Genomic DNA, 72,089 nt, shown 5'->3' with positions numbered 1-72,089 from the left:
TTGAAAAAAGAAAAAAAAAGAACCACTCCTAATAAGGCCAATTACCAAGCCAATCCTCCTGTAGATAACAACTATCAATGCTGATCAAAATATAAAAACAAATAGTGAACAAAATAGGTAGATACCTGGTAGAAGAGAACAAAGGTCAAGTTTCCATTTTGTTAGCATGGCTAAAAGCCATGTGGGGTAGATAAAGCTCTGTTAGAAAAATCACAGTCTTACTGGTTTAAAAATCAGAGAAGAGGGTTTGAGTTTAGGGTACCACATTCACTGGAAGGTGGGAGAGGAAATCCCCAAAAAGAGAGAGCAAAAAAGTGGAGGTCCCAAATTCTGGGTATAAAATTTGCCCAAATCTCTGGCTGACCCTTGAAAATGCATACTGGGGAAAGACTCAAAGCAGGTGTTTTGGTAAGACCAAAAGAACCGAGCTAAAATTTGAGCTACACCCATTGTAGAAGAAAAGTTAATTATATGTTTCTAAAAATCAATATTCTTCAGAGGAATATTCAGATTCAAGAGCATTCACAATACTGTGGAAGTGAATCAAAATTACACAACATTCAAAGAATTGGGAAAACATGGTAAATTTGTAAGAGAAAATATCAATAGAAAACAATCTAGGATGACTCAGATGTTGGAATTAGCCAACCATTATTTCAAAGTTTATATTAAAACTATGCTTGGTGATATGCAGGAAAATATACTCACAATTAATGAAAAGATGGGAAATTTTAGAAGAAAAGAGACTTTTTTTTTTTTTTTTTTTTTTTTTTCTTTTTCCGTACGCGGGCCTCTCACCGTTGTGGCCTCTCCCGCCGCGAAGCACAGGCTCCGGACGCGCAGGCTCAGCGGCCATGGCTCACGGGCCCAGCCGCTCCGCGGCATGTGGGATCTTCCCGGACCGGGGCACGAACCTGCGTCCCCTGCATCGGCAGGCGGACGCTCAACCACTGTGCCACCAGGGAAGCCCGAAAAGAGACTTTTTTAAAAAGCCCAACTGGAAATTCTCAAACTGAAAAATGAAATAACTAAAGTAAAAAATTCACAGGATGAGCTTAAGAATAGAATGGAATGGCACAGTAAAGAAGCAATGGAGTTGAAAATAGATCAACAGAAATTATCCAATATGAAGAACATAGAGAAATAAATTTTTTTATTTAACAGAGGCTTATAGGACAATATCAAAAGTTCTAACATGTATGTGATTGGATACCTGAAAGGAGAGGATAGAGTTAATTGAGAGGGGAAAAATGGCCCAAATTCTCCCCAGTTTAGCATAAGACATACATTTACAAATTTAAGAAGTTTAATGAAGCCTATAAAGGATAAATAAGTTGGAAAAAAGCCTCCTTTTTTTTTTTTTTTTTTTTGCGGTATGCGGGCCTCTCACTGTTGTGGCCTCTCCCATTGCGGAGCACAGGCTGCGGACGCGCAGGCTCAGCGGCCATGGTTCACAGGCCCAGCCGCTCCGCGGCATGTGGGATCTTCCCGGACCAGGGCACGAACCCGTGTCTCCTGCATCGGCAGGCGGATTCTCAACCACTGCGCCAGCAGGGAAGCCCCCAAAGCCTCCTATTAACATCATAGTCAAGCTGATAAAAATGAAAGAAAAATATTTGAAAGCAATCAGAGAAAAATGACACACTGCATACAGGGAAACAACAATGTAAATGACAGCTGCTTTCTCATAAGAAATACTGCAGGCCAGAAGACAGCAAAATATCTTTAAAGTACCAGAGGAAAAATCTGTCAACTCAGAACTCAATATTCAGTTAGAATATCTTTCGTGAATGAAGGTAAAATAAGATTTTCAGATAAAAGAAAGCTAGGAGAATCCACCCTCACCACATCTGCAGTATAAAAAATAATGTTGAAGTAAGTTCTTCAGTCTCAAGAGAAATAAAGCCAGATGGAAATTCAGATCTTCAGGAAGGAATGAAAGATCCTTGTAAATGGTAACTATGTATAAAAATATGAGACTATTTTCCCCTTAATTTCTTTAAAATTCACAGAACTGCTTGAAGCAAAAATTATAAAATTGTATTGTAGGGCTTATAATATATGTAGATGTAATGCACATGACAACTATAGCATGAGGGAATGGTAAATGGACCTATACACTTGCAAGATTTCCCTATTTTATGTGAAGTAGTACAATATTAACTCAAAGCAGACTGTTATAAGCTGTAGATATGAATTGTAATTCCTAGAAAAGCCACTAAAAACACCAAAAAAAGCATAGCTAAAAGCCAGTAGATAAATTTAAATGGAATTCTAAGATATATTCAAGCAGTCCAAAAGAAGGTAAGAAAGAGGGAAGACAGAAACAAAAAACACAAGTCAAAGTGAAACAAATAGTAAAAGAGTAGACCTGAATCCAATCATATCAATAATTACATTAGGTCCTAATAGACTAAAGACTCAAATTAAAAGGCAGAGACAGTCAAAATGGATAAAAAAGAAAAATCCAAATATATACTGTCTAGAAGAAATGTACTTTAAATATAAAGACACAGGTTGAAACTAAATGGATGAAAAAGATTTTATCGTACAAATGGTGTGGAGGTCTATTAATATCAAATAAAGTACACTTCAAGATAAAGATATTAGGAGAGAAAGAGGAGCATTTCAAAAATAATAAAAGGAAGACAAAACAATAATGAATATGTATGTACCTAATAACAGAGTCTCTAAATACCTGATGACAAAACAGAATTAAAGCAAGAAATAGACAATTTCACAAGTATCATTATAAATTTTACACTCTTTTCTCAGAAATTGATAGAACAATTAGACAAAAAATTCTGTGAAGACATAAAAGATCTGAACAACACTATAAGCCACCTTGACCTAATTTATATAGAGAGAACACTAGGTGAGAAGTGATGGTGATTTGGACCAGTGAGAACAGCTAAGTGGTGACACATGATCAAATTCTAGATATATTTTAAAGGCTGACTTGGGATAGTCACTTAACATCTCAAAACATTTGTTATAAATCAGTAAAATGAGGATTAATACTATCAACTTCATGGAGTTATTGTGGAATTAACTGAGATAGTACATATAAATTCACTATGCTATACAAATTATGAGATAGTATATATATGGTGCATAGCATAGTGCATGGCTCAGAGTAAGCAATAAGTATACTTAGCAATCAGTCTACTATTACAATAGTAAGCCCTCCTATGTGCCAGGGCCTAAATTAGGCACAGAGAATACATATTTCAATATGAGGCTCACATCTTACAGATGAAATGGAAACCAAACATTGCACTCACTTCATTGCAGTACCAATGGGAGTAGGAATGTCCAGCAGCTATAACAATGGGACATAAAACCCACAACTTTCATTTATTTAAATGTCTGTCATGAAGACACACCTGTGATTCCCTGCATTTTACCACTCCCACAATTTCATTTTTGAGCCCCTATGCAGAGTCAGATTACCCAAGAAAAGCTTTAAGTCAGGGCAAATTTAGGGAAAAGAATAAGCGATACCAGATACAGAGTTTCACAGTTGAAGTTTAGATTTTTCTATCCTGACTGAACTCAGGGTATTTATTTGGCTTCTGTTGTTTTTCACTGAAGGAATATTGACCTTTAAACAGTCCTGGCTTCTGTGGAATTAGAGGAGAATAAGAAGTGTAACAGCTGGAGACTCAAGATAGAGCATTTACAGTGAATATTTGAATAGCACATTGTTCAAGTCATACAACACTCTGGTCAAAAATATTTTGACAATGGGGAAAAGAGCCTTTTCAAGTTAATTCTTCAGATACATTAACCCCAGAGGGTCTTGTATGGGTTGGAAGAGGAAAAGGTAAATTATGTAATTTCCTGTGAAATTATGATCCTGTGAAATGAGTGGGTCAGAAATAAGTGTTTCTACATGCACTGGGTCAACACCAACATCTTTATTACATCTACTATGGGCTGGGCTCAGAGGATGCAAAGAAAAATGAGGCGTCCTAGAGGTTTCCTTCAGGAGGTGTATCAGTCTGGGAGAACACCCAGTGACCTTAGGATCATGCCACCAGCCCAAATTCAGGTTAAATTCCTGTCCCTCAGAAAGACATGACTACCGTGAGCAAAAGCCTAAAGAAGGGATCCCTTGGTCTTTGGGCTGAATGCCTTTTGAGTGCCTCTCCAGACCCATTCTGCCTGCTATGTGACCACAGAGGCTAAATTTATGGGCTGCCCCACTTGGCTCCATTGCCCTGAGGCTTCTGGTGAGCTTTCAGTGAGTGTTGGGGCAGAGCCAACAACTTCAGATTATTAAAACAAATATCTATTTCAGTCTCATGTTAAACAAGGACTTATCTAAAAAATCTATCTCCAAATATAAGATCATGTAGATTTACCCCTTTATTTTCTACTAAGGTTTTTACGGTTTTAGTCCTTACATTTAAGTCTTTGATCCATTTTTATGTATTTTGTGTATCATGTGAGGTAGCTGTCCAATTTCATTCTTTTCAATGTGGATATCCAGTGTCCCAACATAATCTGTGGAAAAGGCTATGCTTTTCCCCATTGAATGACCTTGGCACCCATGTCAAAAATCATTTGAACATATATGCAAGGGATTATTCCTAGGCTCTCTATTCTATTCCATGGTTCTATATATCTCTCTTTATGCCTGTACCACACTATTATGATTATTGTAGCTTTGTAGTAAGTTTTGAAATCAGGAAGTATGAGTCCTTCAATTTTTTTCTTCTTTTTCTAGATTGTTCTGACTATTCTAGGTCTCTTGCAATTCTATATGAATTTAGAATCAGCTTGTCACTTCTACAAAGAAGCTAACTGGAATTCTGATAGGGATTGTGTAAACTCTGTAGATCAATTTGGGGAATATTGTCATCTTAACAATATTAAGCCCCTTGATTCATAAACATGGATGAATCATTTAGGTCTCTCATTCCATTCATTTAGGTCTTCTTTAACTTTTTCAATGTTTTGTCATTTTCAGTGTATAATTCTTCCACCTCCTTAGTCAAATTTATTCTTAAGTATTTTATTCTTTTTGACACTATTGTAATGAAATTGTTTTCTTGATTTTATTTTGATTCATTGCAATTGTATAGAAATACAACTGATGTTTATGTGCTGATCTTGTAGTGTGCAATTTTGATAAATTCAGTTATTAGTTCTAATCTTTTTTGTGGATTCTTTGGGATTTTCTACATATAAGATCATGTATCTTCAAAGAGAGATAACTTTACTTCTTCCTTTTACAATGTGAATGTCTTATTTATTTTTCTTGCCTAATTGCACTGGCTAGAACTTCCAGTACAATGTTGAATAGAAATGGTGAAGCAAGCAGCCTTGTCTTGTTTCTGATCTCAGGGGGAAAGTTTTCACTCTTTAATCATTGAGTGTAATGCTAACTGAGGGTTTTTTTTTTATAAATGCCCTTTATCATTTTGAGGAAGTTCCTTTTTATTCCTAGTTTGTTGAGTGTTTTTATTATTAAGTAGTAATGAATTCTGTCAAAAGCTTTTTTGTATAGATCAAGATGATCATGTAATTTTTCCCCTTCATCCCATGGGTGTGACTTTCATATGTTGAACCACTCTTGCATTCCTGGTATAAATCCCACTGAGTTATGATGTAGAATTTTTTTTTTTTTTTGCAGTACACGTGCTTCTCACTGTTGTGGCCTCTCCCATTGCAGAGCACAGGCTCTGGACGTGCAGGCTCAGCAGCCATGGTTCACGGGCCTAGCCGCTCCATGGCTTGTGGGATCTTCATGGACCGGGGCACGAACCTGTGTCCCCTGCATCGGCAGGCAGACTCTCAACCATTGCGCCACTAGGAAAACCCTATGTAGAATATTTTTAATATGTTACTGTATTCATTTTTGCTAGTATTTTGTTGAGGATTTTTGTATCTATATGCATAAGGGATATCAGTCTAAAGTGTTCTTTTCTTGTGACATTTTTACTGGCATTTATAGCAGAGTAATTCTGGCCTCATAGAATGAAGTAGGACGTGTTCCTGGCTCTTCTTTTTATATTTATTTATTTAATTTTTATACTATAACCATTTTATTTACCATCAAGAATATATAAAATCAATGCAGAAAAATGGTATTACATAAACATCATTCTTATAATGGAATCAAAATCTCATGACTACAGAAGTATTTTCACTTTGTGTAAGTGATAACTAAAGTCAGTTTTAGAGCTCAACATTCTGATGAAGTTTAGGAGTATTTTAAACTAGCTTTTGGAATCTTAGAATTTATTTTTTAATCTTTCTTTTTCTTTCGTCTCCCAGTAACACTGAGATATAAAATATAATATATAGCATATTTATTTTTATTTTTTGAAGAGTTTGAGAAGTATTGCTGTGAATTCTTCTTTAAGTGAATGGTGAATTCACCAGGGAGGGTACCTTATCCTAGGCTTTTCTTGCTTGTTATAGGTCTGTTCAGATTTTCTATTTCTTCCTGAGGCAGTTTTTATAATTTGCATATTTATAGGAACGTATCCATTTCATCTAGGTTATTTAATTTGTTAATATATAATTGTTTATGATATGCTCTTGTAATTTTTTATAAGATTTACAGTAATATATTCACTTTTATTTCTGATTTTAGTAATTTGAGTCTTCTCTTTTTTTTCTTAGTCAAGCTAAAGTTTTGTCAATTTTGTTGATCCTTTCAAAGAATCAATTTTTTGTTCCAGTGATTCTCTCTTTTGCTTTTCTATTCTCCATTTCACTTATTCAGCTCTTATCTTCATTATTTCCTTTTTTCTGCTAGCTTTGTAACTGAGCAGGACCCTATGGAGCCTTCCTGGGACAGACCCCTTCCCCATATCCTCTGCTTTAGCTCCTCTCTGAAGTACCTAGGTAATAGTATCTGATGCATATTTCCTGAGTTTTTCAGATGCTAAAACCACCACCAAATGGAAGAAATTAACTACTTGATGATCATGAGGACATAGCCTCCAGACCTTTTGGTGCTTAAGGATTGATCACCGTCAACCAATCAGAGAATTGTGCATGAGCTAATCACATACCCTGGGACACCTCTCCCTCACCTTGCCTTTAAAGATGGCTTGCTGAAACACTTCCGGAAGTTTGGGGTTTTATAAGCACAAGCCACCTGTTATCCTTGCTTGGTCCTGCAATAAACCTTTCTCTGCTCCAAACTTCAACGCTTTGTTTTGTTTGGCCTCACTGTACATCAGGCACATGAACTTGTATTCAGTATCAACGTTGGGTCTGGTTTACTCTTCTTTTTCTAGTTCCTTAAGGTTTAGAGTTAGATTACTGGTCTGGGATCTTTCTTCTGTCTTCATGTAGGCGTTTACAGCTAAAAATTTTCCTTTGAGCACTGTGATGGGGCTTGGGGCAGGCTGCCCCCAAATATGTCAAGGTGGCATATTAATTATTATGAACTGAAGTTCCTTGACAAACAGCCAGTACAAGAAGAATATTCTGACCCTCCTTTGTTTCTCTGAAAGAAGGTAACAGTGCTCCCATTGGAACATACCCTCTCTATGCTGAGAGGATGGAAGGTATTCTTATTACTGGAGAAAGGGAGTTCAAAACTGAGAAATCTGTATAAACAAACTGTATTATTTCTTTATCAATTTGCTACCCCAAGCAAAACCCCCTCTGCTTTGTCAAGTCTTCACAAATAATTGATTCTTTGTCTAAGAAGGTATATTAACAGCCTGCTTTGGTCACTTCTTAGGTCCCACACCTATGGGACCTCTATACAAAAAAAAAATTACATTTGTGTATTTTTCTCCTGTTAAGCTGCCTTATGTCAATTTGATTATTAGGCTAGCTTAAGGAACCTAGAAGGGTAGAGGAAAATTTTCCCTCCACTACAACTGTTTTCTCTGCATCTCATAAGTTTGAATATGTTTCATTTTCATTCATTTCTAATTATTTCTAGTTTCACTTCTAATTTCTTTTTTGACCCATTAGTTGCTTGAGTGTGTTAATTTCCCCATATTTGTGAATTTTCTAGTTTTCCTTCAGTTATTAGTCTTAGCTCTTTGTACTCAGAGAAGAAATTTTAGATGATTTAAATCTTTTAAAATTCATTAAAATTTGTTTTGTGGCCTAATATGTGTCTTTCCTGGAGAATGTTCCAAGTACACTTGAGAAAAAATGTATTCTGCTGTTGTTGTGTTCCACAGATGTGTTCCATAGATGTCTGTAAAATCTAGTTGGTTTATAGCGTTGTTCAAGCCCTATATTTTCTTATTGACCTTCTGTCTGGCTGTTCTACACATTATTGAAAGTAGGGTATTGAAGTCTCCAACTATTACTGTTGAATTGTCTATTTCTCACCTCAATGCTGTCATTTTTTTGTGGCATATATGTTGGGGTTTGGTTATTTGGTGAGTATATGTTTTAAATTGTTAATTTTCTTGATGGATTGACTCCTTAATCAATCTATAACGCCTCTGTCACCTGTAACAATTTTTGTCCTAAAGTCAATTTTGTCTGATATTAGCACAGCCACACCAACTCTCTTTTGATTACTATTTGCATGGAATATATTTTACCATGTTTTTACTTTCAACCTATTTGTGTCCCTGGATCTAAAGTGAGTGTCTTATAGATGAATATAATTGGATCATGTTTTTTATTCATTCTGCCAATATCTGCCTTTGCATTGGAAAATTTAAGCCATTTACGTAAAGTAACTACACATAAGGAAGTATGTACTTCTGTCATTTTGGTATATGTTTTCTTTAAGTTTTATATCTTTTTCCCCCATTTTCTCCATTACTGTCTTCTCTTTTTATTGATTTTTTTCTAGTGTGCTATTTTGATTTCCTTCATTTCTTATTCTGTGTCTTTTTGTTTTCTTCTTAGTGGTAACCCTGAGGATTACAATAAAATCTTAACTATAATAATCAAGTTTGAGTTAATACTAACATTTTCAATAGCATACAAAACTCTTCTCCTTTATAGTTCCATCCTTTTTTCCCAATGTTTTTGTCACAAATTAAATGTCTCTACATTAATTATAGATCAACATAGATCTATAATTATTATTTTATGCATTATTCTTTTAAACTATAAAGAAAAAGAATTACAAATAAAAAATATAACAATATCAGCTTTTATATTTACACATGTAGCTACTTTTTAACATTGTTCTTTATTTCTTCATATGGCTTCAAGTTACTGTCTAGTGTCCTACCATTTCAGACGAAAGGACTTACCTTAGCATTTCTTACAGGGCAGATCTACTAGTGACCAACTCTGTTTTTGTATATCTGAGAATGTCTTAATTTTCTCTTCATTTTTGAAGGATGGTTTTTCACATATAGAATTTTTGGTTGACAGTGTTTTTCTTTTAGCACTCTTTAGATATGTCATCCTAATGCCTTCTGACCTCCATGGTTTCTGAAGAGAAATGGACTGTTAACCTTATTGAGGATACCTTATACATGATAAGAAACTTCTCTCGTGCAGCTTTCAAAATTCTCCCTTTGTCTTTAGCTTTTGACAGTTTGGCTCTAATGTGTCTCAGTGTGGAATTCTGAGTTTATCCTGCTTGAATTTAATTGAGTATTTTGAATGTATAGATGTCTGTCTTTCATCAAACTTATGTTTTTAAACATTATTTTTTTCTGTGTTCTTTTCTCTGTCTTTTTTCCCCTCTAGGACTCCTATTATACATATGTTGGTATGCTTGAAGTGTCCCAAAGGTCTGTTAATCTCTGTTTATTATTCTTCATTCTTTTCTCTTTCTGTTCCCCAATTGACCTAATCACTGATTCTTGTTAATAGTCACATTTGTTACTGATCTCCTCTAGTGAATTTTTCATTTTGTTTTACTTTTTTTTCAATTCCAGAATTTCTAGTTAGTTCCTTTTTATAATTTCTTTCTCTTTATTGATACTCTCTATTTGTTGAGATATCATTCTCCTGGTTTCCTTTATCTCTTTGAACATATTTAAGACAGCTGATTTAAAGTCTCTGTCTGGTAAGTCTCATGTTTGCTTTTCCTCAAGGATGGTTTCTGACGACTTCTTTTTTTCTTGTGAATGGGCCATATTTTATTGTTTCTTTCCGTGCCTCATCATTTGTATTAAAAACTGGACATGTTGAAAATTACGATGTAGTAACTCTGGAAATTCAATTCTTTCCATTCCCAGGTTTGTTGCTCCTGCTTGTTGTGAGTTGTTGTTGTTTATTTAGTGAGTTTTCCAAAGTATTTTCTATAGTCTGTATTCTTTGTTACATGTGACCACTGAAGTCTGTGTTCCATCAGCTTAGTGGTCAGCTAGTGTTATGACCATAATTTCCTTAAACAACTACAGCCAAAATTAGAAGGAAAAAGGAAAAAATTACTCTCCCAGTTTTTGCAAGTTAGTTCTGTGTTGGGCATTCCTTCAATGCTTAGCCAGGTGATTTATAACTCTGCCTTAGCCTTCACTTCATGTTACCATGGAGACTGAAGGTCAGCCAGAGGTGAAAATATAGGGTCTTCTAAGGCCTGTTTTGAACATGTGTCCAGACTTGGGTATGAGCATTGACTTCTTGATTCCGCAGGATACATGGGAACTTTTAAAATACCTTATTCTCCCATGTATCTCCTTTCTTAAGTTCTTCCTTTCCAGGCTTTTTGACTTGTCTATTGCTTATTCTGTTTTATCTCTTGTCCCAGGATGCTGTGGAAATTCTTTCACCTTTAAATGTTTTTGGCAAACACTTCCCAGGAGGCCACCACAGCCCTGGAAATGCTTCAAATCAAATAAAACAAAGGAAAGTACTTGCACCAGTCCTTTAGGGGAGCCTCAATACAGGTCAAAACACACAACCACAATTCTTTGAGAATAAGGCCTATTTTCCTCCTTCTGGCACTAGCATCTGCACCAGGGGCACAGACTGTCATCTTCCTGGCTGCCATTGATCTGGGGGATGAAGGATGGCAAGTAGGCAATTAAAAAGGCCACAGCATTCTCTCACTGCAATGCACCAGCTTCTTTCTTCATTAAGCTTTTTGTGATTGTTGTAAGTTTTTACTAGATTGAAGGGTAATGTGAAACTTGATTTTAACAGTTCTTGTCAGCTTATTTGTTGCTTTTTTGAAGGCATGGAACCCTGGAATTCCATATTCTGCCATATTAAGTGACATCAATTGAAATAGTTCTGCAACTTACATTATGGACAAAAATATGTTTAATTTTGTAAATGTTCTATGTGTGCTTGAAAAGAGTATGTATTCTACACTCTTAGATAAAATGAAATTTATATATCCATTTGACCTAGCTCATTGATTGTGTCATCCAAGATTTCTAAATTCTTACGAATATTTTTCCTGCTTAACAATAGTTGCTAAGATATACATATTCAATCTCTCACTAGAATGATTGATATGTGTATTTCCCCCCCATAATTCTATTCATTTTTGTTTTATGTACTTTAGACTGTAACAGATTTTTGTTAGTTTAGATATATTTCTTCCCAGTGTATTGAATGTTTTGTCATATTCAGTAAACTTCTTCATCTTTAGTTATACTTTTTACCTAAAAGCATAACATGAATGAAGCAATACTAGTTTTCTATTGATTAGTATTTGCCAATATATAATTTTCTATCCTTTAATTTCAATTTATAGATTTTGTATATGTTTCTTAAAAACAGCATATAGATGAATCTTTTCAAGTCCAATAATATTAGTTTTTTGACTGGAGCATATAATTCATGTAATGAAATTATTGACATATTTGGGTTAAATATACTCTATTTTGTCTTTTCTCTTTGTCTTGCCTTTCGCATGTTTTGTTTTCTCTCCTTTCTTGACTTGTATTGTATGAACTGTTTTGTTCTTTCTCCAGTCTTGCTTGATTTGTATTGTATAGACAACTATTTTATCTCCTTTTTTCCCTTGGGCAGCACCATGGGGCCTCTAGGATCTTAGTTCCCCAACCAAGGATTGAACCCAGGCCCTCAGCAGTGAAAGTGCAGAATCCTAACCACTGCATTGCTAGGGAATTACCTATTTTATCTCAATATACTTGACCTCATTCTATGTTTCCTCCTCCAATAGTTTGGAAGTTAGTTATGTGCCCGATATCTATTATTCTGAAAATCTTCCTGAAAAATGTAACAAGCATGTTTAATGTATCTAAGCCTAAAATTCAGGAATATTTGTATGCCCTTTCTGACAAATACATGGTCTTAGAGAATTCTCATTCCTATCATCACCTCTCCAGATTTATGGGCTACTTTTGTCATGTATTTAGTTCTAGCTTTTCTTAATATTACAATAAATTATTATCATCATTTACACTCAATATTTATTTAGTAGTACCTCCATATTTATCATATTCTTTGCTCTTCAATTCCACTTGAACCTTAGGTCTACGATTTGGGGTCAACTTCCTCTGTCTGAAGTATATCCTTTACAATTTCATTTTTAAAAGTCTGCTTGTAGCAAACCCTCAGTTTTAGCTTTTTTCTCTTTTAGAAACAAAGTAACATTGCCAGATCTAGTGTGTGTCTGTGGGTCAGCAATATTTCAGACAGCCTCCTTGTATACCCTGAAAGGAGCCAGTTGGTACTTGAGAAGGAACAGGAGAGGAGAAAGAACTATGTAAGTCATAAAACTGGGGTGACCATATCTCAGTGTTCACCTAGTACTCTGATTAATTATTAATAACACTTTTTTCATTCTAAGAAGTTTTACAGTTTGGATAATAAATTCTACTGTCACTTGAATAAAGCCCAAATGACCTGCAGTCCTCCTGGCTTCTGGAGCCATGTTTTCATTTGTATTGAACTCAGATAGCTAGGAACTTTCACTTCTAATAGAATGGAGTAGCTTGTGGCAGTCCAATGTTGCCATTAAGAATAACCAAAAAGGGCTGATAAAGCATCACCAACAAACAAAAAACCAAGCAAACAAAAACCCATTTAAAGGTAAGAGAAAGGTAAGAAGCATTGAGGTTGAGGAATCAAGATTCTAAGGAGAGGGATGTGGTGAGCATTGCCCTCTGAGGAATGCGCCATTAAGACCCTCATAAGTCTCAGGGTCCGACTGTACTCTCCTTGGTATGCATCCTGGACTTTATGGTATGAACGTAAAAAAGGGGATGGCCTTTGGCCATCTCGCTCCAGGGACATGCTCAGATAATGAGAGTTCCTGGTTGTTCCCTAAAGCTAGGGAAAGCAACCCTGGAGAGGAAATTGGTGCATTTGTGGAAGAAGACAATAAACCCGCTGATGCCGATAAGGTGGTGACTAAGCCGAGAGATGATAAACCCGCTGATGCCGATAAGGTGGTGACTAAGCCGAGATGAAAGACTAGTTCTATAGAACAATGACTATGCAAAGTCCCTGCTTTAGGGGTATATATATGGCTATGCTTTGTTATTAAATTTGCCTTGCAACCATCAGTCGCTTGTGCCCTTCTGATCCCATACCTTGGTGCTTTCCGTTCCCTACCCCCTCTCGTCGATTGTTGCTGCACTTTGAGGACCCGCCGCGGCTGGCGGCAGAGGGAAGCTGAAGCTATAGTGGCTTTTTTCCCAGGAGCATTTGCCAATTCCATGTGTGCACCAGGAAGCAGGCAATCTGGATTCCGTCTGGGCAGAAGGCCACTGCTAGGAAACAGAGAAATCAGCAAAGTCTTTGGTTGTCTTGTGGGGCTGAAGAGACAAAATTGGAGGTTTGAAGGGCCAAGAACTTAGTGAAAATAAAGGGCTGCAGAGAACTGAGCCTGACATAAAAGGAGTTTTCTCCTCAAAACATTTGCCAAATTATGCAATTGCATGGAGGCAGAGGTTTAAAAAAATTAGAAAGCCCTTAAATCAGAGCTGAAGTTTTGGCAATTTTTGTTGTGTTTTGCAATCTTACTCTTCTGAGGAGAGAAAAGTTATAGTGCATGACTGCTAGAGGAAATTTTCATAATTAAAAAATTTGATTAATCCAAAAGAAGCAAAGAAAGAAAGAAAATGTGGCATAAACCAGGAGGACAAAATATAGAAAAATAAAGCAAAATTGTAGACATAAATGCAAATATATCAGTAAATACATTAAATGTAAGTAGACTAAATAGTCCAGTACAAAGACAAATGATAGTCAAACTGGTTAAAAACAAAACAAAACAAAAACCAACTACATACTGCTTATAAGAGATACTTCTTAAATAAAGAGGAACATTTTATAATAAAACAGAGTTCAGAGTACATCATAAAGTCACACTGCTTATCCTTTGTAATCCTAGTATTTGCAAGAATTACCAGGGTAGAGCATAATGACAGTCCCTTGTGTTACCTATCATCTCTCCCTCCCATTTACTGCACACAGCTCAACTCCAAATCAGCACGAATCGTCTAGCTTCTTGCCTACTTGCCTTCTTCCTTCACTGCTTTATTTCAAGAGGATATACAGCCCTCTTCTTTCATTCCTCACAAACACAACACTTAGCTTGTAACAGATAATTGCTCAGGCTTAGGGATAATGAAAGTGTTGCATGTGACATGATTCTGATGTGAATTGGAAGTATAAAAACACAAAACATAAAATCCATAATTGTTGGATTAATTTAAGATAGAAATGGGGAGAAGACAGAAAGCAGTGAATCTTAGTTGACAGGATTGTAATTATTGGCTTTTTACACGCTATTAAAACCTGCTAAAACCTCACCCATTCAGCTCTCCCTTCTACAGCAATTTGGTTCTCTGCCAAACTTTCAGTAATAAATAGAGCCTGCAAGCTCTCTGAACAGAGAACTGCAGCTTTTCGGGGGAGAAATCAAAATAAGATCACAAGGTAAGAATGAAACCAATATTCTGGTAGATTTTTAGTCATGTCTTGCAAAGTGAGATCTTGAGAACCATAGAGAAATGGTTTTATTTCTATAAAATAAAGGATTAGGTTGATTTATTATTACTGCCAATAGAAGTAAAAGTTGATGGTAATAGTTGCTACTAACTTCAAATTCCATTTTGCTTTCCTTTGAGTGATTTATAAAATTATTAATAAATTGCTAAAATAAATTGTTTTTATAGTACTGTTCCCTTTCCCCACCACAAACCTTCATAAAGCAAGTTGATAATTCTATTTCCTACTCCTGAAATGCTTTTCCAAGACAAACATACTCACAATTGTTTACAAGCAGTTTTCAAGAAAGAAGGACAAATATAAGAACTTAAAGGTGCCATTACCTCAAAAGATTCTGCTCAAAAATAATTTGTGAAAAAATAAGGAATTGACATTCTAAATGAGTAAATTTAAAAGCTCATTCGTGTTGCTACTATTCTTCATTTAGAGTGAAAATTGTTTTTGTTCTCTTTAATTCTTGCTGTCTTTCACTTTCCTCTGACTTATCTTTCCCTGCATGAATACTTGCCTCCAGACTATTTTAATTTAAAAAATGGCACAAAGTCCTAAGTATTGTGGCTGCACACTAGTTGATTCTAGAAGGTCTTCAGAGACTTGAGAGTGGAGTATCTAGGACTAGGTGTGGCTGGATATTCTTGATGCTCACTCACTCCTCAGCATTGTGCTTCTTCAGCTTGAATCATCCCTTTATGTCACTGTATGCATCCCTGTATGTCATCCTATGCTGTTCCCTACATCCCTACCTACTGCTTCTCACATTTGTCTTTTGAATACTTAGTGCTCTTCTTCTAATTTCGACCCTGAAAAGGCATAGCTCTGTGTTCAGAAAACTTCAAAATCCTCTGTCTCTTAAAGTTTAGGGTGGGTGTTTGAGCTGAATTACATGGCTGGGTAGTGTCCTTAAATTGTAAAGAACTCTCACAGCCATCACTCTCTGCATTTCACGTTTTCTTCTCCATGCTTCTCTGAAAGGATCCTGGATTTCCTACCAATATTTGACTGGTGGCTGCATAATTCATTTTCTCAGCAATGTATTGACCTAGATGTTTTTCTGTTTTCCATCACTGTTTAACTTACAATATCTAAGGCAAGAACGTACCTCTTTTCCTTTCCCATTTATAGACCGGGAAGAATCCTGAGGGGAACTTGCACTTAGGGGTTGAGATAGGTCTAAAAAGTAAGGGAAACAATTGAGAAATGGGAGCTGCCTCTTCTGGCCAGAGTCTGTAAACAGCTTTCAACCAACTTCAGGGAATGTATCTGAGTTTCAGCTGTAAAAAGTTCTGCTCCATGGAGGAATTAAGTCATTACAGGGAAATACTGTGGGAGGTGAGGAGGGGGATTGGGGTGCAGCATTGAGGGAAGAAAAAAATAAACACCAAGAATTGTTTATGCGAGTAAATCTGACAGCATGAGGTCTGTCTTGGAGATATGAGTGCAAAGTTAAACCATTACACGGAAGTACTGCAGAAGGGGCAGTGCTGGGGGAAGAGAAATATATACATCAGGGAATGTTTATGCCAGTAAATCTGATAGCATGAGGTCTTTTTTGGAGATGTGAGTGTAACTGCGCCGAAATCAATGTATCTTTCATTCAACAAGTTGCAATTTTGCCAAACATGGTGGGAATCAAGTGATAGAATTCTCTTATATCTCAACTTGCAGCAGGGACATTTAGAAACATTAAGACCAAAAATAATCTCCTTGAACAGCAGAAAGAAATCTTAATTCCATTTTAAAAAAAATGATGCTTGGTTCAAGGACTTTAGGAAATCCTGGTAGAACATCTAATCTCTTTTCAATTTCCCTGTGGTTTCTCTGGTGCTTATATCTGTACACAAAAGGAACCTTTAAGGGTACACAGCCTTAGAGGACAGGCAAAGTTCATTTTTGGAGGTGTTAAAGGGGGGAATAAAGAGTTTGGGGCACTTCTTCCCTGTAGCAGACTCCTGGCACATGTTCACATGCTATCCTTGTTATTGTTGGTAAATCATGCTATATCTGTGAAGGTTTTTGATTTTTTTGTTTTGTTTTGTTTTTTGCTTTAAGTGAAGAGTGCAGTATAGCATAATAGTAAAAAACACAGATTTTTAGAGTAAGATAGGCCTCAACTCCATTATCTGTCATTGATTAGCTGTATGATTTTGGATCTTAACTTTCCTAAGCCTGAATTTTTTTTCTCTTGTGTAAAATGTAAAACAAAAACAAAACAATAATAAAACACTGTACCCTAGAGAGGTGATGAGATGCTTATGAAGGTAAAGCAAGACAGAAACAGTCATGAAAGGTAACTGTTAATGAGCACTGAAATTTTACTAAATGTGAGACATTCATTCCACATTCTCCCATTAATCTTCACAGTACTTCTGTGAAATAAATATTATCTTCTCCATTTATAAAATTAAGCAGGTGAGATTTAGAAAGATCTTACTAACCCAACATGACACAACCAGCAAATTTCAGGACAGCAATTAAAACCCAGAGTTAAGTTCTGTGAAGGAGAAAGACCCAAGAGGGAAAATGGATTCCAAATGACTTAATTTAATGCATCTCTAATCCTCTTTGTGAAGCCATTTTCTATTCAAATTTTCCATAATTTTCAAACAAAAATTTTAGTGAGATAACATTAAAACCTTTCACCTGTTTTCTTTAGGGCTACATTCATTACCATCTGAGGGAAAGGGTTCTTGTCAGCCACTGTTCTCTCATGTGACTTTCTTTTGTTATTCCCACTGGTAATGCCAGAACCAACAGTATCCATCTATAAACTTGGTTTTACTTTTAACCAGCATACCAGTCTACACCTAGTTCCCCTTCACTTTGAACAGCTCATAAATTGGATGATCATCACAATTTTCCCCAGCAGTGCTAATGAATCTGAGACCTTTTGCAATTGTAAGAATGTTCTGCTCATTACTTCTCTGGGATTTCCTAGCAAAGATTAGATATTTTCTTAAAGAGTTGGACAGAACTTCATAGTTTTGCATGTCTGCTGTGTTCAAATCTCAACCACTCTAACTTCTTAGCCCTAACTTCTTAGGCTGCTGGCTCCTCATTTGCAGTTGTTTAAGAAATGCTATTTAAGTAGTTTACATTTTCTTTTAAAAGAGGAAATGATATGACTTTTCCCCACGTTCTTTCATTTTGGGGCTTGTTAAACCCAAACATGATCTTTCCTCTAACCTGAATTTATTAGTTCCAAAATTTTTCCTACCTAAGGTTTTATTTTTCCATTATCTTTTATACATATATTATATATTAGTTGTCCACACTCTTTAGCAATCCTGTTTCAACAATACTTTATCAGTAGTCAGCATGATTGCTTCATGCAGGTAAATTAGTAGTAGTATTATTGTTTCCTTGAGTAAATATTTATTTTTTTCTAGTCATTTTTAAGAGTTTGAGCCACAGACCTAGGTGCCAACATTCATTCTAGTGTAATTCAGTGGCTATCTTTAGCTTCCTTTTTTTTCTTCATTATGACTTGTATAAGATCCATATTACCTCAATGTATCATGCAGGGACTAGTAACCTCAAGGGTTGTAGTTCACTGCTAGGTCCAGATAACTTCTGTACTTATTACATGCAACACCTCTTCTTGGCAAAGAAAGGGACACCAGTTATATTCTTTTGCTCTGCATCATTAGGCATACCAAGAAAGAGGTCATATCTGTCCAGAGGAGGAAAATAATTAGGTCTTATCTTGGAGAAGAGAAGGGTCTAGTCTTTTCACTTCAGTAGTTTTCACTTTAAACCCGGCTACCAGGTAAGCAAGACTGAGCTTACTTGGATTCCCATGTAAGGATGATGAAGTCAGCAATCTGGGAAACTGCTACAGCCCATGAAGTAGGCAGCGTGGTGGGAGACAAAGGCTTGTCACGCCATGGTGGACAAGTTTCCACACCTCTGAGTTGTATTTCTGATCATTGCACAAGATAGCTCTGTTGAAACTTTTATGGGAATTAAATATCCAGGGTATGGACTGTGGCTTAGCTTATTCAGGTCAATGTCCAGGAACTCCCACATCTGTGAGTAGGAAGCTTCTATACTCTTGACTTTTAAATGTCTTCTAATAATCAAATTTAATATCTAATACACAATGCAGTATATCACTGGGTGGCCATTTGGTTGTGAAAGAAAATCTCATGGTCTGTCCAGGGATGATGTTCAAAACATTTAACAGCTGGCATGGCATAGCAGAGATAAGTGAGAAAGGAACTTGCCACGTGGAGCATGCCAGCTGAATACAAACATTGGAAGGGACTCTCTTTGTGGCTTTGGCCTCTATCAACTAATGTGGGATAATGTGTTAGTGAAGGAGCTGTGGAATAGCTAAAGTTTTACAGAACTTTTAACAATCTGGCCAGTGTTTCTGTTACCATTCGATAGACAAATCCCAAATATAGGAGAAAAATCCTATAAAAGTTATGCTGGCAATATCTTTAGTCTTTGTGTAAGGAAATACTTTCATGTATTATGAGAATATGTTTACAATTAACTTCTGAATGAAGGTAATGTAAAATAATATCTTAATCTGAAAACAGTTTTTAGTGCTTTTCTCTTTTGAGCATCATTATGGACTCATGATTTTTGGTGATGTGTAATTAACTCGTTTTCAGACTTGTTTTGATTAGCTATAATTTTTTGTTGTCTTGAGTCACTGGTCACAATTTAGCACACAGAAGCCCCTTCATGGTGGCGCTTTTTTTTTTTTTTTTTTTTTTTTTTTTTGCTGTACGCGGGCCTCTCACTGTTGTGGTCTCTCCCATTGCAGAGCACAGGCTCCGGACGCGCAGGCTCAGCGGCCATGGCTCACGGGCCCAGCCGCTCCGCGGCACGTGGGATCTTCCCGGACGGGGGCACGAACCCGTGGTCCCCTGCATCAGCAGGCGGACTCTCAACCACTGCGCCAACAGGGAAGCCCCGGTAGTGCTTTTTTAAAAGCTACCTCGAACTTTAAAATATGCATCACTGCTTTCAGGCAACAAGTTATTCAGGCTCACCCTGCATTTCTTCTATCTGAAACATTAAATCAGTCATTCTTCAAAGTGCCCTACTTTCTTCAGAGGAGAACATTATTAGGCTACCAAAATCTGGGCCCTGGGATATACATTGGATTATATCATCTTAATACTGAAATTAAAGCAGTTCACTTAAAATCATGAGTTCATATTTGTATTATCACTGGAGTTCTATGATATACATCAAAATACTTCTTACAATTATTTTTAATATTTTATTTTGTTATGAGTATATAAACATTTGTTTGATTTACACTTTGGTCCAATTGTTTAAGTTCTTTTTGACTTTGAAAATGTTGATGTGTTATTAACTGACAGTTTTTAAAATTTGGTTGCTGCATTAGTTACTGGAGGATATGGAAACCTGCTTAACAGTTCACTTTATAAATAGGATGTTAACTGAAGTTCGATCTTCAATGTCTTTACAAGTCATTTCATTTGGTCACTGTGTGTCCACCCACAATGACTTAATGCATGATTGTATGTATATGATTTTCATAATCAATTTTATACACAAATTAATATATATATAAATTTTTGGTGAACAAATCCTACTGCTGTTTTACAAGAAGAAAATAGCAATAAAAGTACTATATTGGCAATCTGTAAAATTAATAGTAAAACTAGTAATAATAGTACCACTATTGGCAATCTGAATTTTTTTTTAAAAGAACATCTCAAATAGTTACTTATAAATTTCAAAATCTTTTCCTGATATAAAATTTTTCAGTTTATCCATAAATAAATAAATAAATAAATAAATCCAAAAATAAAATATTTTTATTGATTTTAAAATATCAATTTATGTATTCATATTATTATACTAAAATTTTGCTTAAAATATATCATTATTTAAATATTAAAATGTTTAAACTAGCTGCTATGGAACACAGTATGAAGGTTCCTCAAAAAATTAAAAATAGAACCACCATATGATCTAGCAATCCCACTTTTCTGTATGTATCCAAAAGAATCGAAAACAGGATGTTGAAGAGATATTTACACACCTATGTTCATTGTAGTATTATTCAAAATATCTAAGCGGTGGAATCAATCCAAATGTCCACTAATGAATGGATAAAGAAAATATAGTATATACATACAATGGAATATTATTCAGCCTTAAAAAAGGAGGAAATCCTGTCACAACAGGGATGAACCTTGAGGACATCATGCTAAGTGAAATAAGCCAGACACAAATACTGTATACTATATGATCCTACTTATAGGAGTTATTAAAGTAGTCAAACACAAGAAACAGAATGGAATGGTGTTGCCATGGGCTTTGGGAAGGGGGAAATGGTGAGTTGTTGTATGATGGATATAGTTTTAGTTTTGCAAGATGAAAAAGTTCTAGAGATCTGTTGTATAACAATGTGAATGTAGTTAACACTACTGAAGTGTACACTTAAAAATGGTTAAGAGGGTAAGTTTTATATTATCTAATTTTTACAATTAAAAATGTTTAAAAAGAAGGGCTTTGAGCAGGGGGTGGGGGAGAATGTTTAAACAACCCAACTGTATTTAGAGATATTATTGTCAATGTCCAGAATACATTAGTTGTTAGCCATTTCTTTTTAGGATTTAGAAAAAGCCAATGTAGATCACATTTAAACAAAAAATAGGTAAAGATAATTTGTATCACTTGATATGCTTTAGCTGCAATAAAAGAATAACAAATTGAATATGGCTCAAATTATAAGGACACTTACTGCTCACTTAACAAGAAGTTCTGAAGTTGGCAGCCCCAGAGTTGGTGCAAAGAATCAAGGACATTACCAAAAGACTCAGGCTCTTCTTACCCTTCTGCTCTACCACTCTCAGACTGTCCATGATCTCTCCCTTCATGGGAGAAGATGGCTGGCCCAGCTTTGAACATCACATCCTCACAGAGGCCAACTGAGTGGAAGTCAAACAGCACTTACTTCTAAGGAGAGAAAATTTCCCAGAAGTCCCAGACACACCTCTCCTTTGTCTCAGTGGTAAGATCTGTGTCACATGCCTATACCTAGACCTGTTATTGGCAGATGGAGACAGTATTGCCATGAATGGCTTAGGTTTCTGCATATCTAAATTTCTTCTTTGGGGAAAGAAAAGAGATTTGCCAGCTAAGAAACAATATTCACGCTAGGTAAACTCTCAACATCCCCTCATTCCTGCAGAACTCCAACCATTTTTAGTTTTTCAGGACTTCTTGCCCATCGCTGAGAAGGGCAGCTAAATTCTTTTCAAAGTCATCCTGAGGATTCTGCCTTAGTCTGAAAAAACACCTCAAAAATTGTCTTTAATCTGATTTTCAGTTCTTTCAGGACAGAAAACTAAGTCTTTAATCAGACATATCAGAAGCACTTCTTCCATACTAAGGGAAGAGAGGAATGTGTCCATTTCCCGTTTGACCATTTTCTAGTCAGCTCAATTCATTCTTAAATACAGATGCTGATGCTCCTTTAATTTTTTTTTTTTTTAGCCATGAAATAGATTGCTTACTTAATTCTGTCAATGAGTCTCTTTGACCACCACACTTGAGAAAGTAGAATCCATATATTTTGGAATTCACTGACAGTCTCTATTTCCTTTAACTTAAAAAATTCATTAACATATACACACAGAAAATTGCACAAATCATGTGAACCAACCTATGCAACCATAAAAAGAAACAGAAGAGTAAAGAGCTCCAGAATCTTCCTCCTGCCCTCTTGTCACTTCTCTCTACCTCAAGAAAAGCCATTACTAGGTTTTCTAATATCATATATTCAATTTGCCTTTGGGGGTTTTGACCTATTTATAAATAAATTCATACATTCTATATCTTTCTGTGTCTAGCCTCATTCATTCAAGATTATGTTTGTGAGATGCCTCTGTGTTGTTGCACCTTGAAGTAGCTTGTTTACTCTCATTACTGGTTAGAATTCCTCTAAATGAACGTGCCACAATTTATCCATTATAATGTAGTGGGACATCTGCATTGTTTGCTGCTTGGAGTTATGTGACTAGGACTGCTAGGAACATTCCCCTACATATCTTTTGGCAAATATTTTTATGCCTTTTTGTTGGATATATACCTTCAAGTAGACTTGTTAGGCCAAATGTATGTATATGTTCAGCTTTAGTGGATATTACCACCTTATTTTCCAAAGTGGTTGTAGCAATTTACACACTCATCAGCCATGTATAAGAATTCCAGTTGTCTCAAATCCTTGCAAATACCTGTTATTTCCTGTCTTCCTCATTTTAGCCATTCTGATAGATAGGCATTGTGGTTCTCCTTCAACTTTAATGCATGCATTTTATTTACTTTTCCTAGAAATATATTGTTTCAGTCTGGGGCAACTAGACTTAAGTTAGCTAACAAACACATTTCAGAAAAAGATGTCTTCCCTAGGATTGTAGTTTTGGAGTTGAGGTATGCCTCTGTTGTGTACCAACTGCAAAGCAACATTAATTAGAAAAGAAAACATTAAGAAAATAAACCATCATATTATATTTGGTTTTCAGAAAAAAAGTCAGGAATCACTTTTTTAAAATGTTACACTATAGTAGAAAAGAAGAATTATTCTCTTAACCCCATGATCACAAATGGAGTTTTTATAGACTTTGAATACAACATACTTTAAGGAAATTTAGTCAAGTTATTATTGAATCATTATGATCTAATAATAATCCACCCTCAATGTTTTATTAAATAAAACATTGTCCAAATGACATACAATTAAACAAAGTATCTACTTTATGTAATTTATCACAAGCATTTGATAAACCAGGTAATATAGAGGTTCTACATGTGACATCAAAGCACTAAAGGCTGACTGACTGACTGGTTTGGGTTTATTTTTAAGCACAAGGACAATTCTTATCTTCTGGTTGGGTGTCAGAAGCCTTAAGTTCAAACAAAGCAAAGGGTATTTTTAGAGCTTATATTTAGTCTTCATAATATAACTAGCAAGCACTAACTAGTAGTTGACTTCCATTCTTAAAGAGGAAACTTTTTTCTTAAATGTTTTTATTTTTAAAGCAGGTCTGGTACATTACCTTCTACCAATGCAAAGTTTTACTGCTTTGGGCTGCCTTCTCTTGGTCCTAAATTTTATTTTATTTTATTTTTTTGTTGTTTGGCTTTACAGCTGCTGTGGAAGTGCAGAGGCTTAACCACTGAACTGCCAGGGAAGTTTCTCTTGGTCCTAAATTTTAGGCATTAGAGTCCTTATTTCCCCATTACCATAAACATCTGGCTAACCCTTTCGGAAGCTCCTCTTGTTATTCCTCAGTTTTTCAAATCTGCCTTCAAATGAAGCCTACTAGCCTCCAGGATCAAGTCCAGAAATATCTAGTGGCATCCCTATGCACTGGGAATGGAAGTTAGATATACTTTCACTGGCTTTAAATATATATATATACATATATATATATATATATATATATATATATATATATAGTATCTGGAATAAACTCTTCTTATCAATGTTTTACGTAGTTAAGAAATGTACCATACCCAAATCAGTCTGCTTCTTTAGAAATTTAAAGATATATATTGCATTCTACTTTGAAGATGCACTTTAAAATCTTAAGCTTTTCCTGTCTAAAATCTGATGTTTCCTCTTAAAAAACAAACAGCAAGTCACCTGCCAGAATTTTGGATGCTGCCCAAAGAACCATATCCTTGTTAGGAATTGGAATTGTACAAATATTAAACCACTCTAGACTGGAATCTGGGCACTATTTCCAGAGTCAAAGCTGACATTAATGGGCAAGTTTTCATCTTTGGTTAAGCAATCTGTTTTGGTTGTATTGCTGCCAATTCCAGATGCTCTCACGCTTCTTGGTATGTATTTGTGGAGAACAGGCAAGATCCAGAAATAATTCTTCCAAACAAACATACACATAGATGCAATTACTATCTTTTTAATGAATAAACAGGGATGATAGAGTTTGATATAGCTTCATTGCCTACCATTGCAAGTTGTTTTCCTTTGTGGATCTAGGTATAAACTTTTTAGAAAGCAAAACAAGGCAGGTCTAAAACAACGAACTGAAAAAAAACAGATTGGATTTTTATCTTCAGTTTTGAGTGCTGATTTTATGACCTAGTGACTCAGGTATATTCACATGCTGTGGCTTGGCACCTGCTTTTACCGTGTCTATTTCTCAGCAAAGCCTTTATCCAGACTGAGATTTTGCCCCCACTCCTTGTTCCCCTGCCACCTTCTATGGAATGCTGTGCCAGAAATATTTTCTGTGATTCAGTTTTAATCACATCTTCTAAAACCTTTCTCACTCTTCCCTCACATTGTCTTACAAGCTAGAAGGAAACAAATCAAGGCTGCATGCCCTTATCCCCATCCAAAAAAGTGAGCAGTTTCATTGGTTCCTAGAGACGGGACATTACACTGTGGAAGAAGGTATTCAAACATTTATTAAATTCCATACTTGAGACAAAAGGACAGCATCAAAATTTTCCCTGATAAAATGGAACAGTTCCCTGTATTTTCTTCACACTTTGTTTTTCTTTGCTGTTGTTGCTTAAAATTTTAAGGAAACATTAGCAGGTTATAGAGGAAAGAGCAGTCATAGCTACTGCTCTGTGAGTTGGGGACCTAAGTTCTGGTCCTGGTCCTCCACCATGTACTCACTCACTAGCTGTGTGACCTTAAGTAAGACCTGCTTTGAGTGTCACTTCCCTCATCTGTAAAATAAGGAGTTTTAGGTCAGCCCTGCAGTTTTTAATGGTACTCAGTGGATGGCAAATGTGCTTTAGTGGTTCTACAAATATCTGATGCTAATTTCACAGGTTCTGGGGCTACTCTAAGACTAAACACCGATCCATAAACCCAATCAAAATTTCCTTTCGGGCTTCCCTGGTGGCGCAGTGGTTGAGAGTCTGCCTGCCGATGCCGGGGATACAGGTTTGTGCCCCAGTCCAGGAAGATCCCACATGCCGCGGAGCGGCTAGGCCCGTGAGCCATGGCCGCTGAGCCTGCGCGTCCGGAGCCTGTGCTCCGCAACGGGAGAGGCCACAACAGTGAGAGGCCCGTGTACCGCAAAAAGATAATAATAAAAAAAAATTAAAATTTCCTTTCTGCTCATCCAAATAGTTTCATTGTCTTCAGTGACTGACATTACAATCTTCTCTCTTTTTAAAAATGTTCTGCAGTTTCATAATTAATATATCAAGATGTAGATTTTTTTCTTTTTTTTTAAAGCCTACTTGGGATTCATTGGGATTTTTAGAACTGAGGATTGGGGTCTTTCAATAATTCTGGAAAGTTCTCAGACTTTATATCTTCAAATATTGCTCCTTTCCTATTCTATCTCCTTCTAAAATTCCAAATAGATACACCTTAGACTGTCTCATTCTGTCCTTGAAGTCTCTTACCCCCTTTTTAAATATTTTTCATCTTTTAAAAAAAATAATAATTTTTTTAAAGTCTTTATTGAATTTGTTACAATATTGCTTCTGTTTTATGTTTTGGTTTTTTGGCCGCGAGGCATGTGGGATCTTAGCTCCTGAACAGGGATCTAACCCGCAACCCCTGCGTTGGAAGGCAAAGTCTGGACCGCCAGGGAAGTCCCTATTTTCCATCTTTAAGTGTTCCTGGATTGTATTCCAAGGAATATCTTCAGATATATTTTCTAGTTCACTGACTCTCTTCATATGTGTCTAATCTGTTTAATCAATCCATGGAGCTTTAATTTCAACAATATATTTTTCATTTCTAGATATTCTATTTGGATCTTTTTCAAGTCCATTTGTTCTTTGTTCATGATTTCAATCTTTTTAGAACTCTACCTAAACATATTAAAATTAGTTGTTTAAAAAAAGAATCAGTTGTTTTATATGTCATTTCTGATTGTTCTAATACATGAAGCCTTTGCAGGTTGGTTTCTGCTGTCTGTTCCCTCCATGGGCTCTCACCATGATGCCTAGTATTCTTGTTTGCTTTATAAATCTTGACTGCAAATTACTCATTCATCCTGCAAATTTTTCTCTGTGAACATTCTGTGGCTTGAGTTGCAGCTGGTAAAATTCATCAAGATAAGATTTGAGTTTTCCTTTCCAATATGCCTTGGGATACTACCAACCTAGAACCATTTTATGTCTAATTCTCTATTTCAGGCTTTTGGAGGCACACAGGTAGTAAGTGTGAATACAGGCTGCAAACCCCTGTGGGGGCTGACTTTTCATGAGGAGATAAATACTCAGAGCAGTGGTTTCCCTTCCCTCGGACAAACAAGCTTCCTAGCTATCCCCTTCTGCAGGTGGGGTTTATTTATCTCAATCAGCTTTAACCCGTGAGTGTAGCCCTTTGGATATCCAGGTTTGTGCAGCAATTCCCTATTAGAATCCCCATCTTAGGCACATCCTGGGCTTTATTTCCTGGCCCCTGCACTTCGTGTATTGTCTGCTCTCTCTAGCATTTAGCAGACAACTTTAGAAAAAAGCCAGGCTTGCATGCCTACTATACATTCTTTACTTTCATGCCAGCTCAACGATAAATTTGAAAAAACTTTTAAAAATATTTCTTACAGCATTATAGTTGTTTTGTCAGGTGGATTGGCCATGGTAACTAATCCACTGTTATGTCAGAAACAGAAGTCTCTGATTAACTTATAATGAACAAATATTATAAATTTAATATAAACCAGTTATATTAATAAATTAACAAATTCCTGATTTTCTCTTTTTTGTCTCTTCAGGGTTCTATTCAATATTCCTTTTTCAGAAAAGGATTCTACTTCTTAAAAAGTTTTGAAAATTTCCTCTTCCACCCACAAACTGTAATGATTATAATGATTTCTCCTTATGATGTTGCTAAATCTATTCACTAGCTAGACCACCACTGATGGCGTATGAACTGAGTCTCAGTTTCACTCTCCCTTACAAGGTCAAATAATCCAGGTGGCATGTCATATTTTCAAACTTTTAATTTTGTTTTCTTAGTAGGGAAACCTTTTTGACCTAGAAAACTTTAAGCAGAAGCCCAGTATGGAAAAGAGGTTTCTGCTCTGGGCTCAGGAATAGGGAAGAAGATCCAAAAGCCAACAGATTTGAATTTCTCCACCCCTTTTCTGGAGTACCTCATGAATTCTAAAAGTGTTTGCTTGAGGTTTTAGGCTACAGGACCTTACACAAGTTCTTTGATCTCTCTGTACTTCAGTTTCCTCATCTGTAAAATAGGGGAGATAATAGTACCCCCTGATAAAAGTGCTATGATGATTGAATGAGTTATATATATAAAGCATTTAGTACAGTACAGTATTGACACAGAGTGAACACTATATAATGGTTAATTTTTTAAAATACAGAACTTTTAACTCTTCTAAAATCCTATTGAATTTTTCATACTCCTTTGATTTTTTACAAAATTCATAATTTGTATATTACTTGTCCAGTTTTACTTAAAAAGAATTTTCAAAGTAAAAGAAAAAAGTGATCTCAACTTTAAACTTCAGAGTCAAACTAAAACCAAAGACCTATTTATTTGTTGTTTCATTCCCATACATTGCTTTCTTCTAGCACTTAGGGCTCTCTGAATCCATAAAAACAAAAACAAATCTACACTACAGACTCTATAGACTTCCCTTTTCACTTTAAGTTTTCTCTAAGACAAAACATACCCAAGTCCATCATGTACCTTGATCTCAGATCCACCTCTAGCCAAGATATGACATCTAGGTTACTTAATGCTCCCTTGTCCACCTGTCTCATCCTGTCTGCTATAAGGTTAGTGAAAAGAGAGGAGAAGGGCACAGGGCTGAGGCAGAGCTTGTGCATTTCTCTGAGGATGGCATCATTTGGGTGGTCAAGGGGCTGGTGTGGCTGCTGGTATAGAACCAAGCCTAGGGAGAGGGGAAAGAAGGGGCTGAACCAGGAACCTGTATAGGAGCACAGGAAAGAGAGTCAAAAGGATAAGAAGACACTGGCTTTCAAGAACCCTCTTTATTTTTGAGATAGGAGACTGTGACCTGGAGAGCTGAAAAGCCCTGTGGGGAGAGAGCAAATACTGGGTCTAAGCTTGAGAATGGGAGGTCATTCTACCTCTGCTTCTTCAAAAATTACTAAAGACTTGGTCCAATACACAGCTGGGTCTCCAAAGTATGTGACGCATAGGGAGGGGCAACCAAGGGGAATAAAACAACACATTGAACTGAATAATTCAAAATGTTGATCACACTAAAACCACAGGACCAGAGGCCAAACATAATGTCAGCTTCTTTAAATGCTTCAGAAAAAGCATTGACCCAAGAACAAGAAGACCTGGGTTCTATTAGGCTGAGCCATGTCATTTTTGTAGGTCAAAATTCAGTAGTGCCTATTTCACACTGCTCAACCCACAGTTCCAGTTCCACCACTCTGTGGATCTTTGGGATTTGGACAGGGCTTCCATATATGTCCAGCTGGTGATGCCTGCCTTGTCTAGCTTGTAGGGTTTTTGCAAGGACAGATCCAAATTACACAACATTTATTGAGTGCCTGCTTATGGGTAGCTGCTTGGAAAACAAAAGATGACTAAGGTATAACGCTGGTTCCCAAGGAACTAGCAGTCTAGTGGAGGAGACAGGGAAACAAATAAAGTTGGATATGATAAGCAAATAAGGGAGGAAGCAATAAATTGTGCTGATTGGGAGACAAAGGAATTTGAATTGAGCTATAAGGGTTAAATAGAAGTTTCCCAGGTAAAGGGGAAGAGGCAACTTTAGCAAGAGGAACAAGGCATGGAGGTGTGAAAGTACATGGTAGCTTGAGGAACGGTAAATAGTCCAGTGGCTCTAAAATGCACAGGGCATGGAGGAAGGGGCTGTGTGAGGCTAGAAAGTTTGAAGGGCAGGTCGTACCAGTGTATAAAAATGATTAGATAAGACTGCATCCAGGAAAACCGTAAGAAAGCATAGAAGTGTTTTACAAATACTGTGTTATTTACCTTAAAGACATAAAAGAAAGTTTCCCTAAAAACTCATACCATCCTTCCCCTCCTCTAACAAAAGGTTTGGCTTGAGTCATTTGCCAGATATCTTAATAGAGTATTTCCTCTCCCTAAGAGGTATGTAGAAACTTTCAGAGCAGTGGTGAGTGGCGGACAGGAAGTAATTCAGTTTGAGTGCTGTCTCATGGTTCCCCAAACTCAACCTCCCTTTCTTCGACATCACTTATTCTGATCTCCCCCAAGAAAGAAGTGAAGCCACCACAAACAAGGGAGTAGAGGGTCAGTGTGAGCACACTCCTCTCTTTTACCTTCTTCCTCAGCTTCCCTGCAAAATCTCTCAAAATTAAGTCATACAGTGTTGCCAAGCTTAGCCACAATCCCCATTTTTTCTTCCTCCTACAAGCCAGGACAAGTTTTGGGATGCTGACTTCTTTCAGTAATTTTCTGGTACCCAACAATGGGTCGTGTAATCCCACCACACCCTCAGAGATCCTCTGCACAAACAAGAACATGCAATCTTGATGAGACAGTGAATGGAATTAAAGGCCCAGGAATTTAATTCTACCTCATTCTACCAAAGGCTTCCATGGAATAAGAGAAAGAACCAGATGGACTTGATTTCAGATTCTGGCTTTGTTACTTATTAGCTATGTGGCTTTTCCAAGATACTTAATCTCTCTGAGCTTCCATTTCCTCACTTCTAAAATGGAGGCAATCATATTCAAATACTAGTGTCATGGTGACAATTATAAATAATGTATGTAAAACATCTGACCCACGGAAGATGGCCAAGATACTGTAACTGTTATAACCATTAGCATTATCGCCACAAGAGTTTGCCCTAATGCAGACTCCCTCATTCCTACACTCTTACTGCCCCTCCATCTGTTCCTAAAATGGCAGCCAGAGCACTCTTTTAAAAACTAAGTCATATTCCATATTACTTAAAACCCTTCTTTGGTTTCCCATTGTACTTTGTTTTGTTGTTTTGTTTTGTTAATCTTTATTGGAGTATAATTGCTTTACAATGTTGTGTTATTTTCTGCTGTACAACAAAGTGAATCAGCTACATGTATACATATATTCCCACAACCCCTCCTCTTGAGCCTCCCTCCCACCCTCCCTATCCCAGCCCTCTACGTCGTCACAAAGCATCGAGTTGGTTTCCCTGTGCTATGCAGCAGCTTCCCACTAGCCATCCATTTTGCATTTGGTACTGTATATATGTCAGTGCTGCTCTCTCACTTCTTCTCAGCTTCCCCCCTCCCCCTCTGTTTCCTCAAGTCCATTCTCTACATCTGCATCTTTATTCCTGCCCTGCCACTAGGTTCATCAGTACCACTAGTTCATCAGTTTTTTTTTTAGATTCCATATATGTGCATTAGCATATGGTATTTTTCTCTTTCTGACTTACTTCACTCTGTATGACAGACTCTAGGTCCGTCCACCTCGTTCAAATAACTCAATTTCGTTCTTTATTTACGGCTGAGTAATATTCCATTGTATATATGTGCCACATCTTCTTTATCCATTCATCTGTCGATGGGCATTTAGGTTGCTTCCATGTCCTGGTTATTGTAAATAGTGGTGCAATGAATATCGTGGTATATGTATCTTTTTGAATTATGGTTTTCTCAGGGTATATGCCCAGTAGTGGGATTGCTGGGTCATATGGTAGTTCTATTTTTAGTTTTTTAAGGAAACTCCATACTGTTCTCCATAGTGGCTGCATCAATTTACATTCCCACCAACAGTGCAGGAGGGTTCCCTTTTCTCCACACCCTCTCCAGCATTTATTGTTTCTAGGTTTTTTGATAATGGCCATTCTGACTGGTGTGAGATGATACCTCATTGTGGCTTTGATTTGCATTTCCCTAATGATTAGTGATGTTGAGCATCTTTTCATGTGTTTGTTGGCAGTCTGTATGTCTACCTTGGAGAAATGTCTATTTAGGTCTTCCACCCATTTGGGGATTGGGTTTTTTTGTTTTTTGTTTTTTTTTTTGATACTGAGCTGCATGAGCTGCTTGTATATTTTGGAGATTAATCCTTTGTCAGTGCTTCATTTGCAAATATTCTTTCCCACTCTAAGGGTTGTCTTTTCATCTTGTTTATAGTTTCCCTTGCTGTGCAAAAGGCTTTAAGTTTCATTAGGTCCCATTTGTTTATTTTTGCTTTTATTACCATTACTCTAGGAGGTGGGTCAAAAAGGATCTTACTGTGATTTATTTCATAGAGTGTTCTGCCTATGTTTTCCTCTAAGAATTTTATAATGTCTGGACTTACATTTAGGTCTTTAATCCATTTTGAGCTTATCTTTGTGTATGGTGTGAAGTAGTGTTCTAATTTCATTCTTTTACATGTAGCTGTCCAGTTTTCCCAGCACCACTTATTGAAGAGGCTGTCTTTCTCCATTGCATATTCATGTCTCCTTTATCCAAGATAAGGTGACCATATATGCATGGGTTTATCTCTGGGCTTTCTATCCTGTTCCATTGATCTATATTTCTGTTTTTGTGCTAGTACCATACTGTCTTGATTACTGTAGCTTTGTACTATAGTCTGAAGTCAGGGAGCCTGATTCCTCCACCTCCGTTTTTCTTTCTCAAAATTGCTTTGGCTATTTGGAGTGTTTTGTGTTTCTATACAAATTGTACTATACTTTGTTCTACTTCTGTGAAAAATGCCATTGGTAATTTGATAGGGACTGCACTGAATCTGTAGATTGCTTTGGGTAGTATAGTCATTTTCACAATGCTGATTCTTCCAATCCAAAAACATGGTATATCTTTCCATCTGTTTGTATTGTCTTTGATTTCTTTCATCAGTGTCTTATAATTTTCTGCATACAGGTCTTTTGCCTCCTTAAGTAGGTTTATTCCTATATATTTTATTCTTTTTCTTCCAATGGTAAATGGGAGTGTTTCCTTAATTTTTGTTCTGATTTTTCATCATTAGTGTATAGGAATGCAAGAGATTTCTGTGCATTAATTTTGTATCCTGCTACTTTATTAAATTCACTGATTAGCTCTAGTAGTTTTCTGGTGGCATCTTTAGGATTTTCTATGTATAGTATCATGTCATCTGCACACAATGACAGTTTACTTCTTCTTTTCCAATTTAGATTCTTTTTATTTATTTTTTCTTCCCTGACTGCTATGGTTAAACCTTCCAAAATGATGTTGAATAATAGTTCTGAGAGTGGGCACCCTTGTCTTGTTCCTGATTTTGAGGAAATGGTTTCAGTGTTTCACCATTGAGAATGATGTTGGTTGTGGGTCTGTCATATATCCCTTTTATTGGCTTTTTTATTTTGATTAAAAACTCTGGAGAGTTTTAAATCATAAATGGGTGTTGAATTTTGTCAAAAGCTTTTTTCTGCAACTATTGAGATTATCATATGGTTTTTTTAAATTGTTGTTTTGGGGGTTTTTTTTGCGGCACATGGGCCTCTCACTGCTGTGGCCTCTCCCCTTGTGGAGCACAGGCTCCGGATGTGCAGGCTCAGCGGCCATGGCTCACGGGTCCAGCTGCTCTGCGGCATGTGGGATCCTCCCAGACCGGGACATGAACCCACGTCCCCTGCATCGTCAGGCAGACTCTCAACCACTGTGCCACCAGGGAAACCCTATCATATGGTTTTTATCCTTCAGTTTGTTAACATGATGTATCACATTGATTGATTTGCATATATTGAAGAATCCTTGCATTCCTGGGATAAATCCCACTTGATTGTGGTGTATGAGCCTTCTAATGTGCTGTTGGATTCTGTTTGCGAGTATTTTGTTGAGGATTTTTGCATCTATGTTCATCAGAGATATTGGCCTGCAGTTTTCTTTCTTTGTGACATCTTTGTCTGGTTTTGGTATCAGGGTGATGGTGGTCTCATAGAATGAGTTTGGGAGTGTTCCTCCCTCTGCTATATTTTGGAAGAGTTTGAGAGGATAGGTGTTAGCTCTTCTCTAAATGTTTGATAGGATTTTCCTATGAAGCCATCTGGCTCTGGGCTTTTGTTTGTTGGAAGATTTTTAATCACAGTTTCAATTGCAGTGCTTGTGATGGGTCTGTTCACATTTTCTATTTCTTCCTGGTTCAGTGTTGGCAGGTTGTGCATTTCTAAGAATTTGTCCATTTCTTCCAGGTTGTCCATTTTATTGGCATAGAGTTGCTTGTAGTAATCTCTCATGATCCTCTGTATTTCTGCGGTGTCAGTTGTTACTTCTCTTTTTTCATTTCTAATTCTGTTTATTTGAGTCTCCTCCTTTTTTTCCTGATGAGTGTGGCTGATGGTTTATCAATTTTGTTTATCTTCTCAAGGAACCAGCTTTTAGTTTTATTGATCTTTGCTATTGTTTCCTTCATTTCTTTTTCATGTATTTCTGATCTGATCTTTATAATTTCTTTCCTTGTGCTAACTTTGGGGTTTTTTTGTTTTGTTTTGTTCTTCTTCTTTCTCTAATTGCTTTAGATGTAAGGTTAGGTTGCTTATTTGAGATTTTTCTTGTTGCTTGATGTAGGATTGCATTGTTATGAACTTCACTCTTAGGACTGCTTTTGCTGCATCCCATAGATTTTTGGGTCATTGTGTTTTGATTTTCATTTGTTTCTAGGTATTTTTTGATTTCCTCTTTGACTTCTTCCATGATATCTTGGTTGTTTAGTAGCATATCGTTTAGCCTCCATGTGTTTGTATTTTTTTGCAGTCCTTTTTCTTGTAATTGATAACTAGTCTCATAGCATTTTGGTCTGAAAGGATGCTTGATATAGTTTCAATTTTCTTAAATTTACCAAGGCTTGATTTGTGACCCAAGATGTGATGTATCCTCGTAAATGTTCTGTGTGCACTTGAGAAGAAAGTGTGTTCTGTTGTTTTTGGATGCAATGTCCTATAAATATCAATTAAGTCCATCTGGTCTAATGTGTCATTTAAAGTTTGTGTTAACTTATTTATTTTCTATTTGGATGATCTGTCCATTGGTGTAAGTGGGGTGTTAAAGTCACCTACTATTATTGTGTTACTGTCAATTTCCCCTGTTATGGCTGTTAGCATTTCCCTATGTATTGAGGTGCTCCTATGTTGGGTGCATACATATTTACAATGTTATATCTTCTTCTTGGACCATTGCACTTTGAATAAAATCCAAGTTTCTTCCCCTGGCGTCCAGGGCCCAGTCCTACCTGGCTTCTGTCTACTTCCATCTCCAACCCCATTATATTATACCCTTCCCATTGCCTAATGTGCTCCAGCCACACTGGCCCTCTTAGTTCCTAAACACTACAAGTTCTGTCAGGGCCTTTAATCCCGGAGTTTTCTCTGTCCAGAAGGCATCCTCTGTCCCCTATCTGCCATATGTTCTTCACACCCTTTGGGTACAGCTTAAATGCCACATTTTCTGACTACACTACCTTAGTACCACTCTACTCCTTTATTTTCATTACCAGACTAATTCTTATTTATCATGTTCATAAATGATTTATTGGTGTGATTATTTGCTCAAAATGTATCTCGCCCAAAAATGAACAAACTCCAGGAGGGTAGGAAGAAGTCTGCTTTGTTCACTACTGTATCCCCAGCACCTAGCCCAGCACTAAACAAGTGTTTGATTTATTTTTGTTATTATGAGGCAGAACTCTGTGCAGATACAAAACCACACCACTTGTGAACTTGGGACCTTAGAGAGATTGGGATTTGCTTTGATTTATTTTTGTTATTATGAGGCAGCACTCTGTGCAGATACAAAACCACACCACTTGTGAACTTGGGACCTTAGAGAGATTGGGATTTCCCTACAATGATTACTAGTCATGTTTCTTTTCAATGTATTTAACTACTTTCTCGAATATCAAAGTTTAAACTTTCTATTTTCTATATCATCCAAATTTTCCATAATGAAAATGTATTTTTAATACAAATTTCTTGTAAACTCTGAATTTTAACAAGACTCCTCACAAGAAACCAATTTGATTAAATTAATTCATTTTAAAAGTAAAATTCACAGTAAGGAAAGAAAGACCAGCATCCAACTTAACATTCGTAAGGATATCAGTATTTTAAAAGAGGGAAACTGCTAATCAAAGAGCATTGCCAGGGGCTTCCCTGGCGGCACAGTGGTTAAGAGTCTGCCTGCCGATACAGGGGACATGGGTTCGTGCCCCGATCCGGGAAGATGCCACATGCCACAGAGCGGCTGGGCCCATGGGCCGTGGCCGCTGAGACTGCGCGTCTGTGCTCCGCAGTGGGAGAGGCCACAGCGGTGAGAGGCCCGCATACCACAAAAAAAAAAAAAAAAAAAAAATGAGCATTGCCATAAGAGAAGGTCAGTGATTCAATAAACAATTTTCTAGTTGATCAGATGTATCGATAGATGGTATGACAAAGTGAAATGAAAATTTCTGTGCAGTGTCCCATGGGTTAATGCTGATGGAATAGATAGTCCCTGGCAAGTAATGGGCAAACAGTATTTTATAAATGTAGGTTTCTGAAGTCTTCTCCAGCCAAAGAAGCAATCACACACATGGCAACTTTGGAAATGACTATACCTCATACATTTCTGTTGTTGTTGTTGTTCAGAAATTAATTACCAACTAATGAATTGCTATTTAAGATACTATTTCTTGATTAAAATCTCCTTCCAGGTTATTATTTTTATTTTTTAAAATTTAAATGTATGTCATTTCCTCTGGAATGTTCCCCTCCCAGTACATGCACACTCTTACCCTCTCCTCCCTCCTTTTTTCTTAAAAAGCTCCTTCTATTTCCTTTTATTATCTAAAATATGGCTTTCCCCTGGTGACACCTCTATTCTCAAAACCTGCTCTCTTTCACTGTGTGTCCATGTCGTATGGCCAATAAAGAAAGTGGCACATTTCTCATTTTCCACTGCCCTTGGTAATCCCAGCCATGGGCCCAACTACTTACGTTAATTTCTTTCCATTCCGGTTACCTGGGACCCCAACATCCTTTTCTGTTTGATGTTGCCTCTGCTGTCATCACCCTCAGGGACTTCAGTGCCTGTTTTAATGATTCTTTAGTCCTCTTTCACAGCTCACTCACAAAGCCTCAGCCTGATCGCCATTATTATTTTCAAAAAGTTTTTTAATTCTTCTTTTTAAAATTTATTTATTTATTTATTTTTGGCTGCATTGAGTCTTCATTGCTGCATGTGGGCTTTCTCTATTTGTGCCAAGCGGGGGCTTACTCTTCATTGTGGTGTGAAGGCTTCTCATTGTGGTGGCTTCTCTTGTTGCAGAGTGCAGGCTCTAGGTGCATGGGTTTCAGTAGTTGTGATACATGGGCTCAGTAGTTGTGGCTTGTGGGCTCTAGAGAACAGGCTCTGTAGTTATGGCTCTAGGGCTTAGTTGCTCCGCAGCATATGAGAGCTTCCCAGACGCGGGCTCAAACCCTTGTCCTCTGCATTGGTAGGCAGATTCTTAACCACTGCACCACCAGGGAAGTCCCCTGCCCGCCATTATCATCAGAACATCTCTACCTCCAAGACAGGGAAAACTGGAATTCCCCTGTTTATAAAACAACCTCCTGTTTTTCTACTTCTCCCACTCCCATTTTTAAAATCTTTTAAAAATTGTGCTAAAATATAATAACAAAATTTACCATTTTAATCATTTTTAAGTGTACATGAGGTACACTGACATTGTTGAGCAACCATCACAACAATCCAGCTCCAAAACTTTTTTCATCTTCCAAAAATGAAGCTCAATATCCATGAACAGTATCTCTCCATTCCCTGGTCAAGTCTTTCTAAGCATATTTCCCTTAATCTCTATAACTCTTCTCACAACCTACTTTATCAAGAAGATTCAGGCCATTTTACAATACCCTCAAGTTCATGTTCCTAGACCTTACACTTCACATTTTTCCTGTTCTCTCACTTTTCTTCCTCTCCTACATGAAGAAGTATATGTCTCTTCTTTTTCAAAGCTGACCCTTCCACTACTGTTCTTTCCTCCTCTATCTTCTTTGTCTCCTCTGGGACTTTATTATATCAGTTTTCTCTTTTTAATTGGCTCCTTTCTCTCTGCATTGAAACATACCTAAAAGTCTCATATTCCAATAAAAAACATCAAAAAAAGAATAACAACATATGTTAAGTTTCTACTACGTTCGAGCTACTATGCCAAGTGCTTAAAATATACTTCCTAATATAATTCTTACAAAAACCCCATGAGCCCAAAATATTATTTAAAAAAGTATTATTATGAGGAAACTGAGCCTTTAGAGAAATCAAGTAACTTGCCCAAGATCACCTGACTAGTAAGCAGCATCTTCTCCATGCTACTGTCAAGATACCATTCTCTGCTCCCCTTTCATTACTATACTTCTTGAAAAAAGTCTTTCTCCTTTCTTCTTCACACCGTGAAATGCAATGCAGTTTCCTACCATGCTTAAAGGACTGTCTCCAAGGTCTCTAATCTCCTGTTATGTCTCTGCAGTGCTCAACATCAAATGTTCCTTTTTGAGAGGATCTTCTTTCTTTCTTTTTTATTAAAGATTTCTTTTGATGTGGATCATTTTTTTTAATTGAAGTATAATTGACTGACATTATTATATTAGTTTCAGGTGTACAACAGAGTGATTTGATATTTTTGTACATTGCAAAATGATCGCCCCAATCAGTCCAGTTGTCATATCACCATACAAAGTTATTACAATATTATTGACTATATTCCCTATGCTATGACCTATTTATTTATTTATTTATTTACTTTAGCATCTTTTTTTTTTTTTTTTTTTTTTTTTTTTGCGGTATGCGGGCCTCTCACTGTTGTGGCCTCTCCCGTTGCGGAGCACAGGCTCCGGACGCACAGGCTCAGCGGCCATGGCTCACGGGCTTAGTTGCTCCGCGGCATGTGGGATCTTCCCGGACCAGGGCACGAACCCGTGTCTCCTGCATCGGCAGGCGGATTCTCAACCACTGCGCCACCAGGGAAGCCCTACTTTAGCATCTTTATTGGAGTATAATTGCTTTACAATGGTGTGTTAGTTTCAGCTTTATAACAAAGTGAATCAGTTATACCTATACATACGTCCCCATAACTCTTCCCTCTTGCATCTCCCTCCCTCCCACTCTTCCTATCCCACCCCTCTAGGTGGTCACAAACCACCGAGCTGATCTCCCTGTGCTATGCGGCTGCTTCCCACTAGCTATCTATTTTACGTTTGGTAGTGTATATATGTCCATGCCACTCTCACTTTGTCCCAGCTTACCCTTCCCTCTCCCCATATCCTCAAGTCCATTCTCTAGTAGGTCTGTGTCTTTATTCCCGTCTTACACCTAGGTTCTTCATGACCTTTTTTTTTCTTAGATTCCATATATGTGTGTTAGCATATGGTATTTGTTTTTCTTTTTCTGACTTACTTCACTCTGTATGACAGACTCCAGGTCCATCCACCTCACTACAAATAACTCAATTTTGTTTCTTTTTATGGCTGAGTAATATTCCATTGTATATATGTGCCACATCTTCTTTATCCATTCATCTGTTGATGGACACTGAGGTTGCTTCCATGTCCTGGCTACTCTAAATAGAGCTGCAATGAACATTGTGGTACATGACTCTTTTTGAATTATGGTTTTCTCAGGGTATATGCCCAGTAGTGGGATTGCTGGGTCGTATGGTACCTAACTTACTCTTTATAATAAAAGTAACAGTAGATTAAAGATTTAGGTATTAAATAGTAAAGAATAAAAGTTTTAGAAAGTGGCATAATAAATTTATTTATAATCTTGGAGAAGGGGAGGTCTTTTGAAGCAGGACACAAAATCCAGAAGTTCTAAGAAAACGTTGATTAAATTTTACCACATAATATTTGAAAACTTAAGTCAAAAAATTTTTAAATACAATGAAGAAAGTCTAAAAATAAATGGTACTGGGGATAAATTTTCACTGATAATGGTTTCATTTCTTAATTTACAAAGAGTTCATATAAATCATTAATTTACAGACACAACAAATATGTTTTTAAAAAAGATGTTCAATCTCGCTAAATAATTAAAGAAACAAAATTCAAAACCATGAGATATTTCCCACTCTTCTGAAAGGCAAACATTTTAAAGATGTTGACTCCCCATTGCTGCTAAGGCAATGGAGAAAAGGGCACTCACGTGAATTGCTGAAAAATTATAAATCAATACAAACTTTTTGAAGTCAATTGGATAATATCTATCAAAATATGAGATGCATGTACCCTTTGATCCAGCATCCTTGCTACTATGAGTTTATCTACCAATGACCTTATAAAGGCTTGCCAAGAATCATAACACACACACACACACACACACACACACACACACACACACACACAGCTGTCAGTTGCAACATTGGTGATATTAGAAAAAAAAGGGAAAAACTGGAAACAGCTAGAGTTAATCAATATAAGACTGCTTGTGGTATATTTATATGATTGAATGCTATTTGTAATGCTTCCTGTAAAAAAAATTATTTTGACATGTGGAAATGTTTATGATGTAAGTTAATTGTGTAATGGAAAAGGCAGCTTACAAAATAACATTTGCAGTATGATTCTACTTTTTGAAAAAATAGATGTGCATAGTATATCTGCATTGAAAAAAGAATGTCAGGATCTACAATATACATGGTTTCCTGTCACTTACACATGTTCTAAGTGCACGTACATCATTTTTATAACCAGAAAAGAATTACTTAAAAAGTTTTTAACTTTCTGTAGAAAAGAAAAATGCAATTAAATGATTAACTCTTTGGCTGTTCCCAGTTTTTCCCTTTTCTTTTTTTTCTAATATTACCAATGTTGCAAGATCCTTTTTGACCTATCTCCTAGAGAAATGGAAATAAAAACAAAAATAAACAAATGGGATTTAATGAAACTTAAAAGCTTTTGCACAGCAAAGGATACCATAAACAAGACCAAAAGACAATCCTCAGAATGGGAGAAAATATTTGCAAATGAAGCAACTGACAAAGGATTAATATCCAAAATTTATAAGCAACTCAGGCAGCTCAATAACAAAAAAAAAACAACCCAATCCAAAAATGGGCAGAAGACCTAAATAGACATTTCTCCAAAGAAGATATACTGATTGCCAACAAACACATGAAAGAATGCTCAACATCATTAATCATTAGAGAAATGCAAATCAAAACTACAATGAGATATCATCTCACACCGGTCAGATTGGCCATCATCAAAAACTCTAGAAACAATAAATGCTGGAGAGGGTGTGGAGAAAAGGGAACCCTCTTGCACTGCTGGTGGGAATGTAAATTGATACAGCCACTATGGAGAACAGTATGGAGGTTCCTTAAAAAACTACAAATAGATCTACCATATGACCCAGCAATCCCACTACTGGGCATATACCCTGAGAAAACCATAATTCAAAAAGAGTCATGTACCAAAATGTTTATTGCAGCTCTATTTACGATAGCCAGGACATGGAAGCAACCTAAATGTCCATCAACAGATGAATGGATAAAGAAGATGTGGCACATATATACAATAGAATATTACTCAGCCATAAAAAGAAATGAAACTGAGTTATTTGTAATGAGGTGGATAGACCTGGAGTCTGTCACACAGAGTGAAGTAAGTCAGAAAGAGAAAAACAAATACCATATGCTAACACATATATATGGAATCTAAAAAAAAAAAATCATGAAGAGATTAGTGGTAGGACGGGAATAAAACACAGACCTACTAGAGCATGGACTTGAGGATATGGGGAGGATGAAGGGTAAGTGGTGACGATGTGAGAGAGTGGCAGGGACATATATACACTACCAAATGTAGATTAGATAGCTGGTGGGAAGCTGCCGCATAGCACAGGGAGATCAGCTCGGTGGTTTGTGACCACCTAGAGGGGTGGGATAGGGAGGGTGGGAGGGAGGGTGATGCAAGAGGGAAGAGATATGGGAACATATGTATATGTATAACTGATTCATTTTGTTGTAGAGGAGAAACTAACACACTATTGTAAAACAGTTATACTCAAAGATGTTAAAAAATTATTTTGACATGTGGAAATGTTTATGATGTAAGTTAATTGTGTAATGGAAAAGGCAGCTTACAAAATAACATTTGCAGTATGATTCTACTTTTTGAAAAAATAGATGTGCATAGTATATCTGCATTGAAAAAAGAATGTCAGGATCTACAATATACATGGTTTCCTGTCACTTACACATGTTCTAAGTGCACGTACATCATTTTTATAACCAGAAAAGAATTACTTAAAACGTTTTTAACTCTCTGTAGAAAAGAAAAATGCAATTAAATGATTAACTCTTTGGCTGTTCCAGTTTTTCCCTTTTCTTTTTTTTCTAATATTACCAATGTTGCAAGTGACAGCTGTGTGTGTGTGAGTGTGTGTGTGTGTGTGTGTGTGTGTGTTGTGATTCTTGGTAAGCCTTTATAAGTTCATTGGTAGATAAAGTTGTGTCCTTACATGCTCTATAGTGAGCAATAAACACTACGAAGAGTCCATGTCATAGACGTTTTATAAAAGTTAATGGCTGAGTACAACTCATTGAAAGTGCTGCAGCTAAAACAATCTAAAAGCTCTGTTTAGGATTTGGCTGTGGGAATATGTTCCCACTCAATTAACCAATTCAACTAGCTCTATTTGCATTGTCTCATTCACCTGAGGTTGCTTAATCCAAGTCTGTGTATATATAAGTAGAGCTGGAACATAACTGCATCAACTACCACTAAGTGTGGATAACAGGAAACCTCATCATTTGAGACCAGCCCTTCACATTTAAAAGTTAGGTAAGTATCATAACCAGTATGTGAGAATATTTGCCATATGTTATTGGAAAAAGCAGCACAAAAGAACCAGTAATGTTTACATTGCCATTTACTCTAATATTTCTGATTTAAAAATAAGAGAATAAAGACTGAATTTTAAGTCTGAAAAAATTATAAAAAGAGTGATCATATTTTTTAAAGTAAAAGATTTGTAGGTTGTTTAAAGAAAATGCTTTGTTTTTTAGACTAGGATTAGAAAATATTTCCTGACTGTGCTTTTGACTCATCATGTGATTCTTAAAAAGCAGCTGTCTTTCTCTGTGTCAACGACTCCATTTTAAATGTGATATTTCAGTTTCTTATCTATCTTACATAACTCTGCAAGCTAATGTTGGTTTAGAGCAGAGTTCCTTGAAGTGTGTTCTCTCAAACTAGCCACAGGAGTGTTAATAGAGGGAGTTGAGGAGGTTACAAGATGAAATAATTACCGAAAATAATTAGTTTAACAAAGGTACCCACAATTTTTCAATGAGGGACTGTCAACACCTTTACTATGCTAATATGAATTCTGACTTCCCAAGAAGTAGCATATAGATTGAAACATTTCCCAGATTTATTTGAAAATACAACTTTTTTAAAATGTCTCTCCAGAAGAAGTTTTTTCTAGGACATAAGGCTTCTTGGATAAAAGAGAAAAACAAACAAACAAACAAACAAGTCCAGCAATGCAATTTTAATGTTATCAGTAAAATATTACCTGAACGCCTACTGTGTGCAGGGTACTATTTGAACTATTTTCTGTACAATTTAAAATTTAGCACAATAAGGTTATCTAACTGCACTATCCCACATTATGGTTACAAATTAAATACCGTATTCTGAAATTTAGTATTTAAAAGAAGTTGGACAATTGCCTGAGCATTTCAAGCTAAATTCCCAGTTCTGATTATTTTATTTCTACATTTGGAGGGAGAACAGAGGAGACGGGATCAGGAAGCTCTGGCATAAAGACAGAAATCAGGAGACTAGATTATGGTCCTGGTTCTGCTTTTGTGATCCTGGGCAAGGCACTTAACCTTCCAGTCCTAGCCTACTTCTCTATAGAGTTAGGGGCTCAGTAAATGATGTCTAAGATTCTCTGCTTCTAAGTGTTGTTAATCAATAAAGGAGGGAGAATCAGAGGAAGAAGGTAAGGATTGATGTGAGGCCCTCATTCTCTGTGAGGACAATATTCACTCCCATGGAAGACAACATTCAATCCCAGGGAGAGAGTAAGGAATCTCAACTATGTTATCATTGAAGGATTTTGCTCATGAGACTGGCTGTAAATAGAATGGCTATGTGTGAGACTCTAGTTCCATCTAAACAAGAAAATTTGGAATTTCAGCATATTGGGGGCTTGGCAAGGGGCAAAAATAAAGGTGCATGAAGTTCATCTTCCAATGAGTCCTCTAACCCAGGAACTCAATGCTCCTCCTTTACTCTGCTAGAAGACTGATCCTAATTAAGTTTATAAGAGACTTAAGTAGTAACTACTCCTGGGATTTAATTTTTTTTAATCTAGAAAAAGAGGGCAATGCTTAATAAAAGTGCATTAACTATTATAGAATTTCAGGCAACATTAGAATTTAAGACTGGAGGAGCAGTCTTGCTCCCTCCACAAACCACAGATCCAGTGTCTTACCTTGATGATAAAGCCAGCTTGTAGTACCCTACTGAAAGAATAGTTTTCTGCAATTTATAAGAGAACTCCATATTCTTTCAATATGATACTAAAACCCAGCTTGATAATCAAGGAACAGCATCATTGATGAGGCTTGCCTGAATCAAATATTAAAATGGGGGCTGCAAGTGGTGATTTTCCTAAATCTATCATTCCTTCTATAATGAATAAATCTCATTCATTCATTCTTGAGAAATGCTATGGAATTGCAGGTTTCTTTTTTCATAAAATGCTTTATAGTCAATTACCATCATTTTTTAAAACATCTTTATTGGAGTATAATTGCTTTACATGGTGAGTTAGTTTCTGCTTTATAACAAAGTGAATCAGTTATACCTATACATACGTTCCCTATACAACTCTTCCCTCTTGCATCACCCTCTCTCCCACCCGCCCTATCCCACCCCTCTAGGTGGTCACAAACCACCGAGCTGATCTCCCTGTGCTATGCGGCTGCTCCCCACTAGCTATCTATTTTACGTTTGGTAGTGTATATATGTCCATGCCACTCTCTCACTTTGTCCCAGCTTACCCTTCCCCTTCCCCATATCCTCAAGTCCATTCTCTAGTAGGTCTGTGTCTTTATTCCCGTCTTGTCCCTAGGTTCTTCAGGACCTTTTTTTTTTTTTTTTTTAAGATTCCATATATATGTGTTAGCATACGGTATTTGTTTTTCTCTTTCTGACTTACTTCACTCTGTATGACAGAATCTAGATCCATCCATCTCACTACAAGTAACTCAATTTTGTTTCTTTTTATGGCTGAGTAATATTCCATTGTATATATGTGTCACATCTTCTTTATCCAGTCATCTGTTGATGGACACTTAGGTTGCTTCCAGGTCCTGGCTATTGTAAATAGAGCTGCAATGAACATTGTGGTACATGACTCTTTTTGAATTATGGTTTTCTCAGGTTATATGCTCAGTAATGGGATTGCTGGGTCATATGGTAGTTCTATTTTTAGTTTTTTAAGGAACCTCCATACTGTTCTCCATAGTGGCTGTATCAATTTACATTCCCACCAACAGTGCAAGAGGGTTCCATTATCTCCACACCCTCTCCAGCATTTATTGTTTGTAGATTTTTTGATGATGGCCATTCTGACCACTGTGAGATGATATCACATTGTAGTTTTGATTTGCATTTCTCTAATGATTAGAGAATGTTGAGCATTCTTTCATGTGTTTGTTGTCAATTTGTATATCTTCTTTGGAGAAATGTCTATTTAGGTCTTCTGCCCATTTTTGGATTGGGTTTTTTTTTGATATTGATCTGCATGAGCTGCTTGTAAATTTTGGAGAATAATCTTCTATTATTACTAAGAAATCCTTCTATTTCTTCCTGGTTCATTCTCAAAGGTTGTGCTTTTCTAAGAATTTGTCCATTTCTTCCAGGTTGTCCATTTTATTGGCATATAGTTGCTTGTAGTAATCTCTCATGATCCTTTTTATTTCTGCAGTGTCAGTTTTTACTTCTGCTTTTTCATTTCTAATTCTATTTGGGTGTTCTCCCTTTTTTTCTTGATGAGGCTGGCTAATGGTTTATCAATTTTGTTTATCTTCTCAAAGAACGAGCTTTTAGTTTTATTGATCTTTGCTATCATTTCCTTCATTTCTTTTTCATTTATTTCTGATCTGATCTTTATGATTTCTTTCCTTCTGCTAACTTTGGGGTTCTTTTGTTCTTCTTTCTCTAATTGCTTTAGGTGTAAGGTTAGGTTGTTTGTTTGAGATGTTTCTTGTTTCTTAAGGTAAGATTGTATTGCTATAAAGTTCCCTCTTACAACTGCTGTTGCTGTATCCCATAGGTTTTTAGTCATCGTGTTTTCATTGTCATTTTTTTCTAGGTATTTTTTAATTTCCTCTTTGATTTCTTCAGTGATCACTTCGTTATTAAGTAGTGTATTGTTTAGCCTCCAGGTGTTTGTACTTTTTACAGATCTTTTCCTGTAATAGATTTCTAGTCTCATAGCATTGTGGTCAGAAGAGATACTTGATATGATTTCAATTTTCTTAAATTTACAAAAGCTTGATTTGTGACCCAAGATATGATCTATCCTGGAGAATTTCCATGACCACTTGAGAAGAATGTGTATTCTGTTGTTTTTTGATGGAATGTCCTATAAATATCAATTAAGTCCATCTTGTGTAATGTATCATTTAAAGCTTGTGTTTCCTTATTTATTTTCATTTTGGATGATCTGTCCATTGGTGAAAGTGGGGTGTTAAGGTCCCCTACTATGATTGTGTTACTGTCGATTTCCCCTTTTATGGCTGTTAGCATTTGCCTTATGTGTTGAGGTGCTCCTATGTTGGGTGCATAAATATTTACAATTGTTATACCTTCTTCATGGATTGATCCCTTGATCATTATGTAGTGTCCTTCTTTGTCTCTTGTGATAGTTTTTATTTTAATGTCTATTTTGTCTGATATGAGAATTGCTACTCCAGCTTTCTTCTGATTTCCATTTGCATGGAATATCTTTTTCCATCCCCTCACTTTCAGTCTGTATGTGTCCCTAGGTCTGAAGTCGGTCTCTTGTAGACAGCATATATATGGGTCTTGTTTTTGTATCCATTCAGCCAGTCTGTGTCTTTTGGTGGGAGCATTTAATCCATTTACATTTAAGGTAATTATCTTTATGTATGTTCCTATTACCATTTACTTAATTGTTTCGGTTACTCTTGTAGGTCTTTTCCTTCTCTTGTGTTTTTTGCCTAGAGAAGTTCTGCTCTGCAGTAGTTATTTCCACTATTTTATCTTCCAGGTCAGTCCTCTGTTCTTCTGACTCAGTTATTTTGCTATTGATTCCTTCTAGAGAATTTTAAATTTCATTTATTGTGTTGTTCATCACTGTTTGCTCTAGTTCTTCGTGGTTCTTGTTAAACGTTTATTGTATTTTCACCATTCTATTTCCAAGATTTTGGATCATCTTCACTACCATTATTCTGAATTCTTTTTCAGGTAGACTGACTATTTCCTCTTCATTTGTTAGGTCTGGTGGGGTTTTGCCTTGCTCCTTCATCTGCTGTGTGTTTCTCTGTCTTCTTATTTTGTTTAACTTACTGTGTTTGGGGTCTCCTTTTTGCAGGCTGCAGGTTCATAGTTCCCATTGCTTTTGGTGTCTGCCCCCAGTGGCTAAGGTTGGTTCAGTGGGTTGTGTAGGCTTCCTGGTGGAGGGGAGTAGTGCCTGTATTCTGGTGGATGAAGCTGGATCTTGTCTTTCTGGTGGGCAGGTCCATGTCTGGTGGTGTGTTTTGGGGTGTCCGTAACCTTATTATGATTTTAGGCAGCCTATCTGCTAATGGATGGGGCTGTGTTCCTGTCTTGCTAGTTGTTTGGCATAGGGTGTCCAGCACTGTAGCTTGCTGGCCATTGAGTGGAGCTGGGTCTTGGCATTGAGATGGAGATCTATGGGAGTTTTTCACCATTTGATATTACATGGAGCTGGGAGGTCTCTTGTGGACCAATCCTGGACTTGGTTCTCCCACCTCAGAGGCACTGCCCTGATGCCCAGCTGGAGCACCAAGAGCCTGTCATCCACACGACTGCTAGTGTTGGAGGGTCTCCTGCAGAGGTGAGGGGTGGCTGTGGCTCACCATGAGAACAGGGACACTGGCAGCAGAAGTTCTGGGAAGTACTCCTTGGCGTGAGCCCTCCCAGAGTCTGCCATTAGCCCCACCAAAGAGCCCAGGTAGCAACCATCATTTTTTTGATGCGCAAACTATGACAAATTTGCCCAGCAGGAGACCCTTCAAAGGGGCTCCTGTGTCCTTTTGACACAATCTCACTAGTTTTTTAATGACTCACTGCTTTATGGCACAACAAGATACTCAAATGTTCACTTCTACTTTCCCAGCCCAGATCTAGAATCCTGGTTCCTTTTAGTGGAGAAAATATGTAGAAACGAAGATATGGGCACACTGATATTGCTAATTCAAATTTAACACTACAGGGATTTTCCCTTCTTCTTTTGTTTTATATTTATATCTCCTTTTCCCTGCAGTGAAAATCCTATAACACCAATACATTTGTTTTATTCCATAGTATAGCAAAAACAATCTCATTTCAATACCAATATTTCCACTAACAACAAACCCAAAAAGTAAAGTTTAAGATTTCTTTACAGTTCTTTTTGTCCTCTCACTATATTTCTAGTATAGATATATATTCAGAATATGATGTTCAAATTTTACTGAAATTATTATTTTCTCTTTGTGGCTATGTTATCAATTTTATATTGAGTTAGCCACAGTTGTTTCTGTTTGTTTTCAAGTTGAGACAATTGAACTAATGTTATATGTTAATCCAACAGAATCCTGAAAAATGAAGCCTAAAATGAAGTATTCAACCACCAAAATTTCCCCAGCAAACATGAACAGCTCAGCAGGCAAAGCCTTGGTAAAATCTCCCAAGTTGAGAAGTAAGGACTTAAGCCTTTCTGATTGTTTTACACGCTATTTTTTTATCTGTTATGAAAACTTTATTATTCCAATGTTTATACATTCTACCTTACCAAAAAGTACTAAGAATACAAGAGCTGAAATTGAAAGGGATGGCTCATAAATGTGTAACACAGTCGGTACTGGTTTTAAACAGACTATATCTGGCCAACTTCTGCTTATTTGATATATCACAGAACAGGAGTGGCTCAGATGACTTAAACCTGCTACTAGTGATAAACGTAATTATGGCCCTTCATATTAACCCCTTCTCTACCCATAACTCCTGCCACCAAATCCCAAAACCTTTTTCCCAGATTTCCTAACAAAAATTTAAACAGACCCACTTTTATTCAACAAACATTTATTAAGACCTTTGGTATATCAAGTTTGTGGTCTTGACTTGAGACTTCTGATAAAGGAGAGGATAACAAGCAAATATATTTGAATAATCCAGGACCCAAATAAAGCAGAATTGACCAAATGATGCTCAAGTCTGTCCAGTTGCAAACTCAAAGGGTTTGGAATAAGTTGAAATGGTAGTAGCCTTAGCTTTAAGATCAAAGGACTGTTAACATCTTTAATTATTAAAATTACTTATCCTAGAAAAGAATTATGCAAATTTATCCTCATGTTTTTCATTTGAGAGCAGTAACACAAAAGAATTAACAGAGCTCTGGTGCACCAGAAATAGAGCATGAGAAATGGTAGTGGGGACTGGTAGTGGGGACTGGCATATCTTTGTCCTTTGTGCTCTTCTGCATTTCCCTGAACATTTTAGGCCAGAAGAGAAAGCAGTGTTAAAGAATATCATTTCTGTCTCCCTGAGGCTCTGGTCAACCCATGCTCTTCTTTTGTAAGTAGGAAAACCAATAATTGGACTGTGGTTTCTGAATCACCAGGAAATCACAGCTAAGTTAGTTCTTTTATTTATGTCTGAGTCAAAATGCTCCTTGCAGGAACAGTGACTCATTAGAAGTGACTCTGTGTCCCCAAATTCCCTCTTAATAAAGAATGAATTATCTTTGTACCCTACGGGATGTGGGCTCTATGTAGATACTGGAATGAGGGAGGGAGCAGGCTGGAATATACACCAGAGTTGCTGGCATTGATGGAAAATGAAAATGTAACCCCACCTGTCAGGGTGCAGTGGCCCTAACAGTTTATTTACACCATTCAGAGAAACAATGATAAAGATAATCCCAAATCTCATTGCATTATTTTTATGGTTCCTTTGTAGATTTTCACTTCCAACAATATTGGCTCAGTTTAATACTATAATTGTCATTATACTCCTGGCTAAAATTTCAACAGATACCTGTGTAGTGTGTGACAGGTATGAACTGCTTTTCAAAACTCAAGGTGCAAGAAATGTCACATCATATTTTTCTAAATAAACTGCTCTGAGCCCCCAAACAACAAAGTTCATTTTAATTCCTTCTCCTCCCCTGGGCTAGCAGGATCTTACACAATCACAAAGCCATAAAACGCAATACCCAACCACTACAGGTATCCATACAGTCAGGTCCCACATGAGTTCTGGTCAGCACCAGGGCATTTCACCTCTAGTGCCAACAGGGTATGGGACTTCATGAGCTAGAGGAAAGCCTCTCCCCAAACTCATCTCCTTCCCCGTTTCTAGGAAGCTACTCCTCAGGGTCAGGCCATTCTCCTCTGTTAATTCCTCTCCCCCACATCCATCAACCCTTTCCCTGCCCCGAAAATACAGTGTCCTTAGGTATCTATCCAGAGGTCACAATACGGGAGCCCTAGGACATATCCATCCAGCGGGAGTATTTTAGTTGGCCTGAATAGTGTTACTGTTGTTTTTTAATTGAGACAACATTTAAAATTGGGAGATTTTGCATAAAAATCTGAACGTGTGGTTTCTTTCAGAAAATCTGAAGATCTAGCAACAAATGGGCCCATATCCCTACATGGCAATAGTTGGAGGTAGAACTGAGTAGGGATCATCCCCTTTAGTTTGCAGCTCTCCACAGAAGATCTTCTGTTACAGTGAAGGAGCTTTCACTTTATCCTGTGGACAGTAGGGAACCAACTGAAAATGTTTAATTGAGGAAAAACAAGACATTTTTATTTTGGAAAGATCATGTTGGTGGTAGTGAAGATACAGCAAGGAGGCAAGAGTTGAAATAGAAACTGGTCAGAGGTCTACTGCATTCATCTTAGGGCTCCGGTGATGAGGGCCTGACTTAAGATGACAGAATGGAAAGACTAAAATTCAGATACGTTCAGAAAGTGAAATCAGTAAGGTAAACCGAATGAATCGAAAGATGGACAGAGAGAGGAAAATGGACAATTCTCACCTTTCTGATTTAAAAATTGGGCAGATAATGGCAGATAGAGGTACTGTTTTTAAAGATAGGGAATTCTGGAGGAATATATTGGGGGTAAAAGATAAAGAAGTTGTTTTTTTATTATGAGTATATTTGCATTTGGGGTATGTGTAGGTCATTCAGGTAGAGATGTCCAGAATTCAGAAGGCTCTACATAGATAGAAATAGACATGCTTTAAGGTAACTTTAGTCAAAATGCCCTGTGGCATCAAAATTTCTGTAGAGAAAGAACAACAGATATAAAGCTCAGGAGACAGAACAAAGGTAGAGTTACAGTTTGGGGAGTCATCAACGTATAAAAAGATGACTGAAGTCATTGCAACAAGTGAAATTGTCCAGAAAGAAAACCTAGAGTGAGAAAAAAAGGCAAAGGACAAAACCTTCAGGAACACCAACATTTTAGGATCAGGCAGAGAAGGAAGAACTAACAAAGAGACAGAGATGGACTAATCAGAGGGAAACAAGGAGAATCCAAGGAGACAGCTGATACAACAATAAGGGAAGAAGGGTTCAAAGAAGGATGTGGTCCCCAAGTCAAATGCAACAAATGGGTCAAAGGTAGTAAACAGGGCAAAGAGACTTTGGTAAAATTAGTGTTTGGGGAAAAAATGAAAGATGAAGTGATTTCCCTTCTGTAGTTCCTGTCAGCCATGGTCTGGCTCTATAAAATGATTTCCAGGCGCATTCCCATTTACTCACCAGAAATGCCTGAGGGATTTCATCATGCATTTGCTATGATGAAACTGCTTATGGGAATTTCCTTAAAAGCCATATAAATACACTGCCCTCAGATGTCAAGCAGGATGGAGACATAGGAAATGGCAACAGCCTTTTCATAAGTTTGAGCTGGCTCTTTGACACTAGTGGAACACTCTCTTCTACAGAGTTCCCATGGCAATGCCAGCTTCATGCTTTCCTCCCTAGAACACAACCCTCACACCACAGATTCAGCTGCCCCGAATACCAAAGTATACCTTCTTCCAAACTCTCCCAATGTAAAGTATTTTAAATACTTCAAACACAGTCAGCCCCCAAGGAATTATACCCAGTGTTTGTCTCACTAGATGCTAGCCCTTACATTCACATATTTAGCCCCCAATTCTCTTCTTCTACATCCATATTTCCCCAGTGCTATGACCCTCACTTCTAACTGCCCAAGACCCATATCCTCCTCCCCTATGAGTCCACTCTCAATATTAGACATACCGGGCATGGGATACCTCATGAGATGCTACACATAATGAGAAGCATACAGGAATGAGCATGCTTAGAGCATCATCTTATGCCTTTTAACTCTGAAGAGACAATGTGATACAGTATAGTGTAAACCCTGACATCTGGATTTTGTTTTTCTATTTTGTAATGCAAGTGCCGGACTTAAGCTTTGATTGCTGAGGCATGCACTTCAAAGAGGTATCCACTTCAAAGAGGCATCTACTTCAAAGATGGCTATCTCAAATAAATACGTGGCCAGCCACAAGACTAGATAAAGAAAAGGAGATCTTGGCTGATTTCCATAACTGGCCATTTGGACTACTTTCTTTTTTTCTCTTTCCACACTTTAAATTCCTGCTTTTATGTTTTAAATTCACCAATAAATAGTGAGCTGTCGCTATCCTAGGCTCCCACCCTCAACCCCAATAAAAGCGGAACCCCACGCCCGCATACCCTCTCTACCTGTGACTTCTCTGTGGGGTCCCAGATATGCAGTGTAATTTACAGATCCTATAATTAATTAACCTTTATTTCTTCACTTTCCTGATGGTTATTGCTGAAGGTCATCTTGCAATCATAATAAAAACCTTAACAGCCAGTCCAAAAACAACGTTGGTTATTGACAGGCTAAGACCAGCACAAAACATGCAATTAATGACACATTGTATTAAATTAGTTGTCAGGATACCAAGTTCAGTGTTGGCTCTGGCACAGCTTTGTAAATTATCTTTGCACTATATAAATGTGAGATACCATAGCTGACATATCTGTATTATAAAGGAATATTAGGGATTTCCAGGGTGAATGAGTATGATTTAATGGCCTTGCCCTGTTCAGACAGTTGAAGATACTTAAAGGTAGATGCCTATCTGAATTGGAAGTAAGATATAGATAATTCAGAACAGTAACTAACAAAAGTTTATTCCACTTAACTTTGAAAAGCATATTAGGAAGGCAAATCTTCTTGAGAATAAAAAAAAATCATAGAATGGATCTCAAATCACAAGTAATTATTTTCATTTTTTAAATTACTGTCAATAATTGAAATTTGGCTATATTGCATAAATTGCTTGATAATTCATTTACTATAATGTTGGAAATTGAGATCCTATGACTCAAGTGTTTTTCTATTTGACTTTGAAAGGCTTTTTATGATTTCCAACTGACAAATTTAATGTTTTATTTGAGATTTTAATTTTTTTTGCCGTATGCGTGCCTGTCACGGTTGTGGCCTCTCCCGTTGTGGAGCACAGGCTCCGGACGCGCAGGCTCAGTGGCCACAGCTCACGGGCCCAGCCGCTCCGCGGCATGTGGGATCTTCCCGGACACGGCACGAACCCGTGTCCCCTGCATTGGCAGGCGGACTCTCAGCCACTGCGTCACCAGGGAAGTCCGAGATTTTAATTTTTATTTGGATAAATGAAATAAGAATTAATGAATAATTGATTATATTTTTTTTACTTCAACTGATTTAATTTCAATTTGCATTTTGCTTTTCCCTAAAGTTGTAGTGTAGCATTTTTTTAGATGGAGGTAGATGGAAGCATAGCTTTGATATTAGACACACTTGAGTCATAACTTCTCACCAGACCTGTAACCTTGGGTTAGTGTCATGACTGCTAAGAACTTCAAATCATCATCTGTAAAACAAAGAAAATAATACCTACCTTGCAAAATTATTTGTGAAGGTTTAAAGGAAACAGTGTGTAGAATTATCAGCACAGTGCCTGGCCCACTGTAGACACACTAATATTTGACAAGGGAGTAAAAAATACTCAATGGAGAAAAGATGGTCTCTTCAATAAATGGTGCTGGGAAAACTGGATAATAACATGTAAAAGAATTAAACATAACTCCTATCTATACCACTCACAAAAATTAACACCCAATGGATTAAAGACTTAAATGTAAGACCTGAAACCACAAAACTCCTAGAAGAAAACATAGGCAGAAAGCTCCCTAACATGGTCGGCTATTTTTAGTATCAATAACCTTTATAGACTACAGTCATCTCTCCAAAATTATTAAAAGTATATTCTAGATAAGTAGGAATGATTGTAGATTTCACATGATCAAAGAGCTCCCCCTCAGTTAGGCAAAAATTACTATATGTTGGATGTAGATCCACACCTCTTTAAACCAATTTTGAAACCAAAATCTTTTCTAAAGACCTAAAGTTTTTCATATCTCATTTGACAGCAAAATATGACCTGAACTCATTTGACAGTTAAATCCTGACCTAAACCACATGAGGTCTTTATTTATTTCACTTTATGTAAATTTTCCTGTTTCACTATAAAATTATTAATTTTTTATTATGAGGTGCCGCCCTAGTCCCTGCTGGGTGTTCTAGTTATATACAATATATGGTCTACATGACAATCTTAAAATCTAGTAAACTCTGAATTTTGAAACACAACCGGCCCCAAGGTTTCTGATAAGATACTGTGGACCTGTAGTTGCTTTCTTGGTCTGGTACACTCAGGGTTTGTAAAATGATAAAGATGGATGGGATGAAATGGCATCACAATTTTTTCAATTGCTCAGAATCCCAACAGAAGGCTGAAGAAGTTGGCTCCATGTACTTTATGCAGCTACGCTCTGGCCTTAAAATAGAAAAGAAGACCTGTTACTTTAGGAAAGAAACCACCAAAAGGCATTCACCAAGAACAGGTAAGGAGAAACTGCATTTCCTGATAATTTTTCAACATAATGATGGGCATCTATTTGCCTTCACTTACCACATCAAGCTACATAATGTTTTTCCTCATCCAAATTCCTTCTGGAAAAGAGTAAGGATGATGAACTACTTTTTAGCCATTTTTAGAAGGGCACATAGAGTTTTTAATAGCATGGGAGAAATGGTTATGCTATAATATTAAGTAAAAATAGAGTATACAAAATTATAAATATATTTACTATTTTTAAGTGTTTTTTCTTTCATTTAAAGGAAGTAAACTAAAATGAATAGTGGTTGCCTTTTGGATGTTGAGACCATGGGTGACTAGTTTTCTTTTGCCTGGACTCCACTGGGTGTGTCCTATTGGGATATAAGTGTATAGGAGGTATTGATTCCTTCAGACCATAGGGTGACTGAAACTCTGGGGTCAGTTATCATTGTCAGCAAGCAGCCTCGACTGGAAATCCTCAAAGGAGAGATGGGAGAGGGGTCTGCACAGAGTGAGGACTGACAGTCCAATCTTATTCCTACAACTGTCCTGCAGCTAAAAAGTACAAAGAGCAACATCTGGTATTCGCTGCCTGTCAGGAGTTGGAGCACCTTGGACAGTCTGTGAAGAGCTTCGCCTTCAGTAAAACTCGGGTCCAGAAATATACTACAGTAACTGGTCTTCCAAGTATCAAAGGTAAGACTGGTCACAGGGGTGGTGTGAGGGTGAAGAGGGAGGTAAGACACAGACCTTGGAAGTGCCACTCCAGGAAGCAGCCCCAAGTCTACAATTTCATGTAAATATGTCAGAAACTTCTGACCATTTGTTGCTGATGTGCCCATGTAGTGGTATCCAAACTAAGTACAGGGTAGTTGCTCTAACAATGCATGTGCGTTCTATAGTTAGCATTCCATTATTATTTTGAAATGCTTGCTATGGATTGGAATTTCATATACATTATTCCTGAAAAAAACACATTATGCTTTGGGGGGAAAAACCACATTATCTCCCCAAACTTCAACATTTTGACAATAAAAGAAAAGGAAGAGCTATTTTATTTTTTAAATATAATTTCAACTCAAGTATTTTAAATAGTTGTTAAAATGGTTTTAAATTATATCACATACTTGTGCAAATATTCAACATTCTTAATTTTTTATATATTATTTTCTTTAGCATAATTCTATACTATAAAGAAAATATGATTTTTTCCTCCAGGACCTATATATGTAGTCTCTAAATCTGCTCCAGTTTACCGCAGCATGCTGTAGAAATATTATTTTCTATGTGTGCTCGTATATTAAAAAAAAATTGAGAGTGCTGCTTTAAGTGTCACTGTTATTTAGCCAGAAGACAGAATGAGGCTCACATCTGCATTCTCCAGGACTGTTGAAAGTCTCTGAGTAACTCCATGCTTTACAGATGGGTATTCACTTATCCATGTCTATCAAAATACAGCACCTTCTTGCCCATAGTTCCCTAGATCATGTGGAGTCAGGAAGCAGAGATTTCCTCAGGCAAAGTCTATAACTTTTCCAGCTTCTTTCTCCCCACTAAACCCTCCCATAAGCACACTAACATGGCCTACCATGGCCTTCATGCAGGATGCTAGCATCTTTAATCCCATTCAGGTGGCACACCTCAGCCTTTTAGCTACATTAAGCTTGTGCCAGAGGCTTTCGTCTATCCAACAGTGATGGACAAAGTGCAGCTCAAATTGCAAAAACAAACACAACCCATTGAGAAGGCTTTTTTAAAATTTCTAAAAGATTTTTCATGGAAACAAGGTTTTTGAATTCTTAATGACAAGATTTTTACTTGTTACAGAACATTCTGCTTCCCTGAGTACATACAAGGATCAATCCATTACTTTTGTTTTCGAGGATGGAAATTATGAGATCTATGTTGATGACTTAGGAAAAGACCAAGAGAAAGGTAGAATATTTCCTTTTGTCTTTAATGATATAATGATGACTAGTAAAGTAAAAAAAATAAATTTACCAAACCATAAACAATAGACACTCAGACATGGCAAATAGATCTCATGCTATGTGTTAACTCCAATGCATTGGCAGGGAATGCTTGAATATCACTATATTGAGGAGGATTCAGAAGCTTATTCAGGGGGCTTCCCTGGTGGCACAGTAGTTAAGAATCTGCCTGCCAATGCAGGGGACATGGGTTCGAGCCCTGGTCCGGGAGGATCCCACATGCCACGGAGCAACTAAGCCCATGCGCCACAACTACTGAGTCTGCGCTCTAGAGCCCGCGAGCCACAACTACTGAAGTCCATGCGCCTAGAGCCCATGCTCCGCAGCAAGAGAGGCCACCGCGATGAGAAGCCCGCTCACTGCAACAAAGGGTAGCCCCCGCTCGCCACAACTAGAGAAAGCCCGTGCAGCAACAAAAGCCCAACGCAGCCAAAAATAAATAAATTAAATAAGTTAAAAAAAAAAAAAAGCTTATTCAGGATTCATCAGGGAAGAAGGATAATATTGAGAAGTGGTATCTGTTGTGAAATGTGGAAGGAGGCACCACATATATTTGCTATTGCTAAATTATCTACTAGGTCTTTCCAGCTTTATCAGTATCACTAAAGTATAAACTCTAGTAAAAGAATATACCAATGCTATGAACAACATTTTAAATATTTTAATACCAACATTGTTGGAGAATTCTTCAGAATATATTTATGCATTTTTAAGACCTTTCTCAAAACCACAGAAGTTTTGCTTTTATTTAATATACAGTAAAAGAAGAGAATGTTTTCTGATGTTATATATATGTTGAAACAGAACCATTTGATAAAATTGTATCTCACCAAAGGGATTTTATACATTCTCTTTCAGACAAGGTGTTACTCCGTTACTATGATTCCCAAATCCCCTCAAGTGAAACAGGTAATTTCGAAAACTGGGTAAGCTCTAGTGCTTGAATTCTTAAATTTAGGGTAAAGACAAATCCAAAAATTCTCCATGGGAAAGGAAAGCAGTCTCAGAAGGTTCTCTCCAACCCAAACTCATGGTAAAAATCTCGGACCTAAGATTGTAAAAGGATATACTCCATCTCATCCATTTTGTAGTTTAATAATTAGGATAAAGGTTTGGCTACATTTAACAGAGATTCAGAATAATAGTGTCTTAAGTTATACAAAACTTTATTTTAGCCAGGGCTGGAATGGCAGTTCTGCTCAACAGGTTGCCCAGACCCAGCTCCTTTTCTCTTTGTGGCTCTGCCAACATCCACATGGTTCAAGATTCCTTGCCACCATGAAAATATCCATTCAGCAGGACAGAGGAAGACAGATGTATTATATGAGTTCTATTTCCCTTTAGGGACGTAACTTGGAAGTTGCACCTGACACTTTTATTCACCTTATGTTGCTCAGAACTTAAACATATTGCTACACTTAGCTACAAGAAGGCAGGCTGGGACACATTCTATTATTACACAAAAAGAGGAGTTGGATATTGGGGGACAACCATCAGTGGCTTTCTATGCAGACAGGGAAGCTGACAACTAGAGCAATACCTATTAGAGTCACAATTCTACTACTATTCTAATAGTATATAAGAAAACTAACCTCTCTCCTAAGGGGACTTAGAATTACCCCTTACTGTCCAATGACTCTTTAGTTTCATCTAGGTACAAGTATTTCTAAGAGATGTGTTGTTGAATGAAGTAGTTATTTTATATGACATCTTGGACTCTTTTTCTGGGTGTTAAATTTATTTAAATTAAAATGAGTTACAATTCTTAACTTTATAATTTGCATTTTTTTTAATTGCAAGATGGTGGTGGTGATCATCGGAAGTTAATGGTAAACCTGAGCCCCACAGAAGACAAAGACTTCTTGCTGCATGCCAACAGTAAGGAGCATTCTGTGGAGGTAATAGAAATATGCACCTAACTGTCATGACTGACTCTACTCATCTGTGCAGATTTGGGTGTTTGGGGTACTTTGAAGAAGAAGTTTTGTTTGTGCTATTGTACATAAAACAAAATCAGTTATGATTAATAACTTGCTTCTGGGACATGGAAGGGAGTGAAATGGCATGTGTAGCCTTGCTACTGAAAGTTTGATCTCTGCCAGCAGTACAGCACTGCCTGGGAGCTTTTTAGAAATGTAGACTTTCAGGCTCCCTCACAACTGAATCAAAATCAGCATTTTAACAAATCTCCAGGAGAGTCATAGGTACATTAAAGTTTGAGAAGCAGAGAAGCACTGCTATATAGAAAGACTCAAATCCTTTCTACTTGGCTGTAGGAACTACTATGTTCTTCCAGAAAGTATTTCCTTGTAAAATATGGTTTTCTTAGACAATTGAAAAACTAATTTTATACTCTTAGACTGCTAAAGGGAGAGTCATAAACATTTCCATATGCCAAGATATATAGATAACATAATAATCTACATTTTAATCATAGGATTCACTGCATTGTCTTCTTCAGTTAGTAAATAGCAGTATTATATTGGTCATGATGAAGAATTATAAACATATTGAGGAACAAACAAGCCAAAGTGGACACAAGGAAGAAAACATGAAAGTATAATATAGAAGATAAATTATATAAATATACAATATATAGAGCTAACTAATATAGCCATGCAAGGTATTAATATAAACTCTGGATGGTAATCAGCATCTCCCTTAACAAAACATTCCTAAGTATATATAATAGTGTTTGGCATATATAACTACTCAATAGTAAGTGCTGACCCCTACTGAGCTTTATTATATACCAAGAAGTGTACTAAAGGTTTTACAAGTACTATCTCATTTAATTCTCACAGTAACTCTCTTATGAAGTTATTGTATTGGTTAGGTTTGCTGTGTAACAAACCATCCCTAACACTTAATAACTTGAAATAATAATCATTTCTATCACTCATGTATCTGTGGGTAAGTTGGGGGTTGACTGATCTAGAAAACTGGCTACGCTAAAAAACTGAGGCTTGAAAGGTAAATCAAAGTGTCCAGGTCTCAGATATACTACATGGCAAAAGAGAAGTATGAATCCAGAAATACTGCATCCAGATCCAGTCATTCTAAGCCATCATGTCTCTCAAAATATACTATCAGTGAATCAAATCAAATCCCCCTACTTTGGCTCTCTGCTCATTTCTTCCCCACCTCCCAACCCCTTCTCAGTAAGAGGCTTGCTAGAAATATAAAGTTATGAATAATTATTCTCCTTTAGTTTCCAATACAGGGATATAAAGTTGACTCTGGACTTCCAACTCACATATTGGTTACTTTCTCTCTTGTCTTCCTCAGCTACAAAAATGTGAAAACCCACCAGAACAGGCCTTCTTTGTCCTTCATGAGGAGACCTCCCAATGTGTTTCATTTGAATGTAAGAGCAATCCTGGAGTGTTTCTAGGAGTAAAGGATAACCACCTAGCTCTAATTAAACGAGGGGAACACCCTGAGGATTCAAATGAAGAGAATACCATATTTAAGCTCTCAAACTTAATGTGATGGAAAGCTGCGGATCTTGGGTTGAGTTGAGCTACCATTGGAGAAAGGATGAGCGATAAAGAGACAGATAACATGAAGGGAAATGGAATGTTTAGTATGCTGTGGAATGTTTTCCTTATTATGTATAAGGATTTTTTTTTTTTATAATCCTTCAGTTCTGTTTTTTATTTCCCTCTGTATCACTGCATATTCAGTACAAGTATTGGTATATTAAATAGTATATTGGTAAAGAGACTTGCCAACATTCTGAAGAGATACAGCCCGACCTTTACATTTTTCCACTTTCAGTCCTGAAAGAACTTCTTCATATTTTGAGCTGAGACCTCTGGGAAGAAGCAAAGCGCCTGATCCACAGTTTTGCTTTAGACGGGGATCAATTTAAAGAGCTACATAGGGACATACTTTTCCCTGGTTCCAAATAATAGCCTCAAACACTAGAGCCACTAATAAAAAAGATAACTGGAAGCTACACTGATTGACCATTTCACAACTGGAATAAAACACCAAGTTTGTTTGTAAATACCGAAACTTCAGATGCCTGTATGGCTAGACAGGTAATATAAATATGTGAAAAGGCAAGGATAATTTAAAAATTAAGGAAAACAAATCTAGTATTTTAAAAGTGAATAATTTCACCTCTAACTCACTTCTAAAATTCTGATTTTTATAGACTGAGTTAACTTTAAGCAAGGCATTCTTATATTAGAAAGTGAAATAAATTTTAGTTCAGACATGAAATTGAAATTATTAGGAATATCTAACAAACTAGAATATTTTTAAAAGCACTGAGCCACAATATATGTTTGGGCATCCAAGTACCATGGGTTCCAAGTACCATGGTGTGGCCATAAATCCTCTAACCTACTAGAGCTTAGACGGGACATAGGATTAACATTACAATTTCAATAACTGGTTATCATTCATATGTTCTTCTGACCCTGGCTTCCAGGAATCTATGAATTTTGATATATTTATTACCTTGGACAAAATTTCTTCTCATCCTTTCTTCTCACATGCACAAGACCTTTTGTTGTTTAGCTTCCCAATAACCCTGCTTACTATGGAATATTCACTTGACTTCTGTTCTTTCTCCATTTCTTTTGACCATCTTTGTCCTTCTGCACCCCCTGACCTCACTTCCACATCACCCGACCTCTGGATGCCAACATCTATATTCTGCTTTTTCTACCTGATGGTGTAGAATTCTACATAAACCTATTTATGGCAATATTCTTCATTAAACATCTTTGTGTTTTATTGATGCTAAGGTACTAAAATTTATACTCAACCATATAATAACATTTCTCAACTACTAAATAATTTTTGCTTATTTTAAAACCTTAGCAATTCCTACTGTAATTCTTCACGGGTGTAATACTGATAATAAATGACAAACATAATGACAGAATACTTATAAAATATGACTTTTTCTGAAAGTGTAGGCTTTTTAATTTGTTGAGATATATTGAATGTAACTGTTGGTGGAACATAAAATAAAAGAGGCTGAGAATTACTGTATGAGAACAAACAATTATAGAACAATATATCTCTGTTTCATTACTTTGTCAATAATTTTACTATAGAGACAAAAATAAAAGCAGAATCTATATCATTCCCTCTGATAAACACTAAATGTTGACCATGTGTATCTGTATGATATACTTAAATGATTATTATTAAGTAACCAAATATATCCATTACATTGTTCACATTCTTGAATAAACTGTATTTTTCAAAAGTATGTGAGACCATAATGATTTTATCATAAAATGACTCATATTGTGAAATTCTTAAGTGAAAGTAAGCTTATCACAATCCATCAATGTTGGCAAATGGAGTAGGTCATTTGTCTAATATTTTTGGTGATTCAAAATTAAGTAAGATTTTTCAGAGAAGAGGCTGTGTCTTTTTCACCTTTGTACTCATAGTGCCCATCATGGTGGCCAGTACAAAGGAGGTATTCAGTGACTTTTACCCAAGATCAAACAGGCAACATATACTTGCATTAAAACTTTAACCTGGGACTTCTAACTCCTTATTTAGATATCTTTCAATCTGGTTATCTTATTTTAGAAGTTTAATTTTCCTTTCTAAAAAAAATACTTTACACCATCACTATAGTCAGTATGATTTGATTAAAATATTCAAATATATGGTAGCTTTCTGTCATTTACTTGCATTTGTGTTTATTTTTTAACATCTTTACAGGAGTATAATTGCTTTAAAATGGCGTGTTAGTTTCTGTTTTATCACAAAATGAATCAGCTATACATATACATATATCTCCATAACTCCTCCCTCTTGTGTCTCTCTCTCACCCTCCCTATCCCACCCCTCTAGGTGGTCACAAAGCACCAAGTTGATCTCCCTGTGCTATGTGGCTGCTTCCCACTAGCTATCTATTTTACATTTGGTAGCGTATATATGTCCATGCCACTCTCTCACTTTGTCCCAGCTTACCCTTCCCCCTCCCTGTGTCCTCAAGTCCATTCTCTACATCTGAGTCTTTATTCCTGTCCTGCCCATAGGTTCTTCAGAACCTTTCTTTTTTTTTTTTTGAGATTCCATATATACGTGTTAGCATACAGTATTTGTTTTTCTCTTTCTGACTTACTTCACTCTGTAGGACAGACTCTAAGTCCATCCACCTCACTACAAATAACTCAATTTTGTTTCTTTTTATGGCTGAGTAATATTCCATTGTATATATGTGCCACATCTTTATCCAGTCATCTGTTGATGGGCATTTAGGTTGCTTCCAGGTCCTGGCTATTGCAAATAGAGCTGCTATGAACATTTTGGTACATGCCTCTTTTTGAATTATGGTTTTCTCAGGGTATATGCCCAGTAGTGGGATTGCTGGGTCGTATGGTAGTACTATTTTTAGTTTTTTAAGGAACCTCCATACTGTTCTCCATAGTGGCTGTATCAATTTCCATTCCCACCAACAGTGCAAGAGGGTTCCCTTCTCTCCACACCCTCTCCAGCATTTATTGTTTGTAGATTTTTTGATGATGGCCATTCTGACTGATGTGAGGTGATACCTCATTATAGTTTTGATTTGCATTTCTCTAATGATTAGTGATGCTGAGCATCCTTTCATGTGTTTGTTGGCAATCTGTATATCTTCTTTGGAGAAATGTCTGTTTAGGCCTTCTGCCCATTTTTGGATTGGGCTGTTTTTTTGATATTGAGCTGCATGAGCTGCTTGTAAATTTTGGAGATTAATCCTTTGTCAGTTGCTTCATTTGCAAATATTTTCTCCCATTCTGAGGGCTGTCTTTTCATCTGGTTTATGGTTTTCTTTGTTGTGCCAAAGCTATTAAGTTTCATTAGGGTCCCATTTTTTTTATTATTGTTTTTATTTCCATTTCTCTAGGATGTGGGTCAAAAAGGATCTTGCTGTGATTTACGTCAAACAGTGTTCTTCTTATGTTTTCCTCTAAGAGTTTTACAGTGTCTGGCCTTACATTTAGGTCTTTAATCCATTTTGAGTTTATTTTTGTGTATGGTGTTAAGGAGTGTTCTAATTTCATTCTTTTATGTGTAGCTGTCCAGTTTTCCCAGCATCACTTATTGAAGAGGTGGTGTTTTCTCCATCATATATTCTTGCCTCCTTTATAAAAAATAAGGTGACCATATGTGCATTGGTTTATCTCTGGGCTGTCTATTCTGCTCCAATGATCTATATTTCTGTTCTTGTGCCAGTACCATACTGTCTTGATTACTGTAGCTTTGTAGTATAGTCTGAAGTCTGGGAGCCTGATACCTCCAGCTCTGTTTTTTTCTTTCTCAAGATTGCTTTGGCTATTTGGTGTCTTTTGTTTCCATACAAATTATGAAAGTTTTTGTTCTACTTCTGTGAAAAATGCCATTGGTAATTTGATAGGGATTGCACTGAATCTGTAGATTACTTTGAGTAGTTTCATCATTTTCACAATCTTGATTCTTCCAATCCAAGAATATGGTATATCTCTCCATCTGTTCATATCATCTTTAATTTCTTTCATCAGTGTCTTATAGTTTTCTGCATAGAGGTCTTTTGTCTCCTTAGGTAGGTTTATTCCTAGGTATTTTATTCTTTTTGTTGCAATGGTCAATGGGAGTGTTCCCTTAATTTTTGTTCTGATTTTTCATCATTAGTGTATAGGAATGCAAGAGATTTCTGTGCATTAATTTTGTATTCTGCTACTTTACCAGATTCATTGATTAGCTCTAGTAATTTTCTGGTAGCATCTTTAGGATTCTTTATGTATAGTATCATGTCATCTGCAAACAGTGACAACTTTATTTCTTCTTTTCTGATTTGTATTCCTTTTATTTCTTTTTCTTCTCTGATTGCTGAGGCTAAAACTTCCAAACTTGCATTTGTTTTCATGTTGGTTAACAAATATTACCAGAACAAATTTGCCCATTTCATTGTATCAGAAATGACAATTATGTCAAAATTTTGTTTTCCCTCATTTTTTAAATATTCTTAACATTTTTATTTATTTATTGGATACCTTGAAATATTGTCAGGAAAATTTTATTTGAATGAGTAAAGTGACTTAGAATTGGAAAAGAAAAATAAGTAAGAGTTGAAATTCGAGGAGTTGGGGAAAGAAAATTCCTAATTTAAGTAGAATGCAACAGCTTGTTTAAAGTCTTAAAGGATTAATTCACAACCCCCATATCTGCAGAAAAAAAATCCAAAAAAAATTAAGAAACCACCAATTTCAACCTTTGCACCTCATGCTGATAAACTGCATGGTGGATAGAGAAATCTTAAGCAGGGATACTGCAGTTGGGTTTGGGACAGGCTTGTCCTAAAACTCCTTCTCCCCTCATGCTATCACCTCTACAGCCCAGAAATCTCATCTTCTAGCAGATACTCCTTAAATACATGCCATATATACTGGTTGTATCAATGAGCTACTTCCTGTTAAGGTGCCAAGATGATGAAACACTTCCTCAAGTCCAATTAAAGTCCCTAACCCAGAGGACACTCCCATAAAGAGAATGCATGAATCACTGCCTAGCATATTAAGAACATAGATTGGGACGTCCCTGGTGGCGCAATGGTTAAGAATCCACCTTCCAATGCAGGGGATGACGATTCCATCCCTGGTCAGGGAACTAAGATCCCACATGCCACGAGGCAACTAAGCCCATGCACCGCAACTACTGAGCCTGAATGTTCTAGAGCCTGCATGTTCCAAAGCCCACATGCTCTAGAGCCCACGTGCCACAAGTAGAGAGAAGCATGTACCCCACAACAAAAGAACCCGCATGCCACAATGAAAACCCGATGCAGCTAAATAAATAAATATTTAAAAACAAAAAAAGAACATAGGCTTGTTTTACTGCTTACTGCCTGTGCAACTTCAGCAAATTATATAACTTCTCTCAATCTCAGTTTATCCTCTGCATAAATGAGGCGATACCAAATATTGTAGTTGTTTACTTACTATCTATCACCACCACCCCTAGTTCCTTGCCCACAGAAACTCATTTTGACCTGGGCAGCAATATGCCCAACTAAAAATACACTCCTTCCCAGACTTCCACATAGTAATGTAACCATTTGAAACTGTTCTGGACAATAAAACGTAGACAGTGTAATGGTTTGAGAAAAACTATTTATTTATTATTTACTTATTTATTTATTTATGGCTGCATTGGGTCTTCATTGCTTTGTGTGGGTTTTCTCAAGTTGCAGTGAGTGGAGGCTACTCTGTTTTTGTTTTGTTTTGTTGTACGCGGGCCTCTCACTGTTGTGGCCTCTCCCATTGTGGAGCACAGGCTCCAGACGTGCAGGCTCAGTGGCCATGGCTCACGGGCCCAGCCACTCTGCAGCATGTGGTATCCTCCCGGACCGGGGCACGAACCCGTGTCCCCTGCATCGGCAGGCAGACTCTCAACCAGTGCGCCACCAAGGAAGCCCGAGGCTACTCTTTATTGTGGTTTGCAGGCCTCTCATTGCAGTGGCTTCTCTTGTTGCAAAGCACAGGCTCTAGGTGCACGGGCTTCAGTAGTTGTGGCATGTAGGCTCAGTAGTTGTGGCTTGTGGGCTCTAGAGCTCAGGCTCAGTAGTTGTGGCGCACAGGCTCAGCCACTCTGTGGCATATGGGATTCTCCCAGACCAGGGCTTGAACCTATGTCCCCTGCATTGGCATGCGGATTCTTAACCACTGTGCCACCAGGGAAGTCCCCAAGAAAAACTTTTTAAAGGGGACATATTCAGTTGGCATGTCCTTTTTCAGTCTTTCACCCTCTCCCCTTCTTCCTACCTAGACCATAAGTATGAGGCTGAATGTGCAGCAGAAAACTTCTGACCATGAAGCAGTAAGCAAGGAGACAAAGGCTTACATATTAAAAATGGCAGGAAGGAAAAATGGGAGAATGCTGGTGTAGAGAACAATATTTGTGTTCTGCTCAAATATCCTTGAGTTTCTTTATACTTGATTCTTTGATAACATTTATGTGTGTACCATACACCCACACCACCACCACCACCACCACCACCACTTTCTGTGTGCTTTGAATATCCAGCACTTGCAGCTCTTCTTACAAAGACTGCACTTATAGTACTGATGCTGCTTTTCTCTCTTGAACAGAGAAATAAAAGTTTCTGTGAGTTTGCATTCCTTCCACCAGTCTTATAAGGCTCCTGAAAGCCCAGCTCCCTTGTTTTGGGTGAAACAACTCTGTCTTAAATTTCACTCAAAAATTCCCCTACAGGGTTCATGTGGAAGCTACCCTCTGCTGGACTTCAGCATGAGATCACATTCTTTAGATTTCTGTCCATCCCTGCCCTGCCCAACTCCCTTAGCAGTATTTCTTGGGAACACTTCCTTAGTAAATCACATGTTGATAAATCCCTTAACCATAATCTACTTCTGGGGAAACTACTGTAAGACACCAGGTCATACGTGACATTTTTTGCTGCCATACTAGTCTTGTAGTGTTAACTGCAGACTTTCTTGTTGAGAGAGAAAAATAAAAACATGTTTGCTTAAGCTAATGGTGGGTTTTCTGTTGAATGTGGCTTAAAGCAAACTCATCCATAGAAGAGATGATGGTAACACCTGCTTCTTAGGACACTGATAAGAATTGCCTTGCACATTGCAACCACTCAGTGAATGTTAGTTTAGAAAGACAGGCAAACCCAAGGACAATCTTTCTTAGGTATAATTGGAATATAGAAAGACACAATCAAATCCCTCCATGACTTTAAGAAAAAACCTCTAAGAAATAAAGTGTGGTGGTCAGGGGTGGGGGTGGAATCAGAATGGATGTGATCTTACAGGTATAGAAGTAATCCACTAAGTTCATAGGGGTTCATTTGATTATACTTCTTAACCTACAAATAAGTTACATGTAGTCTTTCATATACATCAAATATTACATTATAAATATAAAAAGATTTAAAAGTAAAAATGAAAGAATGACTCATATTCCTTCAGAAGATCATTGGATAAGAGCATAGATGTTCCAAAATATAGAAATGGGATAACTAAAAAATTACATAATAATTTATTAATATTAAATAGATCAGAAAAACGAGAGAAATCAATGAAAACAAAAGCTTGATATTGCAGAAAAATCAATAAAATGGATAAATCTTTTGCCAGATTGATTAGGAAAAAAATGATGATACAAATTACCAACATCAATAATAAGAGAGTAGTCATCAGTATAGATTCTAAAGATATTAAAAGGATAAAAAAGGGAATATTATGGACAATACTTGGCAATTTTAATAAAAATAGATTACTTGAAAGACACAAACTATCAAGACTTACTCAAGAAGAAACAGACGATATGAATGACCCTATATTGATTTACTCAATACTCTGTAATGGCCTATACAGGAAAAGAATCTTAAAAAGAGTGGATATATGTATATGTATAACTGATTTACTTTGCTATACACCTGAAAATAACACAACATTGTAAATCAACTATAGTCCAATAAAATTTTTTTTAAGTGAATCTGTAGTTTAAAATCTTCTCATTAAAAACTGCAGTCTTCATTGGTGAATTCTTCCAAATATTTAAGGAATAAATATCAATTTAAAACAAACTCTATCAAATAATTGAGGGAATTCTGTTGAACTAATTCTATGCAGCAAGTGTTACACTAAAAACCAAAGACATTGAAAACTACAGACCAACAGTTTTCATGAACAAAGATAAAAGAATACTAAATAAAATTTTAGCAAATCAAACCCAACAATACAGAAAAAGGATATATAATACATACAAAGGATACACACACACACAAAGATATATTTAAAAGATATAAAAATGCATCATGACCAAGTGGGGTTTATCCCAGGAATACAAGGTTGGTTAAATATTCAAAAATCAATCAATGTAATTTACCACATTAACAAATTAAAACAGAAAAAAAAATATGATGATGTCAATAGATGCAGAAAAAGCAGTTCAAAATCTAATATCCATTCCTAATAAAAGCACTCAATAAACTAGAAATAAAAGGGAATTTCTAAACATGATAAAGGGCACAGACCAAAGCACACTTACAGCTAACATCATAATTAATGGCAACAGACTGAATAAGATCAAGAGCAATGAACGGATGTCCACTCTCACCACCTCTTTTATTCTTTTTCTCTCACCAGTTGTATCTAGCATTTTACTGGAGATTCTAGTCATTGCAATAAGGCAAGACAAAGAAATAAATAATCCAGACTGGAAAACAAAAAGTAAAACTATCTTTATTTAAAAATAACATGATCGACAAGAGCGCTTTCTCTCCACCATGCAAGGATACAGCCAAGCCAGGAAGAAAGCCTTCCCCAGGAACCAAATTCATCTGGCACCTTTATCCTGGGCTTCCCAGCCTCCAGAACTCTTTGCTTTCAAAGAACTACATTACCATACTGTATGCCTCTCTCTCCTAATTGGAGAAACTGCGTATCAGCCTATCATCACAGATCAACTCTAGGAGACGGCTTAAAGATGGCGGAAGAGTAAGACGTGGAGATCTCCTTCCTCCTCACAGAGACATCAGAAATACATCTACACGTGGAGCTTCTCCTGTAGAGCACCCACCGAACGCTGGCAGAGGACCTCGGACCTCCAAAAAGGCAAGAAACTCCCCACATATCTGGGTAGGGCAAAAGAAAAAAGAATAAACAGGGACAAAAGAATAGGGACGGGACCTACGCCAGTGGGAGGGAGCCGTGAAGGAGGAAAGACTCCCACACACTAGAGGCCCCTTCGCGGGCGGAGACTGCGGGCGCCGGAGGGGGAAGCTCCGGAGCCGCGGAGGACAGCTCAGCCACAGGGGTGCGGAGGGCAAAGCGGAGAGATTCCCGCAGAGGATCGGTGCCGACCGGCACTCACCAGCCCGAGAGGCTTGTCTGCTCGCCCGCCGGGGCGGGCGGGGCCGGGAGCTGAGGCTCGGGCTTCAGTCGGATCCCAGGGAAAGGTCTGGAGTTGGCAGAGTGAAGACAGCTTGAAGGGGGCTAATGCGCCACGGCTGGCCGGGAGGGAGTTCGGGAGAAGTCTGGAGCTGCCGAAGAGGCAAGAGACCTTTTCCTCCCTCTTTGCTGCCTGGGCGCGAGGAGAGGGGATTAAGTGCGCCGCTTAAAGGAGCCCTAGAAGCGGGCGCGGAGCTGCCGAAGAGACAAGAGACTTTTTCTTGCCTCTTTGCTTCCTCGGGTGTGAGGTGAGGGGACTAACAGCACCGCGTAGAGGAGCTCCAGAAACGGGCGCGAGCCGCGGCTGTCGGCACGGACAGTAGAGACGGGTGTCGGACGCTAAGGTTGCTGCTGCCACCACCAAGAGGCCTGTGTGTGAGCACAGGTCACTCTCCACACCGGCCCTCCCGGGAGCCCGTGCAGTCCACCACTGCCGGGGTCCCGGGATCCAGGGACAGCTTCCCCGGGAGAACGCACGGCGCGCCTTGGGCCTGTGCAGCGTCACGTCGGCCTCTGACGTCGCGGACTCGCCCCGCCCCCGTGCCACTCCCTCCCCCAAGCCTGAGTGAGCTGGAGCCCCCGAATCAACTGCTCCTTTAACATCGTCCTGTCTGAATGAAGGGCAGTCGCCCTCAGATAACCTACACGCAGAGGCGAGACCAAGTCCAAAGCTGAACCCCAGGAGCTGTGCGAACAGAGAGGAGAGGGGGAGGTCTCTCCCAGCAGCCTCAGAAGCGGCGGATTAAAGCTCCACAATCAACTTGAAGTGCCCTGCATCTGTTGAAAACCTGAATAGACAACGAATCATCCCAAGTTGAGGAGGTGGACTTTGGGAGCAAGATATACTATTATTTTCCCCTTTTTTTTCTTTTTGTGGGTGTGTATGTGTGTGCTGCTGTGTGAGATTTTGTCTGTATAGCTTTGCTTGCACCATTTGTCCTAGGGTTAGACCGACCCATTTTTCTGTTTTTTTTGTTTGTTTGTTTGTTTTTGTTTTTTTTAAAGGAAATTTTTCTTCTTAATAATTATTTTTTATTTTAATAACTATACTTTATACTACTCTGTCTTCTCCCTTTCTTTCTTCCTTTCTTCTTTCCTTTCTTCCCTCCTTCCCTCCTTTCTTCCTTCCTTCCCCCCTTCTTTCCTCCCTTCCTCTCTTCCTTCCTCCCTTTCTTCCTCTGCACCTTCCTTCCTTGCTTTCTTGCTTCCTTCCTTCATTTCTTCCTTCCTTTCTTCCTTCCTTCCCTCCCTCCCTCCTTCCTTCCTTTTCTTTCCTCTCTATTTATTCTACCTTTTATTTTGAGCCGTGTGGATTAAAGGTTCTTGGCACCCCAGCCAGGCACCAGGGCGGTGTCCCTGAGGTGGGAGAACCAACCTCAAGACACTAGTCCACAAGAGACCTCCGAGCTCCACGTAATATCAGACGGCGAAAATCTCCCAGAGACCTCCATCTCAACACCAAGACCCAGCTTCACTCAAGGACCAGCAAAGAACAGTGCTGGACACCCTATCCCCAACAAAGAGTAAGACAGGTCTACAGTCCCATCCATTAGCATAGAGGCTGCCTAAAATCATAATAAGGTTACCAACATCCCCAAACACACCACCAGACGAGGACCTGCCCACCAGAAAGACAAGATCCAGCCTCATCCACCAGAACAGAGGCACTAGTCCCCCCAACCAGCGAATCTACTCAACCCACTGAACCAACCTTAGCCACTGGGGACAGCCACCAAAAACAACAGGAACTACGAACCTGCAGCGTGCAAAAAGGAGACCTCAAACACAGTAAGATAAGCGAAATGAGAAGACAGAAAAACACACAACAGATGAAGGAGCAAGATAAAAACACACCAGACCTAACAGATGAAGAGGTAATAGCCAATCTACCTGAAAGAGAATTTAGAATAATGATGGTGAAGATGATGCAAAATCTTGGAAATAGAATAGACAATTTGCAAGAAACAGTTAACAGGGACCTAGAAGAAATAAAGAGGAAGCAAGCAACGATGAGCAACACAATAAATGAAATTAAAAATACTCTAGATGGGATCAATAGCAGAATAACTGAGGCAGAAGGACGGATAAGTGACCTGGAAGATAAAATAGTGGAAATAACTACTGCAGAGCAGAAGAAAGAAAAAAGAATGAAAAGAACTGAGGACACTCTCAGAGACCTCTGGGACAACATTAAACGCACCAACATTCGAATTATAGGGGTCCCAGAAGAAGAAGAGAAA

General features: G+C 37.4%; 1 protein-coding gene across 2 annotated transcripts; it reads left to right on the top strand.

Moving 5' to 3' along the window:
- The first annotated feature begins 14,694 nt into the window (after window positions 1-14,694).
- Window positions 14,695-62,181, top strand: IL33 (interleukin 33). Of its 2 annotated transcripts, XM_067041577.1 has the most exons (9): window positions 14,721-14,766; window positions 42,423-42,545; window positions 48,565-48,672; window positions 54,811-54,936; window positions 55,488-55,628; window positions 56,760-56,867; window positions 57,782-57,832; window positions 58,724-58,821; window positions 60,212-62,149. In XM_067041577.1, the coding sequence occupies exons 3-9, from the start codon at window positions 48,576-48,578 to the stop codon at window positions 60,413-60,415; spliced, it is 825 nt and encodes a 274-aa protein (XP_066897678.1). In that variant the 5' UTR covers window positions 14,721-14,766; window positions 42,423-42,545; window positions 48,565-48,575; the 3' UTR covers window positions 60,416-62,149. The 2 variants fall into 2 exon arrangements, with proteins under 2 accessions (XP_058927905.1, XP_066897678.1); XM_059071922.2 differs by lacking the exon at window positions 42,423-42,545 and having other exon boundaries at window positions 14,695-14,766; window positions 60,212-62,181.
- The last annotated feature ends 9,908 nt before the right edge of the window (window positions 62,182-72,089 follow it).

The sequence above is a fragment of the Kogia breviceps genome, chromosome 8 (genome assembly GCF_026419965.1).
Source record: "Kogia breviceps isolate mKogBre1 chromosome 8, mKogBre1 haplotype 1, whole genome shotgun sequence".
Taxonomy (NCBI): Eukaryota; Metazoa; Chordata; class Mammalia; order Artiodactyla; family Physeteridae; genus Kogia; species Kogia breviceps.
Note: the sequence above shows the minus strand (reverse complement) of the source record. Positions and strands in the feature narration are given on the sequence as shown.

Excerpts from the sequence above, each read along its gene's own strand:
- IL33 (XM_059071922.2), top strand. The coding sequence starts at position 48,576 with ATGAAGCCTAAAATGAAGTATTCAACCACCAAAATTTCCCCAGCAAAC. Across the intron at positions 48,673-54,810 it reads AAAATCTCCCAAGTTGAGAA|AATCCCAACAGAAGGCTGAA; the intron begins GTAAGGACTTAA and ends TCAATTGCTCAG. Across the intron at positions 55,629-56,759 it reads TGGTCTTCCAAGTATCAAAG|AACATTCTGCTTCCCTGAGT; the intron begins GTAAGACTGGTC and ends TACTTGTTACAG.